Raw genomic sequence first — 71,041 nt, forward strand, 5'->3', positions numbered from 1 at the left:
TGGTGGATGTTCTGAGTGGCTGGTCCTGAGTGGTGGATGTTCTGAGTGGCTGGTCCTGAGTGGTGGATGTTCTGAGTGGCTGGTCCTGAGTGGTGGATGTTCTGAGTGGCTGGTCCTGAGTGGTGGATGTTCTGAGTGGCTGGTCCTGAGTGGTGGATGTTCTGAGTGGTTGGTCCTGAGTGGTGGATGTTCTGAGTGGTTGGTCCTGAGTGGTGGATGTTCTGAGTGGCTGGTCCTGAGTGGTGGATGTTCTGAGTGGTTGGTCCTGAGTGGTGGATGTTCTGAGTGGCTGGTCCTGAGTGGTGGATGTTCTGAGTGGCTGGTCCTGAGTGGTGGATGTTCTGAGTGGCTGGTCCTGAGTGGTGGATGTTCTGAGTGGCTGGTCCTGAGTGGTGGATGTTCTGAGTGACTGGTCCTGAGTGGTGGATGTTCTGAGTGGCTGGTCCTGAGTGGTGGATGTTCTGAGTGGCTGGTCCTGAGTGGTGGATGTTCTGAGTGGCTGGTCCTGAGTGGTGGATGTTCTGAGTGGCTGGTCCTGAGTGGTGGATGTTCTGAGTGACTGGTCCTGAAAGGTGGATGTTCTGAGTGGCTGGTCCTGAGTGGTGGATGTTCTGAGTGGCTGGTCCTGAGTGGTGGATGTTCTGAGTGACTGGTCCTGAGTGGTGGATGTTCTGAGTGGTTGGTCCTGAGTGGTGGATGTTCTGAGTGGCTGGTCCTGAGTGGTGGATGTTCTGAGTGGTTGGTCCTGAGTGGTGGATGTTCTGAGTGGTTGGTCCTGAGTGGTGGATGTTCTGAGTGGTTGGTCCTGAGTGGTGGATGTTCTGAGTGGTTGGTCCTGAGTGGTGGATGTTCTGAGTGGTTGGTCCTGAGTGGTGGATGTTCTGAGTGGCTGGTCCTGAGTGGTGGATGTTCTGAGTGGCTGGTCCTGAGTGGTGGATGTTCTGAGTGGCTGGTCCTGAGTGGTGGATGTTCTGAGTGACTGGTCCTGAGTGGTGGATGTTCTGAGTGGCTGGTCCTGAGTGGTGGATGTTCTGAGTGGCTGGTCCTGAGTGGTGGATGTTCTGAGTGACTGGTCCTGAGTGGTGGATGTTCTGAGTGGTTGGTCCTGAGTGGTGGATGTTCTGAGTGGCTGGTCCTGAGTGGTGGATGTTCTGAGTGGTTGGTCCTGAGTGGTGGATGTTCTGAGTGGTTGGTCCTGAGTGGTGGATGTTCTGAGTGGTTGGTCCTGAGTGGTGGATGTTCTGAGTGGTTGGTCCTGAGTGGTGGATGTTCTGAGTGGTTGGTCCTGAGTGGTGGATGTTCTGAGTGGCTGGTCCTGAGTGGTGGATGTTCTGAGTGGTTGGTCCTGAGTGGTGGATGTTCTGAGTGGTTGGTCCTGAGTGATGGATGTTCTGAGTGGTTGGTCCTGAGTGGTGGATGTTCTGAGTGGCTGGTCCTGAGTGGTGGATGTTCTGAGTGGTTGGTCCTGAGTGGTGGATGTTCTGAGTGGTTGGTCCTGAGTGGTGGATGTTCTGAGTGGCTGGTCCTGAGTGGTGGATGTTCTGAGTGGCTGGTCCTGAGTGGTGGATGTTCTGAGTGGTTGGTCCTGAGTGGTGGATGTTCTGAGTGGTTGGTCCTGAGTGGTGGATGTTCTGAGTGGTTGGTCCTGAGTGGTGGATGTTCTGAGTGGTTGGTCCTGAGTGGTGGATGTTCTGAGTGGTTAGTCCTGAGTGGTGGATGTTCTGAGTGGCTGGTCCTGAGTGGTGGATGTTCTGAGTGGTTGGTCCTGAGTGGTGGATGTTCTGAGTGGTTGGTCCTGAGTGGTGGATGTTCTGAGTGGTTGGTCCTGAGTGGTGGATGTTCTGAGTGGTTGGTCCTGAGTGGTGGATGTTCTGAGTGGCTGGTCCTGAGTGGTGGATGTTCTGAGTGGTTGGTCCTGAGTGGTGGATGTTCTGAGTGGTTGGTCCTGAGTGGTGGATGTTCTGAGTGGTTGGTCCTGAGTGGTGGATGTTCTGAGTGGTTGGTCCTGAGCGATGGATTTTCTGAGTGGCGGGTCGTGGGAAGTGGATTCTCTGTGTACCGGGTCCTGAGTGGTTGATATTCTGAGTGGCGGAATCTGAGTGGTGGATGCTCTGAGTGGGGGGTCATGAGAGAGGGATACTCTGAGTGGCCGGTCCTGAGTGGTGGATGCTCTGAGTGGCGTTGTTGAGAAATGGTTTACCAGCTAAGTTTATAGTTAAAATGTAGTGAATACTTAGCTGATAAAAGACAGCAAATCGTCTACACAGTCGCCCCTGCAGACGAGGTCTTGAATTGTTGTCTTGCACTTCTTAACGGGCTGAAAAAGATTATATTTTGTAAACAATCTTATCACTGAAGAAGCTGATCACACTTCTCTGTAAGTGTTTATTGTGTTTTGTGAGACACTTTGTTCACACTAACACACGGATCAATGTTCTTTGTCGGTTATCCTGGCGTCAGTGTGACTCTCAGTAGAGTCAAAAGTAATCTGAAGACGTCACAGCGTCCTACACCGTCACTACCCCCAGCACATAAAGGAAAAGCTGACCTAGTACTTTTGCTTCCTTGCCAAATTTCCTCCATGAAACAAAGCAGAATGTTTGAATCTTGCTGTCTTAAGCATAGACAACAATGTACACTATCTTTACCATGGTAATAAAGTGGGAGCAGGATTTTCCTTAATTGTCCTGCTAAGGTAAGAGATGTCTTGAGTAGTGGATGCTCCGAGTAACGAGTTCTGAGTGGTGGATGCTCTGAGTGGCAGGTCTTGAGTGGTGGATGCTCTTGAGTGGCTGATCCTGAGAGGTAGATGCTCTGAGTGGCGAGTACTGAGTGGTGGATGCTCTGAATGGCGGGTCCTGAGCAGTGAATGCTCTGAGTGGAGGATCTTGAGTAGTGGATGCTCCGAATGATGGGTCATGAGTGATGAATGCTATGAGTGGCAGGTCTTGAGTGATGGATGCTTTGAGTGGCTGGTCCTGAGTGGTGGATGCTCTGAGTGGCGGTTCCTGAGTGGTAGATGCTCTGAATAACGGGTCCTGAGTGGTGGATGCTCCGAGTGGCGGGTCCTGAGTGGTGGATGCTCTGAGTGGCGGATCCTATATGGTGGATGCTCTGAGTGTCGGATCCTGAGTCGTGGATACTCTGAGTGGCGGGTTCTAAGTGGTGGATGCTCTGAGTGGCGAGTCCTGAGAGGTGGATGCTCTGAGTGCCGGGTCCTGAGTGGTCGATGCTCCGAGTGGCGGGTCCTGTGTGGTGAATAGTCTGAGTGGCAGGACCTATGTTGTGGATGCTCTGAGTAGCGGGTCCTGAGTGGTGGATGGCCCGAGTGCCGGGTCCTGAGTGGTGAATGCTCTGAGCGGCGGGTCCTGAGTTATGAATGCTCCGAGTGGCGGGTCTTGAGTGGTGGGTGCTCTGAGTGGTCGGTTCCTGAGTTGTGAATGCTCCGAGTGGCGGGTCCTCAGTGGTGGATGCTCTGAGTGGCGGGTCTTGAGTGGTGGATGCTCTGAGTGGCGGATCCTATATGGTGGATGCTCTAAGTGTCGGGTTTTGAGTGGTGGATGCTCTGAATGGTGGGTCCTGAGTGGTGGATGCTCTTAGTGGCGGGTCCTGAGTGGAGGATGCTCTGAATGACGCGTCCTGAGTGGTGGATGCTCTGAGTGGCTGATCTTGAGTGGTGGATGGTGTGAGTAGCGAGTCCTGAGTGGTGGATGCTCGGAGTGGCGGGTCGTGAGTAGTGGATGCTCTGAGAGGCGGGTCTTGAGTGGTGGGTGTTCCGAGTGAGGGGTCCTGTGTGTTGGATGCTCTGATTGGCTCGTCCTGAGTGGTGGATGTTCTGAATGGGGGATCCTGAGTGGCTGATGTTCTGAGTGCCGGATGCTGATTGGTGCATGCTCCGAGTGGCGGGTCCTAACTGATGGATAGTCTGAGTGGCGGGTCCTATGTGGTGGATGCTCTGAGTGTCAGGCTCTGAGTGGTGGATGCTCTGAGTGCCGGGTTCTGAGTGGTGGATGCTCTGAGTGCCGGGTTCTGAGTGGTGGATGCTCTGAGTGCCGGGTCCTATGTGGTGGACGCTCTGAGTTGCGGGTTTTGCGTGGTGGATTCTCTGAGTACTGGGTCGTGAGTGGTGGATGCTCATAGTGGCGCTTGCTGAGTGGTGTACTCTCATCTAAAGACACGTTACACGACCAGCTTCTACTGACACAAGGTATCCAAGAGTGCAGTGCTGTCTCAAGTCATCACGTAGTGACCTGATAATGCTATAAAAAGATAACTTGAAAGCATTTCACGGAACCTAGGTCCGAGTCGGCTCCTTATAAGTTTCATTCTCCTATGTTGCGAGTTACTCGTGTAGTGGAAATAGACTCTTGTGTACACTTCAGGATATTTTTTTTTACACAGGGTTTGACAAGGTTAGGTTAAGGATTGCTAACTTTATTGACATGCTGTTGACAAGTTAAGGAGTCCTAACTTTATTGAGAAACTAAGAGCTGTTACCTACATCAGCTCATTTCAAAGCCTTTTTATTTACATACAATTAGGGACCAGGATGAAATTAGAGCCATCTGTGAGCCTGCATTTTCATTTGATCGGTAACTGACATTATCTCGTTGATATCATTATGCTGTACAAACATGTTCCTGACTCTGAGTCGTCCTGGGAATAAATGATCTCAGATGAAGTGATGTCCTGGAGAAAGGTACAACCAGAGTGAAGTCGCTGCTTGTTGCTCGTTTTATGGTGTAGAAGCTCACTTCTCGCTATCCTCGGAGTGGAGCCAAGTGTGGTACTTTGACAATACTGGCCTTGTACATGACAGTGAGACCTCCCACATCTCTGCAGTGTTGAAGGCTCTGTTGAAATAACAAATGTATCTAGGCTGGGTCTAGGCAAGAGATGAGTCGTTTTGCTCTGTTCTCTACTCTGTCAAGCAGTCATAGATGAGAAGGGGGACAGGCAACCCAGGAAAGTGGAGCATACTCAAGGTGTGAGCGGATACGTCGAAGTGTTGTAAGCTTCATGGCCGCTTTGTTTGCAAGATTTACAGCATAGTTCTTCATAGTCAGTTTGGAGTCAAATTTCACCCCAAGGATATCAACTTCGCCCCAACACTCTCCCATTCATACTTACTACTGCACTGGCATTACCATCTTGGTGCCTAGACACCATCATCATTTGTGTTTTCTCAGGAGTAAATGTTACCTGCCATCGTTTACCCCAGGCTGATACAGCTGTAAGCTGGTGACTGATGAAGCGTAGAGCAGCTGGTATTTCTTCTCTTGGATAAGTAAATGTTAGCGAGCAGTAATTTGCATATGAATAGGATTCTGGGATATGGTGGAGAACGTCGTTGAAGTAGACATTCCATAACAATGGCCCAAGTACGGTTCCATGTGGAACACTTGCCTAGTTGGATGTCTTGCTGACTCTGTCCCATTGATAACTTCCCTTAGATATCTACCTTGAAAGTAATCACTGAGGAGACATAGTGTAGAGCCTGCAATTCCCAATGCTTGCAGTTTTGCCAAGAGTCCCTGGTGCTATACTCGGTCGAAAGCACCAGCAATATTCAGTGTTACTACACAGCTGAGTTTGGATTCATCCAGTGATTGGTTCCACTTAGTGGAGAGGTTTAACAATAGATCAGGAACAGAGTAACCTTTTCTGAAGCCATATTGACGGTCACAACGAAGTGAGTTGTAGTCGAAGAACTCCTTCATTTGCCGTGAGATTATTGTCTCAAGGATCTTGCCAGTGATTAACAGAAGTGACACTGGTCTGTAGTTACTGATTTCTGCTCTGCTCTTCTTTTTGTGAACAGGGACTACATTTGCTTCTTTGAGCAGAGAAGGTCATTTACACTGTACTAAGCAGTGCTGAAAGATGCGAGTTAGAGGTGCTGTTAGATGGTCCGCACATCTACTCAGCAATCTTGGGCTCAAATTGTCTGGGCCCGTAACCTTTTCTTGGTTCAACGATTTAAGAAAATGAACCTCCTCCTGCCTTATTGTCACCAGTGACAGCTTCAACACAGTTCTTGAAGCTATCCAAGGAAGGTCTCTCACTGGATCAGGAACTTGCATCTTGGCAACAAAGTGTGGAGCCACAATGTCGGCTTTCTCTTGACTACTAGTAGAGGAGGTCCCATCCTGTTGATTTAGAGGTGAAATAAGTTCATTCAGGCAGATAACCTTATCTGACCCTGACCAAGGACCACCAGGTTTTGGAGCCCACTCTACTTGGCGCCAGCTTTCTTTTTGTGCGAGCCTCCAATTTAGAAATGGCCCATTTTTGAACTTCACCCATATGCCTACAGGCTTGCCTGTGCGGGATTCTGTTATAGGTGGTAGGATATCTCTTATATCTTCTCCAAGCCTTGTACTTAGCAGTAACAGCCTCTCTACAACGAAAGCGGAACCAAGGCTTATCTGTAGGCTTCGTTACATACTGCCAGTGAGAGATGTGTTCTTCCTGTAGATTAAGGACACGTCAAGTGAAGGCATTCAGTTGGTTGTCAACATCCCCTTGGAGATGATCATTCCAATCATAGGTGGCGAGTTCAGAGCAAAGGGCTGACCACTTTCCTCTTTCCCACAGCCAGGTTGTACGTCTCGCCACTAATGACTTCTTCAGTCCAAAGAAGCCACTCGGGGCGAAACGTGTCCTGTAATAAACATGCTAAGCTATTCACAACTGTCCTTTTCCTTTAGTTTATCGGTACCACCAGACTATTTACAACCAAAACAAATAGTTTCCAGAAAATTTGTTGTATCATTGATATTGATGCCGACAAGTTAACGACTGAGACACAGCTGCAGTATCTCAGTATTTTTGTTGTCAGCAATAATGATACTCAAGTGATACAAACATTATTGTACAGCCCCATTCTACAGTCTTATTCTACAGCCCCATTCTACAGCCTTATTCTACAGCCTTATTCTACAGCCTTATTCTACAGCCTTATTCTACAGCCTTATTCTACAGCCTTATTCTACAGCCTTATTCTACAGCCTTATTCTACAGCCTTATTCTACAACCTTACTGTACAGCATTATTCTACAGCCTTACTGTACAGCATTATTCTACAGCCTTATTCTACAGCCTTATTCTACAGCCTTATTCTACAGTCTTACTGTACAGCATTATTCTACAGCCTTATTCTACAGCCTTATTCTACAGCCTTATTCTACAGTCTTACTGTACAGCATTATTCTACAGCCTTATTCTACAGTCTTACTGTACAGCATTATTCTACAGTCTTATTCTACAACATTATTCTACAACCTTACTGTACAACATTATTCTACAACCTTACTGTACAGCATTATTCTACAGCCTTACTGTACAGCATTATTCTACAACCTTATTCTACAGCCTTATTCTACAACATTATTCTACAACCTTACTGTACAGCATTATTCTACCACCTTACTGTACAGCCTTATTCTACAACCTTACTGTACAGCATTATTCTACAGCCTTATTCTACAGCCTTATTCTACAGCCTTATTGTACAGCATTATTCTACAGCCTTATTCTTCAGCCTTATTCTACAGCCTTATTCTACAGCCTTACTGTACAGCATTATTCTACAGCCTTACTGTACAGCATTATTCTACAGCCTTATTCTACAGCCTTATTCTACAGCCTTATTCTACAGCCTTATTCTACAGCCTTATTCTACAACCTTACTGTACAGCATTATTCTACAACCTTATTGTACAGCATTATTCTACAACCTTACTGTACAGCATTATTGTACAACCTTATTGTACAGCATTATTCTACAGCCTTACTGTACAGCATTATTCTACAGCCTTACTGTACAGCATTATTCTACAGCCTTACTGTACAGCATTATTCTACAGCCTTATTCTACAACCTTACTGTACAGCATTATTCTACAGCCTTACTGTACAGCATTATTCTACAGCCTTATTCTACAGCCTTATTCTACAACCTTACTGTACAGCATTATTCTACAGCCTTACTGTACAGCATTATTCTACAGCCTTACTGTACAGCATTATTCTACAACCCCCTATCTACAGCATTATTCCACAGTCTTATTCCACAGCCTCATTCTACAGCATTATTCTAGAGCCATATTCTACAGCATTATACTAGAGCCATATTCTGCAGCATTATTCTAGAGCCATATTCTACAGCATTATACTAGAGCCATATTCTGCAGCATTATTCTAGAGCCATATTCTACAGCATTATACTAGAGCCATATTCTGCAGCATTATTCTAGAGCCATATTCTACAGCATTATACTAGAGCCATATTCTGCAGCATTATTCTAGAGCCATATTCTGCAGCATTATTCTAGAGCCATATTCTGCAGCATTATTCTAGAGCCATATTCTGCAGCATTATTCTAGAGCCATATTCTGCAACATTATTCTAGAGCCATATTCTGCAGCATTATTCTAGAGCCATATTCTGCAGCATTATTCTAGAGCCATATTCTGCAGCATTATTCTAGAGCCATATTCTGCAGCATTATACTAGAGCCATATTCTACAGCATTATTCTAGAGCCATATTCTGCAGCATTATACTAGAGCCATATTCTGCAGCATTATCCTAGAGCCATATTCTGCAGCATTATACAAGAGCCATATTCTGCAGCATTATTCTAGAGCCATATTCTGCAGCATTATTCTAGAGCCATATTCTGCAGCATTATACTAGAGCCATATTCTGCAGCATTATTCTAGAGCCATATTCTGCAGCATTATACTAGAGCCATATTCTGCAGCATTATTCTAGAGCCATATTCTGCAGCATTATACTAGAGCCATATTCTACAGCATTATTCTAGAGCCATATTCTGCAGCATTATACTAGAGCCATATTCTGCAGCATTATTCTAGAGCCATATTCTGCAGCATTATTCTAGAGCCATATTCTGCAGCATTATTCTAGAGCCATATTCTGCAGCATTATACTAGAGCCATATTCTACAGCATTATTCTAGAGCCATATTCTGCAGCATTATACTAGAGCCATATTCTGCCGCATTATTCTAGAGCTATATTCTGCAGCATTATTCTAGAGCTATATTCTGCAGCATTATTCTAGAGCCATATTCTGCAGCATTATTCTAGAGCCATATTCTACAGCATTATACTAGAGCCATATTCTGCAGCATTATTCTAGAGCTATATTCTGCAGCATTATTCTAGAGCTATATTCTGCAGCATTATTCTAGAGCCATATTCTGCAGCATTATACTAGAGCCATATTCTACAGCATTATTCTAGAGCCATATTCTGCAGCATTATACTAGAGCCATATTCTGCAGCATTATTCTAGAGCCATATTCTGCAGCATTATTCTAGAGCCATATTCTGCAGCATTATTCTAGTGCCATTTTCTGCAGCATTATTCTAGAGCCATATTCTACAGCATTATTCTAGAGCCATATTCTGCAGCATTATTCTAGAGCCATATTCTGCAGCATTATTCTAGAGCCATATTCTGCAGCATTATTCTAGTGCCATATTCTGCAGCATTATTCTAGAGCCATATTCTGCAGCATTATTCTAGAGCCATATTCTGTAGCATTATTCTAGAGCCATATTCTGCAGCATTATTCTAGAGCCATATTCTGCAGCATTATTCTAGAGCCATATTCTGCAGCATTATTCTAGTGCCATATTCTGCAGCATTATTCTAGAGCCATATTCTACAGCATTATTCTAGAGCCATATTCTGCAGCATTATTCTAGAGCCATATTCTGCAGCATTATTCTAGAGCCATATTCTACAGCATTATTCTAGAGCCATATTCTACAGCATTATTCTAGAGCCATATTCTACAGCATTATTCTAGAGCCATATTCTACAGCATTATTCTAGAGCCATATTCTGCAGCATTATTCTAGAGCCATATTCTGCAGCATTATTCTAGAGCCATATTCTACAGCATTATTCTAGAGCCATATTCTACAGCATTATTCTAGAGCCATATTCTACAGCATTATTCTAGAGCCATATTCTACAGCATTATTCTAGAGCCATATTCTGCAGCATTATTCTAGAGCCATATTCTACAGCATTATTCTAGAGCCATATTCTACAGCATTATTCTAGAGCCATATTCTACAGCATTATTCTAGAGCCATATTCTGCAGCATTATTCTAGAGCCATATTCTACAGCATTATACTAGAGCCATATTCTGCAGCATTATTCTAGAGCCATATTCTACAGCATTATACTAGAGCCATATTCTGCAGCATTATTCTAGAGCTATATTCTGCAGCATTATTCTAGAGCTATATTCTGCAGCATTATTCTAGAGCCATATTCTACAGCATTATTCTAGAGCCATATTCTACAGCATTATTCTAGAGCCATATTCTACAGCATTATTCTAGAGCCATATTCTACAGCATTATTCTAGAGCCATATTCTGCAGCATTATTCTAGAGCCATATTCTGCAGCATTATTCTAGAGCCATATTCTACAGCATTATTCTAGAGCCATATTCTACAGCATTATTCTAGAGCCATATTCTACAGCATTATACTAGAGCCATATTCTGCAGCATTATTCTAGAGCTATATTCTGCAGCATTATTCTAGAGCTATATTCTGCAGCATTATTCTAGAGCCATATTCTGCAGCATTATTCTAGAGCCATATTCTACAGCATTATTCTAGAGCCATATTCTACAGCATTATTCTAGAGCCATATTCTGCAGCATTATTCTACGACACTAGTCTACAGCATTATTCTACGACTTGTTTTGATTAAGAAAAATACTTAATAAACCTTTCCTCTTCCATAATTAAGTCACTTCATATCACCAACCTACAAAATTAAATTATATCATAGAAAAATTAAATATTGCACAAACCTCTACGTTTTCCGTGTTAAAAAGGGTAATAATAATTCTAATTATGATATCAAATAATATCATCTCTCTCTGGACTCGGTTAGTTAAGTTTGAAAACAGCCTCACCTCTCCCCAGGGCTGCCAGCTGATGGAGCCGGCAGCCTGGATGCGAGGGTGTGTGCATGGGTGGATGGGAGGATGTGTGCATGGGTTGATGGGAGGATGTGTGCATGGGTTGATGGGAGGATGTGTCCATGGGTTGATGGGAAGATGTGTGCATGGGTTGATGGGAGGGTGTGTGCATGGGTTGATGGGAGGATGTGTGCATGGGTTGATGGGAGGATGTGTGCATGGGTTGATGGGAGGATGTGTGCATGGGTTGATGGGAGGATGTGTGCATGGGTTGATGGGAGGATGTGTGCATGGGTTGATGGGAGGATGTGTGCATGGGTTGATGGGAGGATGTGTGCATGGGTTGATGGGAGGATGTGTGCATGGGTTGATGGGAGGATGTGTGCATTGGTTGATGGGAGGATGTGTGCATGGGTTGATGGGAGGATGTGTGCATGGGTTGATGGGAGGATGTGTGCATGGGTTGATGAGGATGGGAGGATGTGTGCATTGGTTGATGGGAGGATGTGTGCATGGGTTGATGGGAGGATGTGTGCATGGGTTGATGGGAGGATGTGTGCATTGGTTGATGGGAGGATGTGTGCATGGGTTGATGGGAGGGTGTGTGCATTGGTTGATGGGAGGATATGTGCATGGGTTGATGGGAGGATGTGTGGATGGGTTGATGGGAGGATGTGTGCATGGGTTGATGGGAGGATGTGTGCATGGGTTGATGGGAGGGTGTGTGCATGGGTTGATTGGAGGGTGTGTGCATGGGTTGATGGGAGGGCGTGTGCATGGGTTGATGGGAGTGTGTGTGCATGGTTTGATGGGAGGGTGTGTGCATGGGTTGATGGGAGGATGTGTGCATGGGTTGATGGGAGTGTGTGTGCATGGGTTGATGGGAGGGTGTGTGCATGGGTTGATGGGAGGGTGTGTGCAAGGGTTGATGGGAGGATGTGTGCATGTGTTGAGGGTGTGTACATTGGTTGATAGGAGGGCGTGTGCATTAGTTGATGGGAGAGTGTGTGCATGGGTTGATGGGAGGGTGTGTGCAAGGCTTGATGGGAGGGTGTGTGCAAGGCTTGATGGGAGGGTGTGTGCATGGGTTGATGGGAGGGTATGTACATGGGTTGATGGGAGGGTGTGTGCAAGGCTTGATGGGAGGATGTGTGCATGGGTTGATGGGAGTGTGTGTGCATGGGTTGATGGGAGGGTGTGTACATTTGGTTGATAGGAGGGCGTGTGCATTAGTTGATGGGAGAGTGTGTGCATGGGTTGATGGGAGGGTGTGTGCAAGGCTTGATGGGAGGGTGTGTGCATGGGTTGATGGGAGGGTGTGTGCATGGGTTGATGGGAGGGTGTGTGCATGGGTTGATGGGAGGGTGTATGCATGGGTTGATGGGAGGATGTGAGCATGGGTTGATGGGAGGGTGTGTGCATGGGTTGATGGGAGGGTGTGTGCATGGGTTGATGGGAAGGTGTGTACATTTGGTTGATGGGAGGGTGTGTGCATGGGTTGATGGGAGGTTGTGTGCATGGGTTGATGGGGGGTGTGCATGGGTTGATGGGAGGATGTGTGCATGGGTTGATGGGAGTGTGTGTGCATGGGTTGATGGGAGGGTGTGTACATTTGGTTGATGGGAGGGTGTGTGCATGTGTTGATGGGAGGTTGTGTGCATGGGTTGATGGGAGGGTGTGTGCATGGTTTCATGGGAGGATGTGTGCATGGGTTGATGGGAGTGTGTGTGCATGGGTCGATCGGAGGGTGTGTGCATGGGTTGATGGGAGGGTGTGTGCATGGGTTGATGGGAGGATGTGTGCATGGGTTTATGGGAGGGTGTGTGCATGTGTAGATGGGAGGATGTGTGTATGGGTTGATGGGAGCGTGTGTGCATTGGTTGATGGAAGGATGTGTGCATGGGTTGATGGGAGGGTGTGTGCATGGGTTGATGGGAGGGTGTGTGCATGGGTTGATGGGAGGGTGTGTGCATGGGTTTATGAGAGGATGTGTGCATGGGTTGACGGGAGTTTGTGTGCATGGGTTGATTGGAGGATGTGTGATTGGGTTGATGGGAGGGTGTGTGCATGGGTTGATGGGAGGATGTGTGCATGGGTTTATGGCGGGGTGTGTGCATGGGTAGATGGGAGGATGTGTGCATGGGTTGATGAAAGCGTGTGTGCATTGGTTGTTGGGAGGATGTGTGCATGGGTTGATGAGAGGGTGTGTGCATGGGTTGATGGGAGGATGTGTGCATGTGTTGATGGGAGGGTGTGTGCATGGGTTGATTGGAGGATGTGTGCATGGGTTGATGGGAGGGTGTGTGCATGGGATGATGGGAGGATGTGTGCATGGGTTGGTGGGAGGGTGTGTGCATGGGTTGATGGGAGGGTGTGTGCATGGGTTGAAGGGAGGATGTGTGCATGGGTTGATGGGAGGGTGTGTGCATGGGTTGAAGGGAGGATGTGTGCATGGGTTGATGGGAGGGTGTGTGCATGGGTTGAAGGGAGGATGTGTGCATGGGTTGAAGGGAGGATGTGTGCATTGGTTGATGGGAGGGTGTGTGCATGGATTGATGGGAGGATGTGTGCATGGGTTGATGGGAGGATGTGTGCATGGGTTGATGGGAGGGTGTGTGCATGAGTTGATGGGAGGATGTGTGCATGGGTTGATGGGAGGGTGTGTGCATGGGTTGATGGGAGGGTGTGTGCATGGGTTGATGGGAGGGTGTGTGCATGGGTTGATGGGAGGGTGTGTGCATGGGTTGATGGGAGGGTGTGTGCATGGGTTGATGGGAGGGTGTGTGCATGGGTTGATGGGAGGATGTGTGCATGGGTTGATGGGAGGATGTGTGCATGGGTTGATGGGAGGGTGTGTGCATGGGTTGATGGGAGGATGTGTGCATGGGTTGATGGGAGGATGTGTGCATGGGTTGATGGGAGGGTGTGTGCATGGGTTGATGGGAGGATGTGTGCATGGGTTGATGGGAGGGTGTGTGCATGGGTTGATGGGAGGATGTGTGCATGGGTTGATGGGAGGATGTGTGCATGGGTTGATGGGAGGGTGTGTGCATGGGTTGATGGGAGGGTGTGTGCATAAGTGAATGGATTGAGTGCTGGTGGGAGTTGTTGAGAGGTGCAGATGAGTAGGTTGGCAGAGTTGGGCGGGTGGGTGGAGAGGGTGGATGGAGAGGGTGGATGGAGAGGGTGGGTGGAGAGGGTGGATGGAGAGGGTGGGTGGAGAGGGTGGATGGAGAGGGTGGGAAGAGGTGTGTCAATGAGAGCTGAGAGGACAGAATGAGAGATAGAGTGATCAAGAGTGAAAGGTAGGAAGAGAGGAAGGAAGGAAGAGAGGGGAAAGGAGAGAGAGAGAGAGAGAGAGAGAGAGAGAGAGAGAGAGAGAGAGAGAGAGAGAGAGAGAGAGAGAGAGAGAGAGAGAGAGAGAGAGAGAGAGAGAGAGAGAGAGAGAGATAGAGAGACAGAGAGAGAGAGAGAGAGAGAGAGAGAGAGAGAGAGAGAGAGAGAGAGAGAGAGAGAGAGAGAGAGAGAGAGAGAGAGAGAGAGAGAGAGAGAGAGAGAGAGAGGGAGAGAGAGAGAGAGAGAGAGAGAGAGAGAGAGAGAGAGAGAGAGAGAGAGAGAGAGAGAGAGAGAGAGAGAGAGAGAGAGAGAGAGAGAGTAAAAAGAAAGAGAGAGAGAGAGAGAGAGAGAGAGAGAGAGAGAGAGAGAGAGAGAGAGAGAGAGAGAGAGAGAGAGAGAGAGAGAGAGAGAGAGAGAGAGAGAGAGAGGAGAGAGAGAGAGAGAGAGAGAGAGAGAGAGAGAGAGAGAGAGAGAGAGAGAGAGAGAGAGAGAGAGAGAGAGAGAGAGAGAGAGAGAGAGAGAGAGAGAGAGAGAGAGAGAGAGAGAGAGAGAGAGAGAGAGAGAGAGAGAGAGAGAGAGAGAGAGAGAGAGAGAGAGAGAGAGAGAGAGAGAGAGAGAGAGAGAGAGAGAGAGAGAGAGAGAGAGAGAGAGAGAGAGAGAGAGAGAGAGAGAGAGAGAGAGAGAGAGAGAGAGAGAGAGAGAGAGAGAGAGAGAGAGAGAGAGAGAGAGAGAGAGAGAGAGAGAGAGAGAGAGAGAGAGAGAGAGAGAGAGAGAGAGAGAGAGAGAGAGAGAGAGAGAGAGAGAGAGAGAGAGAGAGAGAGAGAGAGAGAGAGAGAGAGAGAGAGAGAGAGAGAGAGAGAGAGAGAGAGAGAGAGAGAGAGAGAGAGAGTGAGAGAGAGAGAGAGAGAGAGAGAGAGAGAGAGAGAGAGAGAGAGAGAGAGAGAGAGAGAGAGAGAGAGAGAGAGAGAGAGAGAGAGAGAGAGAGAGAGAGAGAGAGAAAGAGAGGAGAGAGAGAGAGAGAGAGAGAGAGAGAGAGAGAGAGAGAGAGAGAGAGAGAGAGAGAGAGAGAGAGAGAGAGAGAGAGAGAGAGAGAGAGAGAGTGAGAGAGAGAGAGAGAGAGAGAGAGAGAGAGAGAGAGAGAGAGAGAGAGAGAGAGAGAGGAGAGAGAGAGAGAGAGAGAGAGTGAGAGACAGAGAGAGAGAGAGAGAGAGAGAGAGAGAGAGAGAGAGAGAGAGAGAGAGAGAGAGAGAGAGAGAGAGAGAGAGAGAGAGAGAGAGAGAGAGAGAGAGAGAGAGAGAGAGAGAGAGAGAGAGAGGAGAGAGAGAGAGAGAGAGAGAGAGAGAGAGAGAGAGAGAGAGAGAGAGAGAGAGAGAGGAGAGAGAGAGAGAGAGAGAGAGAGAGAGAGAGAGAGAGAGAGAGAGAGAGAGAGAGAGAGAGAGAGAGAGAGAGAGAGAGAGAGAGAGAGAGAGAGAGAGAGAGAGAGAGAGAGAGAGAGAGAGAGAGAGAGAGAGAGAGAGAGAGAGAGAGAGAGAGAGAGAGAGAGAGAGAGAGAGAGAGTGAGAGAGAGAGAGAGAGAGAGAGAGAGAGAGAGAGAGAGAGAGAGAGAGAGAGAGAGAGAGAGAGAGAGAGAGAGAGAGAGAGGAGCATGTATGAGGGAGACAAGTAACAGAAGACTTGGAAGTGTACACCAAGACTGTCTACTGTGAAGAACTATCTACTTCTTTCTAGATTAGAATCTCTCCTTTGTTATCTAAATGTTTGAGGGGAGGATAATATAACAGAAGGCTCTCTCCCCGCCCTCCACCCCCTCCGACCTGTATCGGAGGGGTAGGAATATACTTTGCCACACTGGGAAAAAAAGTGTCATGGAATTTCCAAGAGAGATGGAAGTGGATGAAAGAGTTGAACTACAACTCCCACTAATTTACTGGTAATGTTGGTACCTCACTACAAGTGAGGGTACCAACTGTCACTTCTGCAGTTGTTACCACTAGTTCTACTTCTGGATGCAGTGGTGCAAGTAGACTTGTATCACTGGTGTACACACTGCAGAACATTGACAAGTACACACTGCAGAACATTGACAAGTACACACTGCAGAACATTGACAAGTACACACTGCAGAACATTGACAAGTACACACTGCAGAACATTGACAAGTACACACTGCAGAACATTGACAAGTACACACTGCAGAACATTGACATGTACACACTGCAGAACATTGACAAGTACATACTGCAGAACATTGACAAGTACATACTGCAGAACATTGACAAGTACACACTGCAGAACATTGACAAGTACACACTGCAGAACATTGACAAGTACACACTGCAGAACATTGACAAGTACACACTGCAGAACATTGACAAGTACACACTGCAGAACATTGACTGTAATAAAGTTGGTAGAATTACCGACAATATGTAAAGTAAAAGGACACAAGTGCAACTAATGTGACATTTTATTGTGGCAACGTTTCGCTCTCCAGGAGCTTTATCAAGCCATTACAAACAATACATGGACACAGAGGGTATATATAGGCTCAGAGTGAGGTGCAATACTAGTGGTGGTAGTAGTAGTAGTAGTAGTGAGATAAGTTGTAGTAATAGTAGTAATACAATATGTAGAACAATTAATTCGCACATGAGTAAAAGGATATAAAAGCTATAACTTAGGTAACATAAAAATAGGTTAGACAAATATTTCTATTGGAGATTGGATAGAGAAGGCTTGTTTCAATTTAATGTGCTTGTATATTATTAACAGGAGAGACTATGTGATGGCAGGGTTTACTGTTTTCAGGAGGATTCTTGCTAAGACTTCAGAGATTGTGAAGCTGCCTTTGTTTTGTTTAATTGTATTAGAAACAGCTATTAGTGAAGATAAAAGATACTTGCGGCTGCGGAAATTAGTTTCTTTGATCACTAATTGGGCGTCTCTGAATTTCATGAGATGATTGGTGGAATTTCCGTGTTGTTCACAGGCGTTGTTCAAGTTATCGTTCCTACATGCGTAAATGTGTTCATTGAGGCGGGTGTCGAGGTTTCTTGCTGTTTCACCTACATAAATCTTGTCACAGCCTCCACAGGGTATAGTGTAAACCCCTGCATTGACTGGTTCGTGGTGCTTGGATTTTGTTCTGGCTAGATCCTTTATTGAAGTGCTGGAAGCGATGGCGACTCTGGTGTTAGCTTGTGAAAGTACTTTACAAGCATTCAGTGCAACCTGGCTGTTGGGAAGAATTATAACTTTGTTAGGAGTGATGTTGGTGGGTGGAGAATTAATGATCTGAAGAGCTCTTTTCTTGAAATCTTTGATGAAAAATGAAGGAAAATGTAAATCAGTGAAGGTCTGGTGAATGTATGCACATTCCTCGTCAAGAAACTCAGGACTACAAATTCGGTATGCTCTCAGGAAAAACCCGATGATGATGCCTCATTTGGTCTTAGTATCTTGACTGGAATAGAAGTGTATCAGATCATTTTTATTTGTAGGTTTCCGGTAAACTTGAAATCTTTGGTTGTTATCTACTCTGTGAATGAGGACGTCTAGGAAAGTTAGCGTGTCATTGGACTCTTCTTCTAGTGTAAACTGGATCGCCGGTTCAACTGCGTTGAGCCTTTCCTGAAGATTCCTACATCAAAACGTTTGGGAGTTATTACGAGGACGTCGTCCACGTAACGTAACCAAGTGACGCTTGAAGGGATGATGTTGGCAAAGTGTTCAGACTCCAGGTGTTCAATGTACAAGTTGGCTAAGACGGCACTGAGGGGGGACCCCATTCCAATGCCGTAGGTTTGTTTGTAGAGCTTGTTATTGAAAAAAAAAACAGTTGAAATTAACACAGAGTTCAATCAAGTCAACAAAATCTCCGGGAGGTAGAGGAAGATTAAGGTCCTGATTGACTTTACGTCGTAGAACCTCGATGGCTTTAGTGGTAGGCACTTTTGTGAAGAGGGAAGTCACATTCAAACTGCTTAGTTTCTTATTTTGCATTCCTTAAGAACCCTTGAAAAAATCTCATCAGGACCCGGCGACTTATTTTGCTTCAGTCTGTCTATTTGTTTCATAATCATTTCACTAGTGACTGTGAAGTTACATAATTTATCTTCTTCAGGTCCACTATGAAAAATTAATTACTGGAATATTGTCAGTGTCTTCCTGTGTAAAAACCGAGAGAAAATAATTATTTAAAATCGAGCACATTTCATTCTCTTTATCAGTAAGATGCCCATAATTATTTTTAAGGGGACCTATCTTAGCTCTAACTTTCGTTCTATAGACCTGGAAAAACTTTTTGGGTTAGTTTTCGAATCCCTAGCAACTTTAATTTCCTAGTCCCTTTTAGCTTTTCTTATCCCCTTTTTAATGTCCCTCTTAGTGTCAATATACTGATTCATAAGATGACCCTCACCTCTTTTGATAGGCCTATAAATTCTTTTCTTATGCCCTAGTAGATATTTCAGCCTATTATTCATCCATTTTAGGTCATTTATATTTGATCTAATTTCTTTATACGGGATAAACGTTCTTTGAGCAGCATGTATGGTGTTCAGAAAACTGCCATACTGATAGCTCTCTTCGTTACCCCAGTCAACAGATGATAAGTGTTCTCTAACCCCATTGTAATCTGCTAAGCAAAAATCTGGAACTGTTACTGAGTTGTCCCTACTATCATACTTCCATTCTATGCTAAAGGTGATTTGTGATCGCTTGTACCGAGTTCCTCATTAATTTCTAAATTATTAACAAGGGTTTCCTTGTTCGCCAGAACCAAATCAAGAAGGTTATTTCCCCTTGTAGGTTCTGTCACAAACTGCTTCAAAAAACATTCCTGAACTACTTCTAAGAAGTCATTTGATTCTAAATTCCCAGTCAAGAGATTCCAATCACTGTGACTAAAGTTAAAGTCTCCTAGAAGTACTACATTATCGTGCCTTGTGGCCTTAACAATTTCCTCCCACAGTAATTTCCCTTGGTCCCTATCTAAGTTTGGGGGACGGTACATCACTCCTAGAATCAATTTTTATGCCCCTCTGAAAATTCTATCCAGACAGACTCTGTATGTGTTACTTCAGACTTAATACCCGTTTTTATGCAACAGTTCAAGTGATCTCGGACTTATAGTGCCACCCCACCCCCCTTACCGATATTTTTATCTACTTGGAACAATTTAAAACCCTGAATGTGACATTCCGAAGGCATGTCCCGACTTTTGGAATTAAACCATGTCTCAGTGATTGCAAATACATCAGTGTTACCTGCACTAGCAACTAATCTCAACTCATCCATCTTATTCCTAGCACTACGGCTATTATCATAATATAATTTTAAAGACCCTTCTTTCTCTTGACCCTTTCTGCTCATATCTGTTTTTTCACTAAACCTATTACTGCCCTTGTCACCTAGTGCCATTGGCTTTCCAATATCCACCTCATTCTCCCTATTACTAGTTCCCCTAGAACTCAAAGTATTACTACACTGGGACTTCACTGTATTCTCGCCAAAACCCATACCACTATCTATTCCTAGTTTAAAGACCTAACAGCTCCCGCCACTGCCGTTGCCAGTGCCCCCACCCCAGACCTAGATAAGTGAACCCCATCCCTGGCATACATGTCATTTCTGCCATAGAAGAGGTCCCAGTTGTCAATGAATGTTACCGCATTTTCCTTATAGTATTTGTCCAGCCAGCAATTGACACCAATTTCCCTGGACAACCATTCATTTCCAACTCCTCTCCTTGACAAAATACCACATATGACAGGGCTTCCACCCTTCTTCCTAATTATCTCTATTGCTGAACTATACCTGCTAATCAGGTCCTCACTCCTACGTCTGCCAACATCGTTGCCTCCCGCACTGAGGCAGATAATAGGATTGCTCCCATTACCTTTCATGATGTTGTCCAGACGGCTAACAATATCCCCCATCCCAGCCCCAGGAAAACATACCCTGTGCCTCCTCTTCCTGTCCCTAAGACAAAAGACCCTATCCGTAAACTTAACCTGACTGTCTCCAACTAAAACAATGTTCTTACCTTCATTTGTGGAATTTGTCGTGACGTTCTTGATGGTCTTCACTGGGGTATCAAGGGATGTCTCACTCACGTCTGTCAATGCTCCCTTGGTGTTCGTTGTGAAGTTCCCAGTAGACAACCCACATTCGTCTGGTAACACAGAAGATGGGTTGGAAGTCTCCACAGCAATCTTCTGGATCTTCGTTGTTTCCGCCACTCCTACAGACTTTTTGATTTTTAGCTTTGTTCCGTTTTGGCCGGCCACTGACCAGGTTCCTCTCTTGACCTGAGGTCTCACAACAGGAGGATTACTTCGAATCCTTTTGTTTTCCTCCGTCAGTCGCCGTATCTCAAGCTTAGCAACCCTAAGCTCCTCTTTCAGCTGCTGGTACAGTTGCTCAAGACAGGACATCTAGTGCAGATTCACGGAGATCACACTGGACAGAACTTCACAGAGCTAAGTACATGTCACCACTCAGTGTGATGAGTGGTGACAAGTACACACTGCATAACACAAAGTTCCTTTGTTATGTATAACATTGACTAGTACACACTGCAGAACATTGAGAAGCACACACTGCAGAATATTGACAAGTACACACTGCAGAACATTGACAAGTACTCACTGCAGAACAGTGACAAGAACACACTGCAGAACATTGACAAGTACTCACTGCAGAACAGTGACAAGTACACAATGCAGAACACAAAGTTCCTTTGTTATGTATAACATTGGCTAGTACACACTGCAGAACACTGACAAGTACACACTGCAGAACATTGACAAGAGCACACTGCAGAACATTGACAAGTACTCACTGCAGAACAGTGACAAGTACACAATGCAGAACTCAAAGTTCCTTTGTTATATAGAACATTGTCAAGTACACACTGCAGAACATTGACAAGTATACACTGCAGAACATTGACACGTACACACTGCAGAACATTGACAAGTACACACTGCAGAACTTTGACAAGAACACACTGCAGAACATTGACACGTACACACTGCAGAACATTGTCAAGTACACACTGCAGAACATTGACAAGAACACACTGCAGAACATTGACAAGAACACACTGCAGAACATTGACAAGAACACACTGCAGAACACTGACAACTACTCACTGCAGAACAGTGACAAGTACACAATGCAGAACGCAAAGTTCCTTTGTTATATAGAACATTGTCAAGTACACACTACAGAACATTGACAAGTACTCACTGCAGAACATTGACAAGTACACACTGCAGAACATTGACAAGTACACACTGCAGAACACAAAGTTCCTTTGTTATGCAGAACATTGACAAGTACACACTGCAGAACATTGTCAAGTACACACTGCAGAACATTGTCAAGTACACACTGCAGAACATTGACAAGTACACACTGCAGAACATTGACAAGTACACACTGCAGAACACAAAGTTCCTTTGTTATGCAGAACATTGACAAGTACACACTGCAGAACACAAGGTTCCTTTGTTATGCAGAACATTGACAAGTACACACTGCAGAACACAAGGTTCCTTTGTTATGCAGAACATTGACAAGTACACTCTGCAGAACACAAGGTTCCTTTGTTATGCAGAACATTGACAAGTACACACTGCAGAACACAAGGTTCCTTTGTTATGCAGAACATTGACAAGTACACTCTGCAGAACACAAGGTTCCTTTGTTATGCAGAACATTGACAAGTACACTCTGCAGAACACAAGGTTCCTTTGTTATGCAGAACATTGACAAGTACACTCTGCAGAACACAAGGTTCCTTTGTTATGCAGAACATTGACAAGTACACTCTGCAGAACACAAGGTTCCTTTGTTATGCAGAACATTGACAAGTACACTCTGCAGAACACAAGGTTCCTTTGTTATGCAGAACATTGACAAGTACACTCTGCAGAACACAAGGTTCCTTTGTTATGCAGAACATTGACAAGTACACTCTGCAGAACACAAGGTTCCTTTGTTATGCAGAACATTTCAGGCAGCATTAAAATAAACTCAAAATTCCTTGACCGTGATACCAATATAGTAGTTTACTACAATGTTACCTGGAGTTTACCTGGAGAGAGTTCCGGGGGTCAACGCCCCCGCGGCCCGGTCTGTGACCAGGCCTCCTGGTGGATCAGAGCCTGATCAACCAGGCTGTTACTGCTGGCTGCACGCAAGCCAACGTACGAGCCACAGCCCGGCTGGTCAGGTACCGACTTTAGGTGCTTGTCCAGTGCCAGCTTGAAGACTGCCAGGGGTCTGTTGGTAATCCCCCTTATGTGTGCTGGGAGGCAGTTGAACACTCCTGCTTTTCATTGGGGGTATGTTGCATCGTCTGCCAAGTCTTTTGCTTTCGTTGTGAGTGATTTTTGTGTGCAAGTTCGGTACTAGTCCCTCTAGGATTTTCCAGGTGTATATAATCATGTATCTCTCCCGCCTGCGTTCCAGGGAGTACAGGTTCAGGAACCTCAAGCGCTCCCAGTAATTGAGGTGTTTTATCTCCGTTATGCGCGCCGTGAAGGTTCTCTGTACATTTTCTAGGTCAGCAATTTCACCTGCCTTGAAAGATGCTGTTAGTGTGCAGCAATATTCCAGCCTAGATAGAACAAGCGACCTAAAGAGTGTCATCATGGGCTTGGCATCCCTAGTTTTGAAGGTTCTCATTATCCATCCTGTCATTTTTCTAGCAGCTGCAATTGATATAATGTTATGGTCCATGAAGGTGAGATCCTCCGACATGATCACTCCCAGGTCTTTGACGTTTGTTTTTCGCTATATTTTGTGGCCGGAATTGGTTTTGTACTCTGATGAAGTTTTAATTTCCTCGTGTCTAGCATGTCGGAGTAATTGAAATTTCTCATCGTTGAACTTCATATTGTTTTCTGCAGCCCACTGAAAGATTTGGTTGATGTCTGCCTGGAACCTTGCAGTGTCTGCAATGGAAGACACTGTCATGCAGATTCGGGTGTCATCTGCAAAGGAAAACACGGTGCTGTGGCTGACATCCTTGTCTATGTTAGATATGAGGATGAGAAACAAGATGGGAGCGAGTACTGTGCCTTGCGGAACAGAGCTTTTCACCGTAGCTGCCTCGGACTTTACTCTGTTGACTACTACTCTTTGTGTTCTGTTTGTGAGGAAATTATAGATCCATCTACCAACTTTTCCTGTTATTCCTTTAGCACGCATTTTGTGCGCTATTACGCCATGGTCACACTTGTCGAAGGCTTTTGCAAAGTCTGTATATATTACATCTGCATTCTTTTTGTCTTCTAGTGCATCTAGGACCTTGTCGTAGTGATCCAATAGTTTAGATAGACAGGAGCGACCTGCTCTAAACCCATGTTGCCCTGGGTTGTGTAATTGATGGATTTCTAGATGGGTGGTGATCTTGCTTCTTAGGACCCTTTCAAAGATTTTTAAATGTGGGATGTTAGTGCTATCGGTCTGTAGTTCTTTGCTGTTGCTTTACTGCCCCCTTTGTGGAGTGGGGCTATGTCTGTTGTTTTTAGTAACTGTGGGACGTCCCCCGTGTCCATGCTCCCTCTCCATAGGATGGTAAAAGCTCGTGATAGGGGCTTCTTGCAGTTCTTGATGAACACTTTGTTTATATTAGACATTTTTTTTATTTAAACACCGTGACAATTGATATGAGAATTATGATATTTTAAGATGTTGCGTAATAATTTGGTAGAACATTTGCATCAGGGAATACCGAGGTGCAAGACAGAGTTAATACATGTTTTGCAACATTGTTGATAGTGTCAACATAAGCATGAATGTTAATATAACTTGGATCAACAGGGTTACTAGTGATGCATCAGGCTTAAACATAATCATGAGTCATGATAGCGGCTTTGAAGGGGCTTGAGCTAGAGTTTGCCACATTGTCGCTGGTGGGAGATTCATCTATACAAAACTTGCGTTTGTAGTCACAGTGATGGCCCATGCTAACCTACCTATTATGTAAAAACATACATAGGATGAATCTTATTGAAGCCAGCTGGCACAGCGGCTTACTCACTGGCCTGGAGTTTTACGACTCACTCGCCATGGGTTCAAGCCCCACCCGTTCCCTGGTTTGTTTGCAGTCAAGGGTGTATACCTAATGTAGCTGCTGAACAATCGTCAGGATCCATTAAGTTCAGTTTACCCAAACAAAATATTTAATTAAATCCTACATTTACAAAGCACTTGTCCAGCTAGTTCTTAAATGACTGTAATATCTTCGCCCTCACAATTTTAACGACAATTGATTCCATTCTACTATAATTTTGCTTATAAAAATCACATACATTCGTGTTGTTTCTTCTACCTCTTAGTTTCATTCTAATGTTTGGAGTTATGGACTCATTTAGATCGTCAAATAATTCTTCGCGTTTCAGTATTTCAAAATGCTTTAGAATTTTGAAAGTTTTAATGAGATCACCCCCCCCCCCACCGTCCCTCACAGGCTCCTTTTCCTATAAGAAAAATTTGAAGCATTCTATGGTGTTTCTTTCTGTGGCTTTCTGTTTAGTAACAGTACGAGCAGCACCTCAGTATCCTCGTCCTCAAAGTAACCTGGAGACCAAACCTGGACGGCATACCTGGAGGTTACCTGGAGGTTGTTCCGGGGATCAACGCCCCCGCGGCCGGGTCCATGACCAGGCCTCCCGATGGATCAGGGCCTGATCAGCTAGGCTGTTACTGCTGGCCACACGCAGTCCAACGTACGAGCCACAGCCCGGCTGATCCGGCACTGACTTTAGGTATCTGTCCAGCTCTCTCTTGAAGGCAGCCAGGGGTTTATTCTCAATTCCCCTAATGCTTGATGGGAGGCTGTTGAACAGTCTTGGGCCCCGGACACTTACGGTGTTTTCCCTTAGTGTACCAATGGCGCCTGCCCAGTCTTTTACTTTCGTAGGGAGTGATTTCTGTGTGCAGATTTGGGACCATTCCTTCCAAGATTTTCCAAGTGTAGATTATGATATATCTCTCCCTCCTGCGTTCCAACGAGTACAAGTCAAGTGCATATTCAAGGGCATATTCAAGGGCATATTCAAGGGCATATTTAAAAAGCGGTCTAGTAAGCGTAGTAAAGAGTCAGACAGCGTACCAAGTGCTCTTTATGCTCGAAATTTCTAGCTTTGACATCTAGCATTCCCTCAGTGTTGTTTGGTATTTATGGAGGTCGTTGTTGTTGATGATCACACCAGAGTGGACGTCCTCTCCTGTATCAGTGTGTCTTGCCTAACATTTTGTTTTCTTCTTTGAGAATGTTACAGCCATAATGCATAACTCTGAAACTTTCACCATTAAAAATTATCTTACACGTCTCTGATCTATCTAGATAATAATAATAATAATAATAATAATAATAATAATAATAATAATAATAATAATAATAATAATAATAATAATATTCATTTCTGGATCACACTCAAACAATCTGCTTGGAATGCTGCACGCTTTCTCAATTTTGAGAGAGAGAGAGAGAGAGAGAGAGAGAGAGAGAGAGAGAGAGAGAGAGAGAGAGAGAGAGAGAGAGAGAGAGAGAGAGAGAGAGAGAGAGAGGGCAATGGGGCGGCCATTACTCGGTGTTAAATACACTTTAACAGAAACCTGGCAGCTGGAAGAATGGACTCCAATAGACGGAGCTCTGCCCAGGGTCACCCTGACTCCACCTCTGCCAAGACAGCGAGAGACTGGATAGGAAGATACTGGACAGTAAGAGACTAGATAGCAAGAGACTGGACAACAAGAGAGTGGACAACAAGAGAGTGGACAAGAGACTGGACAGCAAGAGACTGGACAGCAAGAGACAGTGGCTACCAGGCATCAACCAATAACTGGCCTCACTAAACCATTTCGCTGCCAGACTGACAATTGAGGAACCAAGACGTCAACTTGCTGGGATTACTGCAACAGCGTCTTAAGACTGCAATGAAGAAATAATACAGCTATTATTGCTGCTATGTTTCGCTCAGTGTACAGATATATTATGCTCTTATTATTGCTGCTATGTTTCGCTCAGTGTACAGATATATTATGCTCTTATTATTGCTGCTATGTTTCGCTCAGTGTACAGATATATTATGCTCTTACAGTGATTGTTGCTCTTACAGTGATTGTTGCTCTTACAGTGATTGTTGCTTTTACAGTGATTGTTGCTCTTACAGTGATTGTTGCTCTTACAGTGATTGTTGCTCTTACAGTGATTGTTGCTCTTACAGTGATTGTTGCTCTTACAGTGATTGTTGCTCTTACAGTGATTGTCACCAGTCGCTATATGTTGCTCTTACAGTGACTGTCACCAGTCACTAGGTGACACTCTTACAGTGTGTGTGTCACCAGTCACTAGATGACGCTCTTACAGTGTGTGTGTCACCAGTCACTAGATGACGCTCTTACAGTGTGTGTGTCACCAGTCACTAGATGACGCTCTTACAGTGTGTGTGTCACCAGTCACTAGATGACGCTCTTACAGTGTGTGTGTCACCAGTCACTAGATGACGCTCTTACAGTGTGTGTGTCACCAGTCACTAGATGACGCTCTTACAGTGTGTGTGTCACCAGTTACTGAATGATGCTCTTACAATGTGTGTCATTAATCCGGATGAGTTCAAATCAAGCTGTGTTTAGTAGCTCCAGTGAACATTGATTGTATCTTTGACCAGGTTTGGCAAGGGTGCCTCTCAGCTACACTACAAGCAATAGGAATCACTGATATCACTAGGAAGCATGACTCTCACTATTAGTCATTAGCTCCGGAGTTCTAATGAGTGAATACCAATAATGTTGAACTCTTAGAGTTGTTCTTGATGGATCCCAGAGTGATGTCACTGGCAGTGTACCAGAAGTTAGTGGCAGTGTACCTGATGTTAGTGGCAGTGTACCTGAATTTAGTGGCAGTGTACCTGAAGATAATGGCAGTGTACTTGAATTCAGTGGAAGTGTACCTAAAGTTACTGGCAGTGTACCTTTGAGTGGAAGTGTACCAGATGTTAGAGGTAGTTTCCCTGAAGTTAGTGACAGTGTACCTGGAAGGCACTGGTAATGTACCTGGAATGTAGTGACATTATGTCTGGAAGGTAATGACAGTGTATCTAGAAGGTAGTGACAGTGTATCTGGAAGGTAGTGACACACTATCTGAAATGTAGTGGCAGTGTACCTAGAACTGAGTGACACTATACCTGGAAGGTAGTGGCATTGTACCTGTAAGTGAGTGGCACTATACCTGGAAGGTAGTGGAACTATTCCTGGAAGGTAGTGGCAGCGTACCTGGAAGGTAGTGGCAGTGCACCTGGAAGGTACTGGCAGTGTACCTGGAAAGTAGTGGCCGTGTACCTGGAAGGTAGTGTTAGTGTACCTAGAAGGTAGTGGCAGGGTACCTGGAAGGTAGTGGCAGTGTACCTGGAAGGTAGCGCCAGTGTACCTGGAAGGTAGTGGCAGTGTACCTGGAAGGTAGTGGGAGTGTAAATGGAAGGTTGTACAAGTGTATCTGAAGGTACTGGCAGTGTACCTGGAAGGTACTGGTAATGTACCTGGAAGGTAGTGACATTGAGTATGGAAGGTAGTGGCGGTGTACCTGGAAGGAAGTGGTAGTGTACTGTAAGGTAATGACAGTGAGCCTTAAAGATAGTGGCAGTGTATCTAAAAGGTAGTGACAATGCAACTGGAAAGTAGTGACAGTGTATCTGAAAGGTAGTGGCGGTACACCTGGAAGGTAGTGGCAGTGTGCCTGAAGGGTAGTGACAGTGAACCTGGAAGGTAGTAGCAATGTATCTCGAAGATAGTGACAGTGTAAATGGAAGGTAGTGACAGTGTATCTGGAAGGTAGTGAAAGTGTATCTGGACAATAGTGAGAGTGTACCTTGAAGGTAGTGACAGTGTAGTTGGAAGGTAGTGACAGTGTGTCTGGAAGGCAGTGACAGTGCATCAGGAAGGTAGTGACAGTGCATCAGGAAGGTAGTGACAGTGCATCAGGAAGGTAGTGACAGTGCATCAGGAAGGTAGTGACAGTGCATCAGGAAGGTAGTGACAGTGCATCAGGAAGGTAGTGACAGTGCATCAGGAAGGTAGTGACAGTGCATCAGGAAGGTAGTGACAGTGCATCAGGAAGGTAGTGACAGTGCATCAGGAAGGTAGTGACAGTGCATCAGGAAGGTAGTGACAGTGCATCAGGAAGGTAGTGACAGTGCATCAGGAAGATAGTGACAGTGCATCAGGAAGGTAGTGACAGTGCATCAGGAAGGTAGTGACAGTGCATCAGGAAGGTAGTGACAGTGCATCAGGAAGGTAGTGACAGTGCATCAGGAAGGTAGTGACAGTGCATCAGGAAGGTAGTGACAGTGCATCAGGAAGGTAGTGACAGTGTATTTGGATGGTAGTGATAGTGAATCTGGAAGGTAGTGACAGTGCATCAGGAAGGTAGTGACAGTGCATCAGGAAGGTAGTGACAGTGCATCAGGAAGGTAGTGACAGTGTATTTGGAAGGTAGTGACAGTGCATCAGGAAGGTAGTGACAGTGCATCAGGAAGGTAGTGACAGTGCATCAGGAAGGTAGTGACAGTGCATCAGGAAGGTAGTGACAGTGCATCAGGAAGGTAGTGACAGTGCATCAGGAAGGTAGTGACAGTGCATCAGGAAGGTAGTGACAGTGCATCAGGAAGGTAGTGACAGTGCATCAGGAAGGTAGTGACAGTGCATCAGGAAGGTAGTGACAGTGCATCAGGAAGGTAGTGACAGTGCATCAGGAAGGTAGTGACAGTGCATCAGGAAGGTAGTGACAGTGCATCAGGAAGGTAGTGACAGTGCATCAGGAAGGTAGTGACAGTGTATTTGGAAGGTAGTGACAGTGCATCAGGAAGGTAGTGACAGTGCATCAGGAAGGTAGTGACAGTGCATCAGGAAGGTAGTGACAGTGCATCAGGAAGGTAGTGACAGTGCATCAGGAAGGTAGTGACAGTGCATCAGGAAGGTAGTGACAGTGCATCAGGAAGGTAGTGACAGTGCATCAGGAAGGTAGTGACAGTGCATCAGGAAGGTAGTGACAGTGTATTTGGAAGGTAGTGACAGTGCATCAGGAAGGTAGTGACAGTGCATCAGGAAGGTAGTGACAGTGCATCAGGAAGGTAGTGACAGTGCATCAGGAAGGTAGTGACAGTGCATCAGGAAGGTAGTGACAGTGCATCAGGAAGGTAGTGACAGTGCATCAGGAAGGTAGTGACAGTGCATCAGGAAGGTAGTGACAGTGCATCAGGAAGGTAGTGACAGTGTATTTGGAAGGTAGTGACAGTGCATCAGGAAGGTAGTGACAGTGCATCAGGAAGGTAGTGACAGTGCATCAGGAAGGTAGTGACAGTGCATCAGGAAGGTAGTGACAGTGCATCAGGAAGGTAGTGACAGTGTATTTGGAAGGTAGTGACAGTGCATCAGGAAGGTAGTGACAGTGCATCAGGAAGGTAGTGACAGTGCATCAGGAAGGTAGTGACAGTGCATCAGGAAGGTAGTGACAGTGCATCAGGAAGGTAGTGACAGTGCATCAGGAAGGTAGTGACAGTGCATCAGGAAGGTAGTGACAGTGTATTTGGAAGGTAGTGACAGTGCATCAGGAAGGTAGTGACAGTGCATCAGGAAGGTAGTGACAGTGCATCAGGAAGGTAGTGACAGTGCATCAGGAAGGTAGTGACAGTGCATCAGGAAGGTAGTGACAGTGCATCAGGAAGGTAGTGACAGTGCATCAGGAAGGTAGTGACAGTGCATCAGGAAGGTAGTGACAGTGCATCAGGAAGGTAGTGACAGTGCATCAGGAAGGTAGTGACAGTGCATCAGGAAGGTAGTGACAGTGCATCAGGAAGGTAGTGACAGTGTATTTGGAAGGTAGTGACAGTGCATCAGGAAGGTAGTGACAGTGCATCAGGAAGGTAGTGACAGTGCATCAGGAAGGTAGTGACAGTGCATCAGGAAGGTAGTGACAGTGTATTTGGAAGGTAGTGACAGTATAACTGTATGTAGTGACATTGTGTTTGGAATTCAATGATAGTGTATATGGAGGGTCGAGACAGTGTATCTGGAAGGTAGTGACAGTGTATCTGGAAGGTAGTGACAGTGTATTTGGAAGGTAGTGATAGTGTATCTGGAAGGTAGTGACAGTATAACTGTATGTAGTGACAGTGTATCTGGAATGTAGTGACAGTGCATCTGGAAGGTAGTAACAGTGCAAGTAAAGGGTAGTGGCAGTGCGTGTGGCAGTTAGTGACAGTGCATCTGGAAGGTAGTGATAGTGTAATTGGAAGGTAGTGATAGTGTATCTGGAAGGTAGTGACAGTATAACTGTATGTAGTGACAGTGTATCTGGAATGTAGTGACAGTGCATCTGGAAGGTAGTAACAGTGCAAGTAAAGGGTAGTGGCAGTGCGTGTGGCAGTTAGTGACAGTGCATCTGGAAGGTAGTGACAGTGCATCTGGAAGGTAGTGGCAGTGCATCTGGAAGGCAGTGACAATGCATCTGGAAGGTAGTGACAGTGCAACTGGAAGGTAGTGACAGTGCATCTGGAAGGTAGTGGCAGTGCAACTGGAAGGTAGTGACAGTGCATCTGGAAGGTAGTGGCAGTGCATCTGGAAGGTAGTGACAGTGCATCTGGAAGGTAGTGACAGTGCATCTGGAACGTAGTGACAGTGCAACTGGAAGGTAGTGACAGTGCATCTGGAAGGTAGTGGCAGTGCATCTGGAAGCTAATGTCAGTGTATCTTGAAGGTAGTGACAGTGCATCTGTAAGGTACTGGCAGTGTATCTGGAAGGTACTGGCAGTGTATCTGGAAGGTACTGGCAGTGTATCTGTAAGGTACTGGCAGTGTATCTGGAAGGTACTGGCAGTGTATCTGGAAGGTACTGGCAGTGTATCTGGAAGGTACTGGCAGTGTATCTGTAAGGTACTGGCAGTGTATCTGGAAGGTACTGACAGTGTATCTGGAAGGTACTGACAGTGTATCTGGAAGGTACTGACAGTGTATCTGGAAGGTACTGACAGTGTATCTGGAAGGTACTGGCAGTGTATCTGGAAGGTACTGGCAGTGTATCTGGAAGGTACTGGCAGTGTATCTGGAAGGTACTGACAGTGTATCTGGAAGGTACTGACAGTGTATCTGGAAGGTACTGACAGTGTATCTGGAAGGTACTGACAGTGTATCTGGAAGGTACTGACAGTGTATCTGGAAGGTACTGACAGTGTATCTGGAAGGTACTGACAGTGTATCTGGAAGGTACTGACAGTGTATCTGGAAGGTACTGACAGTGTATCTGGAAGGTACTGACAGTGTATCTGGAAGGTAGTGACAGTGTATCTGTAAGGTAGTGACAGTGTATCTGGAAGGTAGTGTGCTACTTAGTTCCTCATGTAATGTTTATTTTAACACTCACCTCGTCCCCGCCTGTCGGTAATGCACTGCTTCAACACATTCTCTGTGTACCCAGTCTACACCCCCAGTGTACTGCATCAACACTATCTACACGCTTAGAGTACTAAATCAACACCATCTACACACCGGTGTACTGCACCAACACCATGTACACCCTTGTGTGCTGCATCACCCTTCTACACCCCCAGTATACTGCTTCAACAACATCTACACCCAAGTGTACTGCATCAACACTATATACACCCGCATTATACCGCATCAACAACATCTACACATCCAGTGTACTGCATCAACACCATCTACACCCTTAGTATACTGCATCAACCACATCTACACTCTCAGTGTACCGTGTAAACACTATCTACACCCCCAGTGCACTGCATCCGCACCATCTACATCAACAGTGTAGTGCATCAGCACCATTACACCATCAGTGTACTGCATCAGCACCATCTAAAGCCCTAGTGTACTGCACCAACACTGTCTACAACCCACTGTACTACATCAACACCATCTATCCCCCCAGTATACTGCATCAACACCATCTATACCCCCAGTATACTGCATCAACACCATCTACACCCCAATGTACTGCATCAACACCATATATACCCCCAGTATACTGCAACAACACCATCTACACCCCACTGTACTGCATCAACACCTTCAACACCCCCAGTATACTGCATCAACACCATCTACACCCCAGTGTACTGCATCAGCACCATTCACACCCCCAGTATACTGCTCCAACATCATCTATACCCCCAGTGTACCAAATCAACACCATCTACACCCCCAGTGCAGTTCATCAACACCATCTACACCCCAAGTATAGTATATCAACACTATCTACACCCCCAGTGCATTGCATCAACAGCATCTACAACCCCAGCGTAGTGCATCAACACCATCTACACCCGAGTGTAGTGCATCAACATCATCTACACCCCGAGTGTAGTGCATCAACACCATCTACACCCCCAGTGTAGTGCATCAACACCATCTACACCCCCTCGTTTTTAATCAACACCACCTGCGCCCCAAGTGTAGTGCGTCAACACCATCTACACACCCAGTGTAGTGCATTAACACCATCTACACCTTTAGTGTAATGCACCAGCACAATCTACAACCCCAGTGTAGTGCATCAACATCATCTACACCCCCAGAGGAGAACATCAACACCATCTACACCCCCAGTGTAGTGCATCAACACCATCTACGCCCCCAGAGGAGAACATCAACACCATCTACACCCTCAGTGTACTGCATCAACACCATCTACACCCCCAGATGAGAACATCAACACCATCTACACCCCCAGAGTAGTGCATCAACACCATCTACGCCCCCAGAGGAGAACTTCAACACCATCTACTCCCTCAGTGTAGTGCATTAACACCATCTACACCCCCAGATGAGAACATCAACACCATCTACAACCCCAGTGTAGTGCATCAACACCATCTACAAACCAGTGTAGTGCATCAACACCATCTACACCCCAGTGAAATGCATCAATACCATCTACCCCCCAGTGTAGTGCATCAACATCATCTACATCCCCAGTGTAGTGCATCAACACCATCGACACCCCCTGTATAATGCATCAGCACCATCTACACACACAGTGTAGTGAATCACCACCATCTACACCCCTAGTTTAGTGCACCATTATCTACACCCCCAATGTAGAGCATCAAAACCATCTACACCCCCAGTGTAGTGCATCAACTCCATCTACCCCCCAGTGTAGTGCATCACCACCATCTACACCCCTAGTGTAGTGCATCATTATCTACGCCCAGTGTGTAGTGCATCATTATCTACACCCTCAGTGTAGCGCATCAACACCATCTACACCTCCAGGCAGTGCATGAACACCATCTACTCTCCCAGTGTAGTGCATAAACTCCATCTACACCCCTAGTGTAGTGCATCAACATCATCTACACCCCCAGTGAAGTGCATCAACACCATATACACCACAGTGTAGTACATCACCACCATCTACACCCCTAGTGTAGTGCATCAACTCCATCTACACCCCAGTGTAGTGCATCAGCACCATTTACACCCCTGGTGTAGTACATCTTTATCTACACCCAATGTGTAGTGCATCATTATCTACACACCAGTGTAGTGCATCAACGCCATCTACACCCCTCAACACCATCTACACCCCAGTGTAGCGCATCAACGCCATCTACACCAATGAGTACCATCTACCCCCAGTGTAGTGCGTCAACATCACCTACACCCATAGTGTAGTACATCAACACCATCTACACTCCACTGTAGTACATGAACACCATTTACACCCAAGTGTAGTGCATCACCACCGTATACACCCCCAGTGTAGTGCATCAACACCATCTACTCCCCGGTGTAGTGCATAAACACAATCTACACCCCCAGTGTATTGCATCAACACCATTTACACTCCAGAGTAGTGCATCAAAACCATATACACCCCAGTGTAGTGCATCACCACCATCTACACCCCATTGTAGTGCATAATTATCTACACCCCCAGTGCAGTGTATCAACACAATCTACACCCCAGTGTAGTGCATCAACACCATCTACACCCCCAGGGTAGTGCATCAACACCATCTACACCCCCAGTGTAGTGCATCAACACCGTCTGGACCACAGTGTAGTGCATCAACACTATCTACACCACAGTGTAGTGCATCAACACCATCTACACCCCCAGTGTAGTGCATCAACACCGTCTGCACCACAGTGTAGTGCATCAACACTATCTACACCACAGTGTAGTGCATCAACACCATCTACACCCCAGTGTAGTGCATCAACACCGTCTGCACCACAGTGTAGTGCATCAACACTATCTACACCACAGTGCTGTGCATCAACACAATCTACACACTCAGTGTATTGCATTTACATCATCTACACCCAAAGTGTAGTGCATCAACGCCATCTACACCCCAGTGAAGTGCATCAACAACATTTACACCCCAGTGAAGTGCATCAACACCATCTACATCCCCAGAGTAGTGCATCAAGACCGTCTACACCCCAGTGTAGTGCATCAACACCATCTACACCCCAGTGTAGTACATCAACACCATCTACACCTCCAGTGTAGTGCACCAACGCCATCAACACCCCGGAACACCATCTATACCCCAGTGTAGTGCATCAACACCATCTACACCCCCAGTGTAGCACATCAACACCATCTACACTCCACTGTAGTACATGAACACCATTTACATCCCAGTGTAGTGCATCACCACCATATACACAGCCAGTGTAGTGCAAAAACACCATCTTCACCCCAGTGTAGTGCATCACAACTATATACACAGCCAGTGTAGTGCATTAACACCATCTACACCCCAATGTAGTGCATCAGTACCATATACATCCTAGCGTAGTGCATCACCAATAACTACACCCCTAGTGTAGTGCATCTACACCACCTACACCCCCAGTGTAGTGCATCAACACCGTCTACACCATCAGTGTAGTGCATCAACACCATCTACACCCCCAGTGTAGTGCATCAACACAGTCTACACTCCAGTGTAGTGCATCATTACTGTCTGCGCCCCCAGTGAAGTGCATCAACACCATCTACACCACCAGTGTACTGCATCAACACATCTACACCCCAGAGTAGTACATCAACACCATTTACCCCCCTGTGAAGTGCATCAACACAATCTACGCTCTCAGTGTAGTGCATCAACATCATCTTCACCTAAAGTGTAGTGCATCAACACCATCTACACCCCAGTGAAATGCATCAGCACCATTTACACCCTGAGTGTAATACGTCAACACCATCTACACGCCCAGTGATGTGCATCAACACCATATACTCCCCCAGTGAAGTGCATCAACAACATCTACACCCCCAGTGTAGTGCATCAACACCGTCTACACCCCAGTGTAGTGCATCAACACCATCTACACCCGAGTGTAGCGCATCAATAACATCTACACCCTCAGTGAACTCCATCTACACCACCTACACCCCCAGTGTAGTGCATCAACAAAGTATACACCCTCAGTGTAGTGCGTCAACACCATCTACACCTCCAGTGTAGCGCATCAACACCGTCTTCACTCCAGTGTAGTGCATCAACACTGCCTGCGCCTCCAGTGTAGTGCATCAACACCATTTAATCCACAAGTACAGTGCATCAACACCATGTACACCCCAGTGTAGTACATCAGCACGATTTACCCCCCTGTGAAGAGCATCAACACAAACTTTTCTCTCAGTGTAGTGCATCAACATCATCTACACCCAAAGTGTAGTGCATCAACACCATCTACACTACAGTGAAATGCGTCAGCACCATTTACACCCCAGTGTAGTGCATCAACACCATCTACACCCCAGCGATGTGCATCAACACCATCTACACCCCAAAGGAGTGCATCAACACCATATACACCCTAGTGTAGTGCATCAACACCATTTACACCCCAGTGTGGTGCATCAGCACCATCTACACCAACAGTGAAGTGCATCAATACCATAATCACCCCCAGTGAAGTGCATCAACATCATCTACACCCCCAGTTAATGCATCAACACTGTCTACACCTCAGTGTAGTGCATCAACACCATCTATACCCCAAGAGAAGCGCTTCAACACCATCTACACACCCAGTGAAGTGCATCAACACCATCTACACCCATAGTGCAGTGCATCAACAGCGTCTGAACCCCAGTGTAGTGCATAAACATCATCTACACCCCAGTGTAGTGCATCAACACCATTTACACCCCAGTGTAGTGCATCAACAATATCTACACCCCCAGTGTAGTGCATCAACGCAATCCACACCCCAGTTTAGTGTATCAGCACTGCCTACACCCCCAGTGTAGTGCATCAACACTATCTATACCACCAGTGAAATGTATTAACACAATCTACACCCCAGTGTAGTTCATTAGCACCATTTACATCCCAGTGTAGTGCAACAACGCTGTCTACACCCCCAGTGTAGTGCATCAACACCATCTACTCCACCAGTGTAGTGCATCAACACCATCTGCACCTCAGTGTAGTGCATCAACACCATTTACACAACAGTGTTGTGCATCAACACCATCTACACCCCCAGTGTAGTGCATCAACACAATCTACACCACAGTGAAGTGTATCAACACCATCTACACAATCACTGTAGTGCATTAACACCATGTACACCCCAGTGTAGTGCATCAACACAACCTACTCCCCAAGTGCAGTGCATCAACACCATCTATACCCCAGTGTAGTGCATCAACACCATTTACAGCCCAGTGTAGTGCAACAACACTGTCTACAAACCAGTATAGTGCATTAGCACCATTTACACCCCTGTGTAGTGCGTCAACACTATCTACACCCGCATTGTACTGCATCAGCACCATCTACTCCACCAGTGAAGTGCATCAACGCAATCTACACCCCAGTGTAGTGCATCAACACCATTTACACTCCACTGTAGTGCATCAACACCGTCTACACCCAAGTGTAGTGCATCAACACCATCTACACCCCAGTGTTGTGCATGAACGCGATCTACATACCCAGTGTAGTGCATCAACACAATCTACACCCCGGTGTAGTGCATCAACACCATCTACACCCACAGTGCAGTGCATCAACACAGTCTACACCCCGATCTACAGTGTAGTGCATCAGCACCATCTACATCCCCAATGTAGTGCATTAACACCGTCTACACCACAGTGTAGTGCATCAACACCATCTACACTCCAGTGTAGTGCATCAAAACCATCTACAATCCGAGTGTAGTGCACGAACACCATCTACTCCACCAGTGTGGTGCATAAGCACCATCTACACCCTAGTGTAGTGTAACAACAACATTTACGCCCAAGTGAAGTGCATCAACACCATCTACACCATCAGAGTAGTGCATCAACACCATCTACACTCCAGTGTAGTGCATCAACACCAGCGACACCCCTTGTATAGTGCATCAACGCCATCTACACCATCTACACCCCCAGTGTAATGCATCGCCACCATCTACGCCCATAGTGCAGTGCATAAACGCCATCTACACCCCAGTGACGTGCATCAACACCATCTACACCCCAGTGAAGTGCATCAACACTATCCACACCCCAGTGTAGTGCATCAACACCATATGCACTCCAGTGTAGTGCATCAACACTGTCTGCACCCCCAGTGTAGTGCACCAACACCATCTACTACACGAGTGTAGTGCATCAACACCATCTACACCCCAGTGTAGTGCATCAACACCATTTAAATCCTGTGAAGTGCAATAACACAATCTACACCTTCAGTGTATTGCATCAACATCATCTACACGCAAAGTGTAGTGCATCAACACCATCTACACCCCAGTGTAGTGCATCAACACCATTTAAATCCTGTGAAGTGCAACAACACAATCTACACCCTCAGTGTATTGCATCAACATCATCTACACGCAAAGTGTTGTGCATCAACACCATCTATACCCCCAGTGAAGTGCTTCAACACCATCTTCACCCCCAGTGTAGTGCATCAACACCGTCTACACCGCAGTGTTGTGCATAAACATCATCGACGCCCCCTGCATAGCGCATCAACACCATCTGCACCCCCAGTGTAGTGCATCAACACCATCTACAACCACAGTGTAGTGCATAAACACCATGTACAAACCAGTGCATTGCATCAACTCCATCTACCCCCAGTGAAGTGCATCATCACCATCTACTCCCCCGGTGTAGTATATCATCATCATCCACAACATACTGTAGTACATGAACAACATTTACACCCCACTGTAGTGCATCTCCACCATATACACACCCAGTGTAGTGCATCAACACCATCTACACCCTAATGTAGTGCATCAACACCATATACATTCTAGTGTGGTGCATCACCAATATCTACACTCATCGTGTAGTGCATCTACACCACCTACACTCCCAGTGTAGTGCATCAACACCGTCTACACCCCTGGTGTGGTGGATCAGCACCATCTACACCCCCAGTGTAGTGCATCAACACCGTCTACACTCCAGAGTAGTGCATCAACAGCATCTACACCCCAGTGTAGTGCATCAACACTGTCTGCACCCCCAGTGTAGTGCATTAACAGCATCTACACCCCAGTGTAGTGCATCAACACCATCTACACCCCCAGTGTAGTGCATTAACACCATCTACACACCAGTGTAGTACATCAACACCATTTACCCCCCTGTGACGTGCACCAACACAGTCTACACCCCCAGTGTAGTGCATCAACACAATCTACACCCTCAGTGTAGTGCATCAACACAATCTACACCCCCAGTGTAGTGCATTAACACCGTCTTCAGCACAGCGTAGAGCATCAGTTTAGTGCATTAACACCATCTACACCCTAGTGTAGTGCATGAACACCATCGACACCCCCTGTATAGTGCATCAACACCATATACACCCCTAGTGTAATGCATCACTACCTTCTACACCCCTATTGTAGTGCATCATTATCTACACATAATGTGTAGCGCATCATTATCTACACCCCCAGTGTAGCAAATCAACACCATCTACACCGAAGTGTAGTGCATCAACACCATCTACCCCACAGTGAAGTGCATCAACACCATCTACACCCTCGTTGTAATGCATCATTATCTACACCCCTAGTGCAGTACATCACCATCTACACCCCCAGTTTAGTCCATCAGCAACATCTACTTCCCCAGTATAGTGCATCAACACTATCTACTCCCCAAGCGTAGTGCATCAATACTATCTACACACCGAGTGCAGTGCATCAACATCGTCTACACCCCAGTGTAGTGCGTCAACACCATCTACACCCCAGTGTAGTGCGTCAACACCATCTACTCCACTAGTGTAGTGCATCAGCACCATCTACACCCCAGTGTAGTGCATTAGCACCATTTACACCCCAGTACTGTATCAGCACCATCTCCTCCACAAGTGAAGTGCATCAACACCATTTACACCCCATTGCAGTGCATCAACGCCGTCTACACCCAAATGTAGTGCATCAGCATCATCTACACCCCAGTGTAGTGCTTGAACGCAAGCTTCACACCCAGTGTAGTGCATCAACACCATCTACACCCCGGTGTAGTGCATCAACACCATCTACACCCTCAGTGTAGCGCATCAACACCTTTTACAACCCAGTGTAGTGCATCACTCTCATCTGCTCAACCAGTGTAGTGCATCAACACAATCTACACCAACATTGTAGTGCATCAACACCATCTACACCCCAGAGTAGTGCATTAGCACCATTTTCACTCTAGTGCAGTGCTTCAACACTATCTGCACCCGCAGTGTAGTGCATCAACACCATATACTCCACCGGTGTAGTGCGTCAACACCATCTACATCCCAATGTCGTGCATCAACACCATCTATACCCCAGTGTAGTGCATGAACGCCATCTACACCCCCATTGTAGCGCATCAACATCATCTACACCCCAGTGTAGTGCAGCAACACCAACTACACCCTCAGTGCAGTGCTTCATCACCATCTGCACCACCAGTGTAGTGCATCAACGCCATTTACACCCAAGTGTACTGCATCAACACTGTCTACACCACCAGTGTAGTGCATCAACACCACTTACACCCCCAGTATAGTGCACCAACTCCAACTACACCCCAGTATAGTGTATCGACTCCATCTACTCCACCGGTGTAGTGCATCAACACCATCTACACCCAGTGTAGTGCAACAACACCATTTGCCCCCCATTGAAGTGCATCAACATCATCTACACCATCAGAGTAGTGCATCAACACCATCTACACCACAGTGTAGTGCATCAGCACCATTTACACCACAGTAAAGTACATCAACACTATCTTCACCACAGTGTAGAGCATCAACACCATTTACACCCCAGTATAGTGCATCAACACCATCTGCATCACCAGTGTAGTGCATCAACACCATCTACTCCCCCAGTGTAGTGCATTAACACCATCTACATCTCAGTGCAGTGCATCAACATCATCTACACCCATAGCGTAGCGCATCAACACCATCTACACCCCAGTGAAGTGCATCAACACCATTTACACCCCAGTGTAGTGCATCAACGCAGTCTACATCCCCAGTGCAGTGCATCAACGCCATATACATCCCATGGGAGTGCACCAACACTGTCTACACTCCCAGTGTTGTGCATCAACACCATCTACTCAACCAGTGTAATGCATCAACACCATCTACACCAGCAGTGTAGTGCATCAACACCATCTACACCCCTGTGTAGTGCATTAGCACCATTTACACCCTAGTGTAGTGCTTCAAATCTATCTACACCCGCAGTGTAGTGCATCAACACCATCTACTCCACCGGTGTAGTACATCAACACCATCTACATCCCAGTGTAGTGCATCAACACCATCTGCACCCCAGTGTAGTGCATCAACACCATCTACACCCTCAGTGCAGTGCAACAACACCATGTACTCCGGTGTAGTGCATCACCACCATCTATAATCCCAGTGTAGTGCATCCACACAATCTACACCCCAGTGTAGTGCATCAACACCATTTACATCCCAGTGCAATGCACCAACACCATCTACACCCCTGTGTATTCCATCAACACCATCTGCACCACCAGTGTAGTACATCAACACCATTTGCACCCCAGTATAGTGCATCAACACCATCTACACCTGCAGTATAGTGCATCAACACCAACTACACCCCAGTATAGTGCATCAAAACCATCTACACCCCCAGTATAGTGCATCAACACCATCTACTGCACCAGTGTAGTGCATCAACATCATCTACACCGCAGTGAAGTGCATTAACACCATTTACACCACAGTGCAGTGCATCAATACCATCTACACCTCCAGTGTAGTGCATCAACACCATGTACACCCCAGTGTAGTGCATAAACTCTGTCTTCCCTCCCAGTGTAGTGCAAGAAGACGATCTACTCCACCAGTGTAGTGCATCAACACAGTCTACACCCCAGTGTAGTGCATCAACACCATTTACACCCCAGTGCAGTGCATCAATACCATCTACACCTCCAGTGTAGTGCATCAACACCATGTACACCCCAGTGTAGTGCATAAACTCTGTCTTCCCTCCCAGTGTAGTGCAAGAAGACGATCTACTCCACCAGTGTAGTGCATCAACACCTTCTACACCAGCAATGTAGTGCGTCAACACCATCTACACCCCAGTGTTGTGCATCAACACCATTTACACCCCGGTGTAGTGCATCAACACCATCTGAACAACTAGTGTAGTGTATCAGCACAATCTACTCCCCAATGTACTGCATCAACATCATCTACACCCCAGTGAAGTGCATCAACACCATTTACACCCCAGTGTAGTGCACGAACACCATTTGCACCCCAGTGTAGTGCATCAACACCATATACACCCCTATGTAGTGCATCAACACCTTCTGTTCAACTAGTGCAGTACATCAATACCATCTTCACCCCAGTGTAGCGCATCAACACCATCTACACCCAAGTGTAGTGCATCAACACCATCTACACCCCAGTGTAGTGCATCAACACCATATACACCCCAGTATATTGCATCAACACCATTTACTGCTCCAGAGTAGTGCATCAACACCATCTACTCCCTAGTGTAGTGCATCAACACCATCTACACCGCAGAGAAGTGCATCAACACTATTTACACCCCAGTGTAGTGCATCAACACCATCTACACCCCAGTGTAGTGAATCAACACCATCTACACCCCTAGTGTAGTTCATCAACACAATCTACACCCCCCTGTGTAGTGCATCAACACCATCTACTCCCCTAGTGTAGTGCATCAACACAATCTACACGCCAAGTGTAGTGCATCAACACCGTCTACACCCCAGTGTAGTGCATCAACACCATTTACACCCAAGTGTAGTGCATAAACTCTGTCTACACTCCCAGTGTTGTGCAACAAGATGATCTACTCCACCAGTGTAGTGCATCAACACCATCTACACCAGCAGTGTAGTGCATTAGCACCACTTACTCCCCAGTGTAGTGCATCAACACTACCTACACCCGCAGAGTAGTGCATCAACACCATCTACTCCACCAGTGCAGTGCAGCAACACCATTTACACCCCAGTATAGTGCATCAAAATCATCTACACCCAAGTGTAGTGCATCAACCCCATCTACACCCCAGTGTAGTGCATGAACGCCATCTACACCCCCATTGTAATGCATCAATACCATCTAAATCTATATGTAGTGCATCAATACCATGTACACCCTCAGTGTAGTGCATCAACACCATCTACACCCCCACAATAGTGCATCAACACCATTTACACCCTAGTGTAGTGCATCAACACCATCTACACCCCCACAATAGTGCATCAACACCATCTACACCCTAGTGTAGTGCATCAACACCATCTAGACCTGTATATTCACCTGAGTGTTTCCGGTACTGGCGAATCAATAGATGAAGCCGATTACAAGGTTAATTAGTGTAATCTGATTTGCTAATTGAACCTCATTACAGCTGTTGTGAACTTTGTTCAAGAACGTCCTACACAACTTTGTTCAAGAACGTTCTACACAACTTTGTTCAAGAACGTTCTACAGAACTTTGTTCAAGAACGTTCTACACAACTTTGTTCAAGAACGTTCTACACAACTTTGTTCAAGAACGTTCTACAGAACTTTGTTCAAGAACGTTCTACACAACTTTGTTCAAGAACGTTCTACACAACTTTGGTCAAGAACGTTCTACACAACTTTGTTCAAGAACGTTCTACACAACTTTGTTCAAGAACGTTCAACACTGCTTTGTTCAAGAACTTTCAGCACAACTTTATTGAAGAACGTTTAACACAACTTTGTTCAAGAACGTTAAACACAACTTTGTTCAAGAACGTTAAAACACAGCTTTGTTGAAGAACGTTAAACCCAACTTTATTCAAGAACGTTCAACAGAACTTTCTTCAAGAACGTCCAACACAACTTTGTTCATAAACGTTCAACACAACTTTGTTTAAGAACGTTCAACACAACTTTGTTTAAGAACGTTCAACATAACTTTGCTGAAGAACGTTCAACACAGGTTTGTTTAGGAACTTTCAACAAAACTTTGTTCATAAACGTTGAAGACAACTTTGTTCAAGAACGTTCAACACAGCTTTGTTTAAGAACGTTCAACAGAACTTCTTCAAGAACGTCCAACACAACTTTGTTCATAAACGTTCAACACAACTTTGTTCAAAAAAGTTCAACACAGCTTTGTTTAAGAACGTTCAATACAAATTTGTTGAAGAACGTTCAACACAGGTTTGTTTAAGAACGTTCAACACAACTTTGTTGAAGAACGTTCAACACAGGTTTGTTTAAGAACTTTCATCACAAATTTGTTAATAAACGTTCAACACAAATTTGTTCAAGAACGTTCAAAACAACTTTGTTCAAGAACGTTCAACACAAATTTATTGAACAACGTTCAACACAGGTTTGTTTAAGAACTTTCAAAACAGTTTTGCTCATAAAAGTTCAACACAACTTTATTCAAGAACGTTCAACACAATTTTGTTCAAGAACGTTTAACACAACTTTGTTCAAGAACGTTCAACACAACTTTGTTCAAGAACGTTCAACATAACTTTGTTCAAGAACGTTCAACAAAGGTTTGTTTAAGAACTTTCAACACAGTTTTGTTCACAAACGTTCAACACAACTTTGCTCAATAACGATCAACAGAGCTTTGTTTAACAACGTTCAATACAACTTTGTTGAAGAACGTTCAACACAGGTTTGTTTAAGAACTTTCAACACAACTTTGTTCAAGAACGTCCAACACAACTTTGTTCATAAACGTTGAACAAAACTGTTTAAGAACGTTCAACACAACTTTGTTCAAGAACGTTCAACATAACTTTGTTGAAGAACGTTCAACACAGGTTTGTTTAAGAACTTTCAACACAACTTTGTTCAAGAACGTCCAACACAACTTTGTTCATAAACGTTTCAACACAACTTTGTTCATAAACGTTGAACAAAACTGTTTAAGAACGTTCAACACAACTTTGTTCAAGAATATTCAACCCAAATTTGTTCACGAACGTTCAACACAACTTTGTTCACGAACGTTCAACACAGCTTTGTTAAAGAAAGTTCAAAACAAATTTGTTCATCATCGTTTAACACAACTTTGTTCAAGAACATTCAACTCAACTTTGTTCAAGAACGTTCAACACAACTTTGTGTATGAACGTTCAACACAGCTTTTTCAACAACGGTCAACAGAGCTTTGTTCAAGAACGTTCAAGACAATTTTTGTTCAAGACTGTTCAACACAACTTTGTTCAAGAACGTTCAACGCAACTTTGTTCAAGAACGTTCAACTCATATTTGTTTAAGAACGTTCAACACAACTTTGCTCAAGAACGTTCAACACAACTTTGATCAAGAACCTTCAACACAACTTTGTTCAATCACGTTCAACACAAATTTGTTCAAGAACGTTCAACACATCTTTGTTCAAGAGTGTTCAACACAACTTTGTTCAAGAACGTTAAACAAACTTTGTTCAAGAGCGTTCAACACATCTTTGTGTGTGAACGTTCAACACAACTTTTTTCAACTACGTTCAACAGAGCTTTGTTCAAGAACGTCCAACACAACTTTGTTTATAAACGTTTAACACAACTTTGTTCAAGAACGTTCAACATAGCGTTGTTTAAGAACGTTCAACTCAAATTTGTTCAAGAACGTTCAACACAACTTTGTTCAAGAACGTTCAACACAACTTTGTTCAAGAACGTTCAACACAACTTTGTTATAGAACGTTGAACACAACTTTGGTCATAAACGTTTAACAAAAATTTATTCAAGAACAGTCAACACAAGTTTGTTCAAGAACGTTCAACGTAACTTTGCACAAGAACGTTCAACACAGGTTTGTTTAAGAACTTTCAACAAAACTTTGTTCATAAACGTTCAACGCAACTTTCTTCAAGAATGTTTAACACATATTTGTTTAAGAACGTTCAATACAACTTTGTTGAAGAACGTTCAACACAACTTTGTTCATAAATGTTCAACACAACTTTGTTGAAGAAGGTTCAACACAGCTTTGTTCAAGAGCATTCAACACAACTTTATTCAAGAACGTTGAACACAACTTTCTTAAAGAATGTTCAAAACAACTTTGGTCATAAACGTTCAACACAACTTTGCTCAAGAACGTTCAACACAGGTTTGTTTAAGAACGTTCAATACAACTTTGATGAAGAAAGTTCAACACAGCTTTCTTCAAGAGCGTTCAACACAGCTTTTTTTAAGAACGTTCAATACAACTTTGGTGAAGAGCGTTCAACACAACTTTGTTCATAAACGTTCGTCACAGCTTTGTTCAAGAACGTTAAACACTGCTTTGTTTAAGACCGTTCAACACAGCTTTCTTGAAGAACGTTCAACACAGCTTTTTTTAAGAACGTTCAATACAACTTTGGTGAAGAGCGTTCAACACAACTTTGTTAATAAACGTTCAACACAGCTTTGTTTAAGAACGTTCAATACAACTTTGATGAAGAACGTTCAACACAACTCTGTTCATAAACGTTCAACACAGCTTTGTTCAAGAACGTTCAACACAGCTTTGTTTAAGAACGTTAAACACAACTTTGTTGAAGAAAGTTCAACACAGGTTTGTTTAAGAACTTTCAACACATATTTGTTCATAATCGTTCAACACAACTTTTTTCAAGAACGTTCAACACAACTTTGTTCAAAAACGTTCAACACAACTTTGTTCAAGCACGTTCAACACAACTTCATTCAAGAGCGTTCAACACAACTTTGGTCATAAACGTTTAACAAGAGTTTATTCAAGAACAGCCAATTCAACTTTTTCAAGAACGTTCAACACAAATTTGTTCAAGAACGTTCAAGACAAATGTGTTCAAGAACGTTCAACACAACTTTGTTCAAGAACGTCCAACATAACTTTGTTCAAAAATGTTCAACACAACTTTGTTCAAGAACGTTCAACACAAGTTCGTTCAAGAATGTTCAACACAGCTTTGTTTAAGAACGTTCAACGCAACTTTGTTCAAAAACTTTCAACACAACTTTGTTCAAGAACGTTCAACAAAAATTTCCTCAAGAACGTTCAAAACTACTTTGTTTTTGAACGTTCAACACAACTTTGTTCAAGAACATTCAACACAAATTTGTTAAAGAACGATCAACTCAGCTTTGTTCAAGATGGTTCAACACAACTTTTTTCAAGAACGTTCAACACAACTTTTTTCAAGGATGTCCAACACAACTTTGTTCATAAACGTTCAACACAGCTTTGTTCAAGGACGTTCAACACAACTTTGTTCAAGAACTTTCAACACAACTTTGCTCAAGAACGTTCAACACAACTTAGTTCAAGAACTATGAACTTTCAAAACAACTTTATTCAAGAACTATGAACTTTCAAAACAACTTTGTTCATAAACGTTTAACAAAAGTTTATTCAAGAACGTTCAACACAACTTTGTTGAAGAACGTTCAAAAAAACTTTCTTCGTGAACGTTCAACATAACTTTGCTCAAGAACGTTCAACACATGTTTGTTTAAGAACGTTCAGTACAGCTTTGTTGAAGAACGTTCATAACTTTGTTCATAAACGTTCAACACAGCTGTATTCAAGAACGTTCAACACAGCTTTGTTTAAGAATGTTCAACACAACTTCGTTGAAGAACGTTCAACTCAGGTTTGTTTAAGAACTTTCATCACAAATTTGTTCATAAACGTTCAACACAACTTTATTAAAGAAAGTTCAACATAGCTTTAAAATCGTTCAACACAAATTTGTTCAAGAACGTTCAACACAACTTTGTTCAAGAACGTTAACATAACTTTGTTCAAGAACGTTCATCACAACTTTGTTCAGGAACGTTCAAAACAGTTTAATCAAGAACGTTCAACACAACTTTGTTCAAGAACGTTAACATAACTTTGTTCAAGAACGTTCATCACAACTTTGTTCAGGAACGTTCAAAACAGCTTTAATCAAGAACGTTCAACACAACTTTGTTCAAGAACGTTAACATAACTTTGTTCAAGAACGTTCATCACAACTTTGTTCAGGAACGTTCAAAACAGCTTTAATCAAGAACGTTCAACACAACTTTATTCAAGAACGTTTAACACAACTTTGGTCATAAACGTTTAACAAAAAATTTATTCAAGAACTGTCAACCCAACTTTGTTCAAGAACGTTCAACACAAGTTTGTTCAAAAACGTTCAATGTAACTTTGTTCAAAAACGTTCAACACATGTTTATTTAAGAACTTTCAACACAACTTTGTTCATCACCGTTCAACACAACTTTGTTCAAGAACGTTCAACACAATTTTGTTTAAAAACGTTAAATTCAACTTTGTTGAAGAACGTTCAACACAACTTTGTTCATAAGCGGTAAACACAACTTTGCTCAAGAACGTTCAACACAACTTTGTTCATTCAAGTTCAACACTTCTTTGTTCAAGAACGTTCAACACAGCTTTGTTCAAGAACGTTCAACACAACTTTGTTCAAGAACGTTAAACACAACTTTGTTCGAGAACGTTCAACTCAACTTTGTTCTAACACGTTCAACACAACTTTGTTCTAGCACGTTCAATACAACTTTGTTCAAGAACATTCAACACATCTTTGTTCAAGAACGTTCAACACAACTTTGTTTATGTACGTTCAACACAACTTTGTTTATAAACGTTAAACACAATTTTGTTCAAGAAAGTTCTACACAACTTTATTCATGAAAGTTCAACACAACTTTGTTCAAGATCTTTGATCAAGAACGTCCAACAAAACTTTTTTCATTAACGCTCAACACAGCTTTCTTTAAGAACGTTTAAAACAATTTTGTTCATAAACGTTCAACACATCTTTGTTCAAGAACGTTCAACAGAACTTTGTTCAGGAACGTTCACCACAAATTGTTTATGAACGTTCAACACAACTTTGTTGATGAACGTTCAATACATCTTTGTTCAAGAACGTTCAACACAACTTTGTTCAAGAACGTTCAACACAACTTTGTTCATAACCGTTTAACACAACTTTGTTCAAGAACGTTCAACACAACTTTGTTCATAAACGTTCAACACAACTTTGTTCAAGAACGTTCAACACAACTTTGTTCATAACCGCTTAACACAACTTTGTTCAAGAACGTTCAACACAACTTTGTTCAAGTACGTTAAACACAACTTTGTTCAAGAACGTTCAACACAGCTTTGTTCAAGAACATTCAACACAATTTTGTTCATAAACGTTCAACACATCTTTGTTCAAGAACGTTCAACACAACTTTGTTCAGGAACGTTCAACACAACTTTCTTTATGAACGTTCAACGCAACTTTGTTGATGGACGTTCAACACAACTTTGTTCAAGAAAGTTCAACACGACTTTGTTCAAGAACGTTCAACACAATTGTGTTCAAGAACGTTCAACACAACTTTGTTCATGAACGTTCAACACAACTTTGTTCAAGATCTTTGTTCAAGAACGTCCAACACAACTTTGTTATAAACGTTCAGCACAACTTTGTTAAAGAACATTCAACACAACTTTGTTCATAAATGTTCAACACAACTTTAGTCAAGAACGTTCAACACAACTTTGTTCAAAAACGTTCAATGTAACTTTGTTCAAGAACGTTCAACACAGGTTTGTTTAAGAACTTTCAGCACAACTTTGTTAATCACTGTTCAACACAACTTTGTTCCAGAACGTTCAACACAGCCTTGTTTAAAAACGTTCAATTCAACTTTGTTGAAGAACGTTCAACACAAGTTTGTTCATAAACGTTCAACACAACTTTGTTCAAGAACGCTCAACAAACCTTTGTTTCAGAACGTTCAACACAACTTTGTTCATAAACGTTTAACTCAACTTTGTTCAAGAACGTTCAACACAACTTTGTTCAAAAATATTCCACACAGCCTTGTTCATAAACGTTCAACACAACTTTGTTCAAGAACGTCCAACACAACTTTGATCATAAACGTTTAACTCAACTTTGTTCAAGAACGTTCAACACAACTTTGTTCAAAAATATCCCACACAGCCTTGTTCATAAACGTTCAACACAACTTTGTTCAAGAACGTTCAACACAACTTTGTTCATAACCGTTTAGCAAAAGTTTGTTCAAGAACGTTCAACACATTTTTGTTCAAGAACGTCCAGCACAATTTGTTCATAAATGTATAACACAACTTTGTTCAAAAAACTTTTTTAATAAACGTTTAACACAACTTTGTTCATAAACGTGTAACACAACTTTATCAAAGAACGTTCAACACAACTTTGTTCAAGAAAGTTGAACACAGCTTTGTTCAAGAACGTTCAAAACAATTTTGTTCAAGAACGTTCAACAAAACTTTGTTCACGCACATTTAATACAAATTTGTTCATAAACGTTCATCACAATTTTGTTCAAGAACGTTCATCACAACTTTGTTCAAAAACGTTCAACACAACTTTGTTCAAGGACGTTCAACACAACTTTGTTCAAGAACGTTCAACACAATTTTGTTCATAAACGTTCAACACATCTTTGTTCAAGAACGTTCAACACAACTTTGTTCAAGAACGTTCAACACAACTTTGTTTATGAACGTTCAACACAACTTTGTTTATGAACGTTCAACACAACTTTGTTAAAGAAAGTTCACCACAACTTTGTTCAAGAACGTTCAACACAATTTTGTTCAAGATCATTCAACACAACTTTGTTCATGAACGTTGAACACAGCTTTGTTCAAGATCTTTGTTCAAGATCGTCCAACACAATTTTGTTCATAAACGTTCAACACAACTTTGTTCAAGAACGTTCAACATAACTTTGTTCAAGAACGTTTAACACAACTTTGTTCATAAACATTCAACACAACTTTGTTCAAGAACGTTAAACACAACTTTGTTCAAAAGCGTTCAATGTAACTTTGTTCATGAACGTTCAACACAGGTTTGTTTAAGAACTTTCAACATAACTTTGTTCATCACCGTTCAACACAACTTCGTTCAAGAACGTTCAACACAGCTTTGTTTAGAAACGTTCAATTCAACTTTGTTGAAGAACGTTCAACACAACTTTGTTCATAAACGTTAAACACAACTTTGCTCAAGAGCGTTCAACCCAACTTTGTTTATGAAATTTCAACACTACTTTGTTCAAAAACGCACAACACAGCTTTGTTCAAGAACGTTCAACTCAATTTTGTTCAAGAACGTTCGACATAACTTTGTTCAAGAGCGTTCAACACAACTTTGTTCTATCACTTTCAACACATCTTTGTTCTAGCACGTTCAAGACAACTTTGTTCAAGAACATTCAACACATCTTTGTTCAAGAACTTTCAACACATCTTTGTTCAAGATCGTTCAACAAAACTTTGTTCAGGAACGTTCAACACAACTTTGTTTATGAAAGTTCAACACAACTTTGTTGATAAACGTTCGACACAACTTTGTTCAAGAAAGTTCAACACAACTTTGTTCAAGAACGTTCAACACAATTTTGTTCAAGAACGTTCAACACAACTTTGTTCATGAACGTTCAACACAACTTTGTTCAAGATCTTTGTTAAAGAACGTCCAACACAACTTTGTTCAAGAACATTCAACACAACTTTGTTCAAGAACGTTCAACATAACTTTGTTCAAGAACGTTCAACACAATGTTGATCACAAACGTTCAACACAACTTTGTTCAAGAACGTTAAACACAACTTTGTTCAAAAACATTCAATGTAACTTTGTTCAAGAACGTTCAACACTGGTTTGTTTAAGAACTTTCAACGCAACTTTGTTCATCACCGTTCAACTCAACTTTGTTGAAGAACGTTCAACACAGCTTTGTTTAAAAATGTTCAGTTCATTTTTGTTGAAGAACGTTCAACACAACTTTGTTCATAAACGTTAAACACAACTTTGCTCAAAAACGTTCAGCTCAACTTTGTTTATGAAAGTTCAACACTACTTTGTTCAAGAACGTTCAACACAGCTTTGTTCAAGAACGTTCAACACAACTTTGTTCAAGAGCGTTCAACACAACTTTGTTCGAGAACGTTAAACACAACTTTGTTCAAGAACGTTCAACACAACTTTGTTCTAGCACGTTCAACACAACTTTGTTATAGCACGTTCCACACAACTTTGTTCAAGAACGTTCAACACATCTTTGTTCAAGAACGTTCAACATAACTTTGTTCAAGAACGTCCAACAAAACTTTGTTCATAAACGTTAAACACAACTTTGTTCAATAACATTCAACACAGCTTTTTTCTAGAACTTTCAACATAACTTTGTTAAAGAACGTTCAAAACAACTTTGTTTATTAACGTTCAACACTACTTCGTTCAAGAACATTCAACACAGCTTTGTTTAAGAACTTTCAATTCAGATTTATTAAAGAATGTTCAACACAACTTTGTTCAAGAACGCTCAACACACCTTTGTTTCAGAACGTTCAACACAACTTTGTTCATAAACGTTCAACACAACTTTGTTCAAGAACGTTCAACACAACTTTGTTCAAGAACGTCCAACACAACTTTGTTCATAAACGTTTAAGTCAACTTTGTTCAAGAACGTTCAACACAACTTTGTTCATAAATGTCCAACACAACTTTGTTCATAAACGTTCAACACAACTTTGTTCATAACCGTTTAACACAACTTTGTTCAAGAACGTCCAACACTACTTTGTTCATAAACGTTTAACACAACTTTGTTCAAGAACGTCCAACACAAATTTTTTAATAAACGTTTAACACAACTTTATTCGTAAACTTGAAACACAACTTTGTTCAAAAACGTTCAACACAACTTTGTTCAAGAACGTCCAACACAATATCGTTCATTAACTTTTAACACAACTTTGTTCATAAAAGTTTAACACAATTTTGTTCACAAACGATTAACAGAACTTTGTTGAAGAACGTTCAACACAACTTTGTTCAAGAACGTTCAACATAACTTTGTTCAAGAACGTTCAACACAGCCTTCTTTAAAAAAGTTCAATACAACTTTGTTGAAGAACGTTCAACCCAGGTTTGTTTAAGAACTTTCAACACAAATTTGTTCATAAACGTTTAACAAACCTTTGTTCAAGAACATTCAATATAACTTTGTTTAATAACGTTCAACACAAATTTGTTGAAGAATGTTCAACACAACTTTGTTCAAGAAAGTTGAACACAGCTTTGTTCAAGAACTTTCAACACAATTTTGTTTATGAAATTTCAAACTATTTTGTTCAAAAACGTTCTACACAGCTTTGTTCAAGAGCGTTAAATTCAATTTTGTTCAAGAACGTTCAACACAAATTTGTTCAAGAACGTTCAACACAATTTTGTTCATAAACGTTCAACACATCTTTGTTCAAGAACGTTCAACACAATTTTGTTCAAGAACGTTCAACACAGCTTTGTTTATGAACGTTCAACACAACTTTGTTTATGAACGTTCAACACAACTTTGTTAAAGAAAGTTCAACACAACTTTGTTCAAAAACGTTCAACACAATTTTGTTCAAGAACGTTCAACACAGCTTTGTTTATGAACGTTCAACACAACTTCGTTTATGAACGTTCAACACAACTTTGTTAAAGAACTTTCAACATAACTTTGTTCATCACCGTTCAATACAACTTTGTTCAAGAACGTCCAACACAGCTTTGTTTAAAAACGTTCAATTCAACTTTGTTGAAGAACGTTCAACACAACTTTGTTCATAAACGTTAAACACAACTTTGCTCAAGAACGTTCAACACAACTTTGTTTATGAAATTTCAAACTATTTTGTTCAAAAACGTTCTACACAGCTTTGTTCAAGAGCGTTAAACTCAATTTTGTTCAAGAACGTTCAACACAACTTTGTTAAAGAGCGTTCAACACAACTTTGTTCTATCACGTTCAACACAACTTTGTTCTAGCACGTTCAAGACAACTTTGTTCAAGAACGTTGAACACATCTTTGTTCAAGAACGTTCAACGCAACTTTGTTCAAGAAAGTTCAACAAAACATTGTTTATGAACGTTCAACACAACTTTGTTGAAGAACGTTCAACACAACTTTGTTCAAGAACGTTGAACACAATTTTGTTCAAGAACGTTCAGCACAACTTTGTTCATGAACGTCCAACACAACTTTGTTCAAAATCTTTGTTCAAGAACGTTCAACACAACTTTGTTTATAAACGTTCAACACAACTTTGTTCAAGAACATTCAACACAGCTTTGTTTAAGAACGTTCAGCACAACTTTGTTTATAAGCGTTCAATACAACTTTGTTCAAGAACATTCAACACAACTTTGTTTCGGAACGTTCAGCACAACTTTGTTCACAAACGTTTAACACAACTTTGTTTAAGAACGTTCAACACAACTTTGTTCAAGAACGTCCAACACAACTTTGTTCATAAACGTTTAAGTCAACTTTGTTCAAGAACGTCCAACACACTTTGTTGAGGAACGTTCAACACAACTTTGTTCATAAACGTCTAACACAACTTTGTTCAAGAATGTTCAACAAAACTTTGTTCAAGAACGTCCAACACAACTTTGTTCATGAACGTTCAACACAACTTTGTTCATAAACGTTTAACACAACTTTGTTCAAGAATGTTCAACAAAACTTTGTTCAAGAAAGTTCAACACAACTTTGTTGAAGAAAGTCCAGCACAACTTTGTTCATAAACGTTTAACACAACTTTGTTCATAAACGTGTAACTCAACTTTGTTCATAAACGTTCAATACAACTTTGTTCTAGAACGTTCAACACAGCTTTCTTTAAGAAAATTCAATACCACTTTGTTGGACAACTTTCAACACAGGTTTGTTTAAGAACTTTCACGGCAACTTTGATCGCTAACGTTCAACACAACTTTGGTTATAAACGTTCAGCACAACTTTGTCCATAAACGTTCAACACATCTTTGTTCCAGAACGCTCAACAGAGCTTTGTTTAAGAACGTTCAACACAGGTTTGTTTAAGAACCTTCAACACTACTTTGTTCATAAACGTTCAAGACAACTTTGTTCAAAAACGTTCAAGACAACTTTGTTCAGAACGTTCAACACAGCATTGTTTAAGAACGTTCAACACATCTTTGTTGATGAAAGTTCAACACAACTTTTTTCAAGAACGTTCAACACAAATTTGCTCAAGAAGGTTCAACAAAGCTTTGTTTCACGTTCAGTACGTCTTTGTTGAAGAACGTTCAACACATCTTTGTTCATAAACGTTCAACACAACTTTGTTCAAGAACGTTCAGCACAGGTTTGTTCAACAACTTTCAACATAACATTGTTTAAGAACGTTCAACACAAATTTGTTGAAGAACGTTCAACACAACTTTGTTCAAAAAAGTTCAACACAGCTTTGTTCAAGAACGTTAAACACAATTTTGTTCAGTAGCGTTCAACACAACTTTGTTCAAGAACGTTCAACACAACTTTGTTCAAGAACGTTCAACACAATTTTGTTCATAAACGTTCAACACATCTTTGTTCAAGAACGTTCAACACAACTTTGTTCAAGAACGTTCAACACAACTTTGTTTATGAACGTTCAACGCAACTGTTTATTAACGTTCAAAACAACTTTGTTTATGAACGTTCAACGCAACTGTTTATTAACGTTCAAAACAACTTTGTTCAAGAAAGTTCAACACAACTTTGTTGAAGATCTTTGTTCAAAAACGCCCAATACAACTTTGTTCATAAGCGTTCAACACAACTTTGTTCAAGAACATTCAACACAACTTTGTTCAAGAACGTTCAACACAATTTTGTTCATAAACGTTCAACACATCTTTGTTCAAGAACGTTCAACACAACTTTGTTCAAGAACGTTCAACACAACTTTGTTTATGAACGTTCAACGCAACTGTTTATTAACGTTCAAAACAACTTTGTTCAAGAAAGTTCAACACAACTTTGTTGAAGATCTTTGTTCAAAAACGCCCAATACAACTTTGTTCATAAGCGTTCAACACAACTTTGTTCAAGAACATTCAACACAACTTTGTTCAAGAACGTTCAACATAACTTTGTTCAAGAACGTTCAACTCAGCTTTGTTCATAAGCGTTGAACACAACTTTGTTCAAGAACGTTTAACACAACTTTTTTCAAGAACGTTCAACATGAATTTGTTCAAGAACGTTCAACACAACTTTGTTCATAAAAGTTCAACCCAAATTTGTTAAAGAACGTTCAACACAGTTTTTAAGAACGTTCAATACAACTTTGTTCATAAACGTTTAACACAATTTTGTTCAAGAACGTTAAACACAACTTTGTTCAAAAACTTTCAACACAACTTTGTTCAAGAACGTTCAACACAAATTTGCTCCAGAACGTTCAACACAACTTTGTTTATGAACGTTCAACACAGCTTTGTTCAAGAATATTCAACACAAATTTGTTCAAGAACGTTTAACACAACTTTGTTCAATAACGTTCAACACAGCTTTGTTCAAGAACGTTCAACACCGCTTTGTTCAAGAACGTTCAACACAACTTTGTTCAAGAACGTTCAACACAAATTTGTGTTTAAATTATAAACATGTGCAACTGTTGGGTATCTTTACTGAGGAAAGATTGGACAAATGTGACACCACCTATGACTGCTACACCTCTCCTGCCTACGGTTTATAAGCTGCTTCTCCGCTTATATGCCGCATTCTATTCAAGATTGATGGACTGAACACATCGACTCAAGGCTGAGGGACTGATTACCTCATTCTCCTCCTGCTCTTCACGTTTCTCCTTTGTATGGACTGATGAAGCCACTATGTGGCGAAACGTTTCCTCAGTAAAGATACCCAAGAGTTGCACATGTGTCTAATTTAAAAACATGTCGGTTCTTTGAACTATTCATCTACAAATTTGTTAAAGAACGTTCAACACAACTTTGTTCAACAACGTTCAACACAACATTGTTCAAGAACGTTCAACACAGGTTTGTTCAAGAGCGTTCAACACAACTTTATTCAAGAACGTTCAACACAACTTTGTTCATAAACGTTCAACACAACTTTGTTCATAAACGTTCAACACAACTTTGTTCAAGAACGTTTAACACAACTTTGTTCAAGAACATTCAACATAACTTTGTTCAAGAACGTTCAACACAGGTTTGTTTAAGAACTTTCAAGACAACTTTGTTCATAAACGTCCAACACAACTTTGTTCAAGAACGTTCAACACAACTTTGTTCAAGAACGTTCAACACAACTTTGTTCATAAACGTTCAACACAACTTTGTTCAAGAACGTTTAACACAACTTTGTTCAAGAACGTTCAACATAACTTTGTTCAAGAACGTTCAACACAGGCTTGTTTAAGAACTTTCAACACAACTTTGTTCATAAACGTTGAACACAACTTTCTTCAAGAACGTTCAACACAGCTTTGTTTAAGAACGTTCAACATAACTTTGTTGAAGAACGTTCAACACAGGTTTGTTTAAGAACTTTCAACACAACTTTGTTCATAAACGTTCAACACAATTTTGTTCAAGAACGTTCAACATAACTTTGTTCATGAACGTTCAACACAACTTTGTTCAAGAACGTTCAACTCAGCTTTGTTCAAGAGCGTTCAACACAAATTTGTTCAAGAACGTCCAACATAACTTTGTTCATAAACGTTCAACACAACTTTGTTCAGCAACGTTCAACACAACTTTGGTCAAGGACGCTCAACGTATTTTTGTTCAAGAACGTTCAGCACAGGTTTGTTTAAAAACATTCAACGCAACTTTGTTCATAAACGTTCAACACAACTTTGTTCAAGAACGTTCAACACAACTTTGTTCAGAACGTTCTACACAGCTTTGTTTAAGAACGTTCAGCACAACTTTGTTCATGAACTTTCAACACAACTTTGTTCAAGAACGTTCAACACAGGTTTGTTCAATATATATATTTGTATATATATATATATATATATATATATATATATATATATATATATATATATATATATATATATATATATATATATATATATATATATATATAATTGCTTTATTCACACAACTTTAACTTTTCACAATAAACTCACACTCAAGTGATTAAGGTCCAGTTGGGCAGAAATTCTCTTCTGAGGTTTTCTCTGTAAATTGTTCTTTGTTGGGAATTGTTACAACCACTGTACTGTGTCTCTTATTTATGTCTCGAGTGTCACTCCCAAGGTAGGTTGTTGGAGCCGTGTGTATTTAACCTCCGACCAGACCACATCCATTGGATTGTCTTATTCTGGTCTAGTCGATAAAACTTTTATATCTGTAACTACAAAGAATTTACCTTGCTGTACTGGAAGATTATCTTGATAACTCTCTGTAAAGAGTAAACAACCTGTAAATGAAGAAGTGTATTGTATATGCATTACGTCTTGAGTAAGATGACTGTGTGTTATTTGACAAGACTAATTATTGTTTAAATATTCTCTGGATAATGTACTCTATATTTTGGAAAACCTGGATTAAGTACAGTAATACATATTCTCTATTTTATAAGCAAATGAATGTCTTTAATTAAGAGTAAAGGTTTAGTGGAAGTTTAATTTTTATCCCAAACACTGTCGGAATTGTTACGTCTGAATTCTCTAAAAGCAAGAAGTAAGCACTATTTATCATAAGGCGTAACAGGAACTAACTCACAGTATTGTACTAAATGATTGACCATGACACACAGATGCTTGTTACCTCGGAGGGAACGTTGGAAGTTGGTCAAAAGGTCAAGTGTTACGCTCTCCCATGGCACACAGATAAGTGTTTGCGGTCGTGGTCACCTGAGCTCTCATCGTCCGTTCCCGAGGTACCTTAAGAAGTGCTTTTATTTTCTGGAGCTCCTCCGTAAAGGATAATCAGATACGAACCTACCTGTCCCCTTCCCCACCTTTCCTCCGCTTCTCTATGAAAACAACAACAGAGAAGAAGGAACTCAGCTCTACTTTTTATTTGGGTTGCTGGCACCAAGGACTCGTCAAACTGTGCGCACCGTGGCCATCGCTATCCTCTCCGCCCTCGCCCTCGTTGCTATCTTCCACTTGGCCAGACTTGCATAACATCCTGTCAGTGAGAACGTCGTCGATGTGTCGGCGGAGAAGGGCAAGACGCAGCAACAGCAACAACAGCAGCAGGCGGCAGCAGCAGCAGCAGCAGCCTGGGGAGGACAAGATGTGCTCAAAACATCTGGCGGCAAGGTTTTTGTAGCACCAGCAGGTGCTGGAGAGGACTGGCGAGGAGGGAAGGAGTGTTCGCGAAGGCAGTAGCAGACGCTGGCGGGGTAAATCCTGTGCAAGACATATGGGTCCACGGCAGGAAGGTCGCCATTCACCCGATCCTCAACGTTCCTGTTGATCGAGATTTCCTGACACAAGACGTGGAACAAATCAGGAAGCTAAACAGAAAACAAAGTCGCCCTGCCAACTCGACGGAGGTGGAAAAGACACTGGAGTTGGTGAGACAGACAATGGAATCTGACCGCAAACAGATGAGCTGCAAGTCCTTGAGACTGTGGTCTCCCGGGGAGATGCCTCTCAGGGTGTTGCTTGTGACAACCTGGCGTTCTGGCTCTACTTTCTTGGGCCAAGTCTTGGCCAACCACCCTGACGTTTTCCACCATTATGAGCCCTTCAACTCCCGCGGGGTGCGACAGGTCCGCTCTGGTCGTGATGTTTTCTAGGCTCAGCAACTGCTTCATCGCCTCATGGACTGTCAGTTCGCTGGCCAGGATGAGTATCTAAACTACACCCGTTCTCACCCCGAGGATTTGCTGGGTGACAACAAAGTTGTGTGGGACGCTTGCCACAATGGCCCTAACGCCAACGCCTGCTTCAATGCCACTTTCCTCACCAAGGCGTGTCAGATGTCTCCCATCCAGCTTGTGAAGACAGTACGCCTGCGCCTCAACTTGACGCAAATTTTCCTTAACGACGAGAAGATGAACATGAAAGTGATGTTCTTAGTGCGTGACCCTAGAGCCACCATGAGTTTCCGTTACAACTCGGTGTCTTGGTGCTCTGATAAACCCGACTGCTCCTCTCCTGGAGTGCTTTGTTCCGACCTGCAAGCAGATCTGAAAGTTGCAACAGAACTCAAACAACTCTATTCTCAAAGGTTCACCATGGTAAAGTATGAGGACTTGGCCACAGATCCGCAGCCGTAGATCAACAACTTGATGAACTTCCTTGGACTGGAATTTTCTCAGGAGATTGCTCGTTATGTGGAAGAGCACACAAAAGTAGACGTCAACAGCCCCTGGAGCACTAAACGCAAGTCTTCCAACAGAGTAAGAATGTGGAAAAAACAGCTGCCTCTCCAGGAGGTTTACACTATTCAAAATGCGTGCGAGTCAGTGAAATATGAAGTTATTGGCCAGTGAATGTGTAGAGAGCTCCACGCGCCATGTAAGAGGAAAATTCTTCAAAAGTCGCGAAGCTCGAGAACTACACTATGTTGCTACACTTTAAACGTTTCAGGTTTTAATCCATATATACATTTCCTTTCCCACTAACCGGGCTATCAAGGAATTTTTTTTCATTGTACAAACCATCTCCATTAAACTTTGCCAAGTGATGACACTTCAAACACTAAACTTGGCTAAAGCTGGCGTGTTGTCGTCATGTGGGAGGGAGATGGAAGACGGGTCCCACGAACTGCTACATTTGCTTAACCACCATCACCCAAGCCTTGGGTTGTAACCTCTTCAGTGATGCTCTTGCTTGAACATTTTCTCACCGAGTTTATGTAAATGGCAAAGAAAATCGTTTCTAACCTACTTAAACCTCGAGTGGAGCCAACATATTCCGTTTTGCGTGTGCTTAGTAGTTAGTTCAAAATACACCCACTAGCACGTGAGTTTGTTACAACGAAGAGACAGCATTACTTCCCTCTTCCCGAGAGCGGCTCTCTCAGGAAAGTAACGGCAATTACCAACAGCCTATCTAGTTAGAGACCAAACAGCGATTGGAGACATAGGACTGAGCCTCGTCACTTGTTGCACTGAGCGACCTACATGGGATTCAGAGCTTCCTATAAATAATAACAATATCAGGGAATTTTTTTTGTTATATTTTTATTTAAAACATATAACAAATACAAGAATGTATAAGAGTATAATCAAATTAAAAACTATACTGGATATTAACAATTACCTATATTACACAATCCCAGTACAGAAAATAAACACTATAGATAATGGCCATATTACAACCAGATACACAACCCACAACATATCCTACATACCTCTCCTTTTACACACTGCATAACGTGAAGTTCACGCTTTAAAATGCAAGAAAATACACCACATGCTACATTTTCGGTAAAATACTAGGATATATAAATATTTTTAAATAATCCAAGGCTGTGACATGAATAAGATTATCCAAATGTTTCATGTTGATTTTAGTAGATAACACCGTAACAAACTCCTTACAACATCTAACACACCACATACAAACATACCAAAACTTAACATACATTCCACCAGACTAGACTTTCTCTGTGCCTTCTAGCACGTGCCTAACTAGTATTATATACAAATAAATATACAATGAATATTAATTTAGGTTACTACTCCTTATTCACATATGATTGCATAATAGGTAATTACTTCAAAAAAGATGCAGGAACACGTTACAAAAATTGCAAAAACCTCAATGTTTCAAGGAACATAGTGAAAGGAAAACCCTCGCAAGTTAAAATTCACTTGCAAGAACAGTACAAGAGGGACATAATTCGCTACCAAAGAAAAATTCATGTTACATATTTTATATGTTATATATTTATAAATGTTTTATATTTAAATTGTCATTTATACCTTCCCCAACAAGGGAACTAAACAAAATAGATCTTTCACACCATCACATCCAGTTCCACAAGTGTACCTCCAGTCACACCCATCCACCCATCACTTCACACACGAAGAGGTCACCCCGTTGAATACCCCTGACTCCCCCCACCCCTTTTACCAGCATACTCACGAGATACCGTCAGCTCTTATTGTTTGAAGAATTATATTAATAATAACAACATTAGCAAACGTAATTTATATACGTGGAGAGAGAGAGAGAGAGAGAGAGAGAGAGAGAGAGAGAGAGAGAGAGAGAGAACAAACCCAGTAAGTCAGTGGTTCTCAACTTGTTTCAGTCCATGGACCACCAACCCAATTACAAAAAATATCGTGGACCATTTAATTTTCTCAGTAATGATATATAAAGGCAAATCAAAGACAACAGATAATTTGATTCGAAATATATTTCTTATCAACAAAAATTCGAGAAGTTATATAAAATAATAGATATTAAACATATTAGTCTAAAATATATTTCATGCAAACATAATTTCCTGGAAATAATTGTACACATATCTAACATTTTGCTGTGAAATTTCTTTCTGACGAACATAATTTTGAAATTATGAAGTATTTAACCAACATTTCTCTTTGAAATATTATTATTTCACTTTTGTTTGCAACCAGACTTTTTGTATTATCTTCTCAGTGACAAACTTTTCAATGTTCGCATTGGTACTTGATAATGTTAGCAGTGGTACTTGATAATGTTAGCAGTGGTACTTGATAATGTTAGCAGTGGTACTTGATAATGTTCGCATTGGTACTTGATAATGTTAGCATTGGTACTTGATAATGTTAGCATTGGTACTTGATAATGTTAGCAGTGGTACTTGATAATGTTAGCAGTGGTACTTGATAATGTTAGCAGTGGTACTTGATAATGTTAGCAGTGGTACTTGATAATGTTCGCATTGGTACTTGATAATGTTAGCATTGGTACTTGATAATGTTAGCAGTGGTACTTGATAATGTTAGCAGTGGTACTTGATAATGTTAGCAGTGGTACTTGATAATGTTAGCAGTGGTACTTGATAATGTTAGCAGTGGTACTTGATAATGTTAGCAGTGGTACTTGATAATGTTAGCATTGGTACTTGATAATGTTAGCAGTGGTACTTGATAATGTTAGCAGTGGTACTTGATAATGTTAGCAATGGTACTTGATAATGTTAGAAGTGGTACTTGATAATGTTAGAAGTGGTACTTGATAATGTTAGCAGTGGTACTTGATAATGTTAGCAGTGGTACTTGATAATGTTAGCAGTGGTACTTGATAATGTTAGCAGTGGTACTTGATAATGTTAGGAGTGGTACTTGATAATGTTAGCAGTGGTACTTGATAATGTTAGCAGTGGTACTTGATAATGTTAGCAGTGGTACTTGATAATGTTAGGAGTGGTACTTTATAATGTTAGCAGTGGTACTTGATAATGTTAGCAGTGGTACTTGATAATGTTAGCAGTGGTACTTGATAATGTTAGCAGTGGTACTTTATAATGTTAGCAGTGGTACTTGATAATGTTAGCAGTGGTACTTGATAATGTTAGCAGTGGTACTTGATAATGTTAGCAGTGGTACTTGATAATGTTAGCAGTGGTACTTGATAATGTTAGCAGTGGTACTTGATAATGTTAGCAGTGGTACTTGATAATGTTAGCAGTGGTACTTGATAATGTTAGCAGTGGTACTTGATAATGTTAGCAGTGGTACTTGATAATGTTAGCAGTGGTACTTGATAATGTTAGCAGTGGTACTTGATAATGTTAGCAGTGGACAGTGGTACTTGATAATGTTAGCAGTGGTACTTGATAATGTTAGCAGTGGTACTTGATAATGTTAGCAGTGGTACTTTATAATGTTAGCAGTGGTACTTGATAATGTTAGCAGTGGTACTTGATAATGTTAGCAGTGGTACTTGATAATGTTAGCAGTGGTACTTGATAATGTTAGCAGTGGTACTTGATAATGTTAGCAGTGGTACTTGATAATGTTAGCAGTGGTACTTGATAATGTTAGGAGTGGTACCTGATAATGTTAGGAGTGGTACTTGATAATGTTAGCAGTGGTACTTGATAATGTTAGCAGTGGTACTTGATAATGTTAGCAGTGGTACTTGATAATGTTAGGAGTGGTACTTGATAATGTTAAGAGTGGTACTTGATAATTTTAAGAGTGGTACTTGATAATGTTAAGTGTGGTACTTGATAATGTTAAGAGTGGTACTTGATAATGTTAAGAGTGGTACTTGATAATGTTAAGTGTGGTACTTGATAATGTTAAGAGTGGTACTTGATAATGTTAGCAGTGGTACTTGATAATGTTAAGTGTGGTACTTGATAATGTTAAGAGTGGTACTTGATAATGTTAAGAGTGGTACTTGATAATGTTAGCAGTGGTACTTGATAATGTTAAGAGTGGTACTTGATAATGTTAAGAGTGGTACTTGATAATGTTAAGAGTGGTACTTGATAATGTTAGCAGTGGTACTTGATAATGTTAAGAGTGGTACTTGATAATGTTAAGAGTGGTACTTGATAATGTTAAGAATGGTACTTGATAATGTTAAGAGTGGTACTTGATAATGTTAGCAGTGGTACCTGATAATGTTAGTAGTGGTACTTGATAATGTTAGGAGTGGTACTTGATAATGTTAGCAGTGGTACTTGATAATGTTAGCAGTGGTACTTGATAATGTTAGCAGTGGTACTTGATAATGTTAGGAGTGGTACTTGATAATGTTAGCAGTGGTACTTGATAATGTTAGCAGTGGTACTTGATAATGTTAGTAGTGGTACTTGATAATGTTAGGAGTGGTACTTGATAATGTTAGGAGTGGTACTTAATAATGTTAGCAGTGGTACTTGATAATGTTTGCAGTGGTACTTAAACTTAATGTGCAACGAACATGAAAATCCACTCTCACACATGTAAGTTGATGCAAATGGCAAAAGAAATCTTACTGCATGTGTTGACAGATTTGGGTAAGTGGCAATCATACTGGCCCAAAATTTTTCTATGGTAGACCGCTGGTACACGTCTTTAGCTGCCAAATCATTTTTCAGGTGTAAGAACTCCTCCTGCACAGTCTCTGGAACACCATGAACATCTGTTACGATTGGATTCCTGATGAAAGAAAACCCATTCACTGCATGACGAAAGACAACTAATCAGCTCAACAGTTCAGTGTCTACTGCACTAAACATGAATTACCTGTGCTCTCTCTTTCTCTCTCTCTCTCTCTCTCTTTCTCTCTCTCTCTCTCTCTCTCTCTCTCTCTCTCTCTCTCTCTCTCTCTCTCACACACACACACACACACACATACACGACGTCACGAACCAACTGCCTCAATACACAAGGTTAATGTGATATCGCTTCTGCAATTTGACTCTCGCTGCAGCTAACACGGGCGAATCCACTATCCGACCACCACGGTTCACACTGGCCAATGCGCATATCGCTGATCCACACTTTATTTTCGATAAATTTAAGACTATATGCACCAATCTTCAGTTTATTACCAAATATAGTTAACGTTCTGTGGACCACCCAAAATATCACCATGGACCATCAGTGGTCCATGGACCACCAGTTGAAAACCACTGCCTTTAAGTAATCACTGCCTCTTCCCACCCAGCAATAAATTCTGTTGGAACTTTGAGCGCTGATTAGAGCTTCCTCATTTCCCCACTCAGTAAGCGCGTAATTAAAGAAAGCAACGCATATATTACCCGTTATGTATTTAGGATATCAGTAACCACTACCTGAGTACTTTTTTGCTAGCAAACTGTCAGCTAGAAGGCTGAGTGGCTAATCTTCCCTCCCTCCCTACTGAATAGTAATTATTTTTTTTCTGATTGGCATTATTGTTATTATTATTGTTATTATTATTATTATTATTATTATTATTATTATTATTATTATTATTATTATTGTTATTATTATTATTATTATTATTTTGACTATTATTACGACTTATTATTGCACAGTGATTCTTCAGGAGCGATGTAAAGAACTGAAAGGAAAATCTCTTGTTATATATACATATTTTAAGAAAAAGAGGATAAATAAGTATACACGATATGATGTAGGGCGAAATGACAGTAGTTTGTTGGATTATGTATTGGTAGATAAAAGACTGTTGAGTAGACTTCAGGATGTACATGTTTATAGAGGGGCCACAGATATATCAGATCACTTTCTAGTTGTAGCTACACTGAGAGTAAAAGGTAGATGGGATACAAGGAGAATAGAAGCATCAGGGAAGAGAGAAGTGAAGGTTTATAAACTAAAAGAGGAGGCAGTTAGGGTAAGATATAAACAGCTATTGGAGGATAGATGGGCTAATGAGAGCATAGGCAATGGGGTCGAAGAGGTATGGGGTAGGTTTAAAAATGTAGTGTTAGAGTGTTCAGCAGAAGTTTGTGGTTACAGGAAAGTGGGTGCAGGAGGGAAGAGGAGCGATTGGTGGAATGATGATGTAAAGAGAGAAGTAAGGGAGAAAAAGTTAGCATATGAGAAGTTTTTACAAAGTAGAAGTGATGCAAGGAGGGAAGAGTATATGGAGAAAAAGAGAGAGGTTAAGAGAGTGGTGAAGCAATGTAAAAAGAGAGCAAATGAGAGAGTGGGTGAGATGTTATCAACAAATTTTGTTGAAAATAAGAAAAAGTTTTGGAGTGAGATTAACAAGTTAAGAAAGCCTAGAGAACAAATGGATTTGTCAGTTAAAAATAGGAGAGGAGAGTTATTAAATGGAGAGTTAGAGGTATTGGGAAGATGGAGGGAATATTTTGATGAATTGTTAAATGTTGATGAAGATAGGGAAGCTGTGATTTCGTGTATAGGGCAAGGAGGAATAACATCTTGTAGGAGTGAGGAAGAGCCAGTTGTGAGTGTGGGGGAAGTTCGTGAGGCAGTAGGTAAAATGAAAGGGGGTAAGGCAGCCGGGATTGATGGGATAAAGATAGAAATGTTAAAAGCAGGTGGGGATATAGTTTTGGAGTGGTTGGTGCAATTATTTAATAAATGTATGGAAGAGGGTAAGGTACCTAGGGATTGGCAGATAGCATGCATAGTTCCTTTGTATAAAGGCAAAGGGGATAAAAGAGAGTGCAAAAATTATAGGGGGATAAGTCTGTTGAGTGTACCTGGTAAAGTGTATGGTAGAGTTATAATTGAAAGAATTAAGAGTAAGACGGAGAATAGGATAGCAGATGAACAAGGAGGCTTTAGGAAAGGTAGGGGGTGTGTGGACCAGGTGTTTACAGTGAAACATATAAGTGAACAGTATTTAGATAAGGCTAAAGAGGTCTTTGTGGCATTTATGGATTTGGAAAAGGCGTATGACAGGGTGGATAGGGGGGCAATGTGGCAGATGTTGCAAGTGTATGGTGTAGGAGGTAGGTTACTGAAAGCAGTGAAGAGTTTTTACGAGGATAGTGAGGCTCAAGTTAGAGTATGTAGGAAAGAGGGAAATTTTTTCCCAGTAAAAGTAGGCCTTAGACAAGGATGTGTGATGTCACCGTGGTTGTTTAATATATTTATAGATGGGGTTGTAAGAGAAGTAAATGCGAGGGTCTTGGCAAGAGGCGTGGAGTTAAAAGATAAAGAATCACACACAAAGTGGGAGTTGTCACAGCTGCTCTTTGCTGATGACACTGTGCTCTTGGGAGATTCTGAAGAGAAGCTGCAGAGATTGGTGGATGAATTTGGTAGGGTGTGCAAAAGAAGAAAATTAAAGGTGAATACAGGAAAGAGTAAGGTTATGAGGATAACAAAAAGATTAGGTGATGAAAGATTGAATATCAGATTGGAGGGAGAGAGTATGGAGGAGGTGAACGTATTCAGATATTTGGGAGTGGACGTGTCAGCGGATGGGTCTATGAAAGATGAGGTGAATCATAGAATTGATGAGGGAAAAAGAGTGAGTGGTGCACTTAGGAGTCTGTGGAGACAAAGAACTTTGTCCTTGGAGGCAAAGAGGGGAATGTATGAGAGTATAGTTTTACCAACGCTCTTATATGGGTGTGAAGCGTGGGTGATGAATGTTGCAGCGAGGAGAAGGCTGGAGGCAGTGGAGATGTCATGTCTGAGGGCAATGTGTGGTGTGAATATAATGCAGAGAATTCGTAGTTTGGAAGTTAGGAGGAGGTGTGGGATTACCAAAACTGTTGTCCAGAGGGCTGAGGAAGGGTTGTTGAGGTGGTTCGGACATGTAGAGAGAATGGAGCGAAACAGAATGACTTCAAGAGTGTATCAGTCTGTAGTGGAAGGAAGGCGGGGTAGGGGTCGGCCTAGGAAGGGTTGGAGGGAGGGGGTAAAGGAGGTTTTGTGTGCGAGGGGCTTGGACTTCCAGCAGGCATGCGTGAGCGTGTTTGATAGGAGTGAATGGAGACAAATGGTTTTTAATACTTGACGTGCTGTTGGAGTGTGAGCAAAGTAACATTTATGAAGGGATTCAGGGAAACCGGCAGGCCGGACTTGAGTCCTGGAGATGGGAAGTACAGTGCCTGCACTCTGAAGGAGGGGTGTTAATGTTGCAGTTTAAAAACTGTAGTGTAAAGCACCCTTCTGGCAAGACAGTGATGGAGTGAATGATGGTGAAAGTTTTTCTTTTTCGGGCCACCCTGCCTTGGTGGGAATCGGCCGGTGTGATAATAAAAAAATAAAAAAAAAAAATATATATATATATATATATATATATATATATATATATAACATATATATTATATATATTACAACCCAGGAGTCCCAAAGGTCTGTAATCCTGGGTGTAAAGGGAGCAAAATAAACACAGCAGAAAAACTTTCGACTTATATTATCCTTCACCAATTTAGAACAGAACTATGTACACTATATACACTATGTACAACAATAGGTATTAGTGCACTCTACGGTAAGCAAGGCAGAATAGAAGCCACTAGAGAGCAGACCGTGCTTCAACCAGCTCTAGAATGGGAATGACAAGGGCAGACAGGTGTGTGGTACCCACATCACCTCTGCACTTGCCAAAACCATCTTCTCATTGGCTGGAACCTGGGTACTTATTGAACGACGGGGCCACAACGTTAACCCTTAGCACCTGGTTCACTGGTTGGGGGAGAAAGTCTTTCAATGAGGGTGAGTACATGCGCCGAATAAAGGTTACGTACTCTTTGCATGCCACAACCCCATCCAGAGAGGGCTCAGGATTAGGCTCCCATCTCCCATTGGTAACCGTGCCACCATGGCACCATATAATGGGACCGCTTTTCCTCTCAACCATCGAACTCGTAGAGCTCAGCTTTATTCACGACAAAAAGCCAAACCCTAAACTTAGAGCGAGACAGCAGACAATCGGGTTAACGTAGGTCCAAAGTGCCGGAGGACGGTATCCCGCACTCCTTCACTAAAAAAAAAAAATCCCACACAAGGGGACAAAAAAAAAAAATCTTGAAAGCGGTTACCATAGGTCCCTAACATATTCTAACATAATAAATTCTCGATAACACATCTGCCAACTTATTTTCTTATTTATTTTTCGTAGACTCCATCTCATGAGCCTCGTATTGTGGTTCATCATGGCTTGGAGATATACTAGAGGGTTGTGGTTACTATAGACAGTGACCACCTGCGAAGTCTGGCCCACGTAAACATCGAAGTGTCCCAAAGCCAGTACCAGCACGAGGGCTTCTTTTTAAATAGTAGAGTAAGCCCTCTGGTGCGGCTGGAACTTTGCCGAGAAGAAGGCTACAGGCTGCTACTCCTCGTCCCCGTTTTGCAACAGTACTGCCCCAACCCCAGACTCACAAGCATCAACCTGTAATGAGAAAGGTTTGGAGAAGTCTGGAGACAAAAGAATGAGTGCAGTACACAATACTCATTTGCTATCGTAAAAGCATTTGACATTCTGGGGTCCAATTAAAGGGAACTTTGTAATTTGTAAGAGAGGTAATAGGCGCTACAATATCTGAAAAAAAATTGCAGAATTTTCTGTAAAATCCTATCATACCTAGGAAACGTTGAAGAGATTTCCTATCATGTGGAACTGGATAATCTTTAATGCAAGAACTTTAGCAAATTTAGGAGCAACTATGCCACTACCTATTTCATGGTCTAGAAAAGTAACAGTGGCCTGGCCAAAGGAAGACTTAGATAAATTAACAGTTAAATGGGAACTCTGAAAGGTCTCAGAGAGAGCCTTAAGTCTAAACAGGTGTTGATCCCAAGTATCAGACACCACTACGATATCATTCAGGTAAGCTTCCGTGCCTTCAAGTCCTTTAATAGTCTGATGGATAAGTTTCTGGAATAAAGAAGGGGAATTTTTCATTCCGAAGAGGGTAACTGTATATTGATAATGACTTTCTGGAATTACGAAGGCAGAGATTTCCTTCGCCTTACCCATCAAAGGTACCTGATAGTGACCTTTAAGGAGATCTAACTTGGACACAAAAGTAGCCTTACCCACAAAGTCGATTACGTCATCCAGACGAGGAAGAGGGTAAGCATCTGTGATTGTGACCTCATTCACCTTACGGAAGTCTATACACATACGAAAACCTCCATCAGCTTTTTTAACAAGGATGCATGGTGAAGCCCATGGACTAGATGACTCCTCCACTAATCCATGCTCTAACAGAAATTCTACCTCCTGCTGAAGTAGCTTCTGCTTTTCAGGATTAGCTCTGTAGGGGGGAATTTTAATAGGTTTAGAGTTTCCCACATATACGTCATGATAACCTAACGTACATTTTTTCGGCACATCCGAAAAAAATATCAGGGTATGACTGTAGAAGCGCAGTTAAACTTGTTGCTTGAGTTTCAGATAGTCCCACCATTAAAGGGCTAGGGTCCTTGAGGAGGACAGAGTTTGGAAGCTTAACATTAATTTCAGAAATAGAGTGCAAAGAGTCAGAGTTGTCCTCAGAGGTAGAGGACAGAGTCATTACTGGGACTATCTGGTGTATGAAAATATTTTAATTGATTAATGTGATAAGTTTTAGTTTTTAAGGTCTTATCAAGGGGAGATACCACATAATTTACATCAGATAATTTTCTTACAATCTGCATAGGTCCCGTAAATCTAGCTTTCAAGGTGTGGCCAGGTGTAGGCTCCTGTACCAACACTTTGTCTCCTGGATGGAAGGAGCGGAATTGTGCATTTCTGCCATACCTTTTGTTTCATCTTGTTTTGAGCTGCCTTTATGATAGCCTTGGCTAACTGACGTGCCACCTGCAACATTGAAGACGGGTTGTAGAGCGTTGAGCTAATGTCTTCTCTTATCCATCCTTCTTTGAGCACCCAAAGAGGACTCGTACATTGTGCCCAAAGATCAACTCAAACGGACTCTACCCGGTAGACTCCTGCAAAGTTCCCCTTAT

General features: G+C 42.4%; 1 pseudogene; it reads left to right on the forward strand.

The window, feature by feature from the left end:
* Window positions 1-21,041: 21,041 nt before the first annotated feature.
* On the forward strand, window positions 21,042-60,744 carry LOC128694491 (uncharacterized; annotated as a pseudogene).
* Window positions 60,745-71,041: the final 10,297 nt, after the last annotated feature.

The sequence above is a fragment of the Cherax quadricarinatus genome, chromosome 6 (genome assembly GCF_038502225.1).
Source record: "Cherax quadricarinatus isolate ZL_2023a chromosome 6, ASM3850222v1, whole genome shotgun sequence".
Lineage (NCBI taxonomy): Eukaryota > Metazoa > Arthropoda > Malacostraca > Decapoda > Parastacidae > Cherax > Cherax quadricarinatus.